A 70,183-nucleotide genomic window follows, 5' to 3' on the forward strand; every position below is an offset into this window, starting at 1 on the left:
TTGAGGACACAAAAGCAAGCACTTTTACAGCGTTCTCATAATGTCATTTAAGTTACTAGTTTCGTTCCTGCGGGCGCAATTATTTTCGGAGAATTACATCATTAACAAAGGATGTCTCATATAGATTAAATATGACTAAAGGGGTAAAACTGTATGACATCCTCCAAATCTTGAGATTCTCAACAATCAAAATACTTTTGTTACCAATCCTCCTTGCGCTTGCAACTAACAATACTTCTAGTTTGTTTTAAGTAACGCTAACTGTACCGCGCTAATCAAGTTATCATCGAATATTTTCCTGCACTCTATGCTAATAAGTAAGTTCATATCCACTACCTAAAAAACTCATACGTACTTGACTTCTTTTTAAACATAATACAGCCTTGCATGATCCTTGCGTATTGGGCAAGGTATACTACTACTGTAATTTCTTGACATGTATCATCCGCCGTACTGTTAAATAAATTAGCTAAGTAAACCAAAAGCAACAAGCAAGAAGAAGTCTATTTGTCAGTATATTTGAACTCTCAGCAGGTTAAGAACTCTAATCTTAGAATTTACCTCTGATTCAGGGTCAAGTATTATCTAAAATGTCATATCGGCAATAATGTTCCCCTTCAACTACGTTCTCCGAACACAAGTCACTTTTTTTTTTTAGAAAACAACCTTAGAAGTGTGGAAGATGAGCACGGAAGCATGACATTTTAGTCTAGTATGATATATATGCACATATACAGTTAGTGCTTGATCAAATGGACTTAAATTCAATCATCTCTAAATCAAGATTTTTAAACAAGCTTCGTCTTATGAAAGGGGCATTATCTACTTTACACTAATGCTTTAGATGTCGATAAAAAGATCGGCAAACATTTTTTATCTGTTAACAAACTATGTGATATAATTGCGAGCACAAGTATTTTGCGACACTGCTTTTTGCAGCAATAATTAGCCCCATTCTTAGGGGCATGTTTCTGATGTAGTTTTTCGCTGACTCAGCTATGAGTAGATCTTGTTACCACACATTATGATTTTTTCACGGAGGTCTGGAACATTTGTTGCTTCCTGTTCTACCGAATCAGCCACGACAGCACTTCACCATTATCGGCAGCGAGAAGCCAGAAATCTTGATGACAAGACGCCCCATCGTGCATAAAAGCGTAGACACTATTAGGGATCAACTTCCATATTTGAGCATCTTGCTCTCCATAAAGTCAGCACATTCCCGCAGTTTATTCTTCTCTGTGCAAAATGTGTCATTTTAGTGCTCTTGCTAATAATCATAGACCGCATCACAACTTTTGATAGAAGCCTGATTTTCGGCACGGCGGAGTTTTTGGAAAAGCAGTCATCAGCACGTCTAATAAATAAGCATTTTTCCGAGAATTTCAGAATGTAATTCACCTGAAGAATAGACATTTTTTTTTCAGTTTTTAACCTTACTCACAAAAAAAAGCTCCATTTAAACTTTTCACTGCGTACTGCGTTCGAACCCAACCGTAATTTTTGGTACCGCAAGTTCACAACCTTTCAATCTACTTTCGGGGGCATAATAAGAAAAAAGTTTATTTTTTTATACCTCATAAGTAATTACACGGTCCTCGCACTTTGTAATGCATATTTTTTCATTGCTGTTACTGATTTTACGCGATGACAGAAATAGGTTTCCCTCCAGCTTTCTAGCAACGTATGTGTGAAAACAAGAAACATTTCAGCAGTTCCGCGCTCTGTACATTTGTTTTAACGAAGCAATCTATTAATCAGTGTTTCCTGCTCGTCCGTGGCAGCTGTTCTTCTTGTTTCGGGACTTTAAGTACAAAAATGTGCAAAGTCACTTGAAAAACACTCAAACAAGGTAAGCTTGCTTAAACACTACCGCTTAATGGTCTCGCGTCGACAATAGTCGTGCTAGATAGTTGGGTAGAACGCGCCGGTTAATACTATTAGCATGAAATATGAAAATCCGATTACAGCAAAGTATAACGCCTATGATCGCTAAAATACGATATATCAGTTTCATGTCTCACATAGCTTATTAACAGCCAATGCTATTTTAATGAAATCTGAATTCAGTACTGCGCAATGGGCCTTAATTTTCTGCATTAAGAAATGGATGACATTTTGTTCCTCCAAAGTGATCATATAACTCGTTCTAATATAACACACATAGCCTGGATAAACAATGTGTGCCTTTTAAGGTGCGTTGCCATGATGACCATAACTAATAGGCAGGTGGACGCGCTGGTACAAATTTCAGCATTGGGATTCAGTCTGTTTTCAGAACAACTTTAGGAGAGGCAAAATTATTCTAGAAAACAACGTGGCTATTTTGCCTTCATTTCAGTTCGATTAAATGCGAAGAAATATAGTATTTAACAGTTCCATATAGGTTCACATCTTGAATAATTCTGACCCCTGTGCGTCCCATATGATCCCACCCTCCCTATACTAGGTAGAGCGCCGCTCAAATCCAACGTGATTGGAAAATTACTCCCAAAGCATCCAAAGGGAATGCTTTGGGAGTAATTTTTCCAGTTACATTGGAGTTGTTAATCTGTGTCAATCACAACAAAGGTGATCTCTCAGTGAACCGGAAAGGTGAATATCCATCGGTACAAGGTCCGGGGAATACGGGAGATGCAACAAGACCCCCTATGGTGTTTTGATATGGCTTTCTAAATATCTCTTTGCTTTTATCTTATTAATGGAGTGGTAACTAACACATATACGAACTGTGTAATATAAAATAAACCTACTGGTGTAAGCCTACCATATATTTACTTTGTTGTAAAATAAATCAAAATTTCACACTGGTTATGGTAATTTGGCACAAATTATAGCAGTAGCTCAAGTTAAAAAGGCCCACTGACTTACACGTGCTCTGTTCTAAAGTTAGTGAGATAACGATAGGTTATTAACGGCTAGATCTGGACTTGGAAACAAACAAAAAAACTGGTAATAAAGATACATACGTAGACACAGACAGCATATACATAGCAGCAAACACTAAAAGTTGTCCGTTAGATTAATATTCAGGAAAACTATATAATCAGCCAATATAGGCAGATAATGCCAAAAGCGAGAAAAGATTAGTCTTTACAAGATCGCCATAATACAAGCAAGTGTGCAGTCTACCACAAAAGCTCATGTTGGATGTCTTGATTTTATCTACAAGCGTATTCACGCTCCTAATTTTTATAATACGAATGCGTTTTATATACAGAACTCTTATCATAAAATTGGCTTGAGTGAAAACAATGGGGAAAGCGGAACAATAGAAGCAATTTATCATTTCTACATAATTTACGTTTCATTGGTTAAAGGTCTTGTGCCAAATACGTCATGACTATCGATTTGCCTTTTGGTGGCAGCCAGCACCAATGTAGCAACTCATAGCCTTTGTCCTTCAAACAATATTTGATGTAAATAGCACCTTTTTCCGAAACTTTGTTCTGCGCAGTTCGGCTGACCTCGCCTGTGGAATGAAGTAGGTTTTAACAGATTTAGTTGTCTACAAATCATATCTATTTTAGACATAATCAAGGCAGAGGAAGGCTATCGTTTGTGAAGTGATTTGGGGCACCTGAATGGTGAGCTGTTATCATAAACGGAATAATTTAATGCACATCAATCAATCTTTTATGATTACTGTGACAATATGAAATATACTTACTTATTACAAATAATCCTTACTATGTTTTCGCAATCTTTTTTAATTTATAGTGATAATTAGGTTTTCGTTAGGTCACCTTATAAAACGCAGCGAACTCTAGTAGCAATTTGTTTTTCTTCGTTCTACGAGCTTTTTTTCATTTCTCAACCAAGAACTTTCATCTCTTAAGAAATATTCACATTTGTTATTGAAAAACGAGTCTAACCAAGTTTGAAGATTCTTTCACCGACAAATGCACATTGATTAATTGTATTTGTGGTAATCCGTAAGATTATCCATAAGATGTGATAAGAAAAGAGGTAATCCATAGGCACAGTGACTTGAAAAGATAATGAGTACAAAAGAATTCTCCATTCAAATTTTTCCATTTACAACCTTTGCCATCTGCACCTGGCATTGCCGTAGAAAAAATCACTTCCCTACGTCAACTCTTCAAATGTTGGATGGCTTTGTTGAACCGATGCAACTGTTTATGTACAGATCTTTGTTCACCGCTTTTTAGCGTGTAATTTTGTCTATTCTATCATATAGTAAGTCATGCTCGTTTTGGGATGTAGATCGAACTTAACTGTAGACTTCAATGTATCTTTCGAAATTACCCAACCTGTTATATGTTGTCTGAGGCACCACTTCTCATCATCGTTGACAATTTTGTATAGAAGCATGCCCTGGTGGTTGGGTTTTGTTTGGTGTTCTTGCTTGCAATACAACATGTGTATTTGAAATAACAAAAAGTATATAATGATTCAGAAACGCTTCATTTTGTTATTGCAAGAAGGTATTTTTCCTTTCTTATATACATAAAAAATTGTATCTTCTTGAACTAGATGTTAGAAACAAGTCTTAAGAAGTGTACGCTAAGATTTTAAATACAAAACCTGTTTTTTTTTACCTGCCTCCTAGCCCGATATCACAAGTCTTTCAATTCATCTTACTCTATAAAGATCAGCCTTCAAATATTAATTTCTATACAGACAACATACCTACACTGTGTAAACCCTTCACTTTCCTTATTGCTTACTGCTGCCATAAACGAATCATAAATGTTGCTTAAATCAGATCTTGTTAAACCTACGCCGGGTTATAATAATCCTGTTTCAATTGTTTTACTGTATCCTCTTTACTCATAAATTACCTTAATACTGAAAATTACATGAATGTGGACGCGGCTTTATATATGGAAATGTAGCGGGCGATTATGGCAATCGAATTTTATAAGAGGTCTTTAAATGAATTTTCAAAATGCTATTATAATTGACGAAAACCCACAAAAAGCATGATATTACAGGCCGTGTGAGAAATACTTTATACCATCGGACTTAAACAAAAAAATCAGCCATATCAGAGCTGCGTAATACATGCGCTATTCGGTTTTTGTTATTGGTTTCGAAGTGTTAAAAATATTGGGAAGGAGTTTTAAACCTAAGCTTATTTGCTGTCACTAACTTGCCTGGGCTCTTAGTGATTTAGCCAAGGATCGGCTCATAGAATTAACAACAGATGGGAGTGATAAGACGATTTCACACCTGACTCTTGCTTAGATTATGAAAATAATCGTTCAACACTCGGGCAAGTTAATGGTGGTATGTAATGCCTTTCTCGTTTTGACTTATTCAGTATCGCAAACCAAAAACCGCCATAGAAGTTCCAGAACTGTGCCAATGACGTGACGATTTGTGCGTCCCAAGGGGCACAATTTATAAACTGAATCAAATTGCAGATATCGCACCATTTTAGTGCATCGTTGTGCTCCAGTTTGATACTATTGAGACTTATTGGACTGTTTAAAGTTCCAGATTTTTTTATGTTATTTATTTATGTTCATGCACTTTATTCTTCAGATAAATGCCCAAACAAAAAACAGTAAAAATTCACTTGATCCTTAACACACGACGCACAACACCCATATCTAAAAAATGACTGTTCTCCTAAGCACCTTGCGCACCGATAATTATTAGCTACACATAGTTAATATGACGACATCTTTATGAAGTTCTTTACCGCATAATGTTTCTTGTCTTTATACGTAAAGAGCTGATTGCAGCAATAATTGAAGCTTTATTGGCATGTTATCACAGCACTTATCTTGCACTCAAGCAAATAAATTTAGTGAATTTATACTGTAACTCCAAAAAAAATTTAAGCATCCTTAAATTGCCATCTAGTCACTAAATTTAGTATGCCAGAATCCATTTTTTTTTTAAAGTGTTTTTAAAGGCTTATAACCTTTGTAATGTTTATACTTTCATAGACTTCTAGCGTATCCAGCCCCCCATCAAATATCAGCGATTACGTAAATTGTTACTTTAACTTACGGTCTGGGGTACCAACACTTTCCATATCATTGCAGCAGATAGAATCAGAACGCAAAGATCCTCACTCGATCGTATAGTCTCGTTGTAGAGTTCACGTGTTTTCTTCAAGTCTGCCATTTCCTGCTAGCTTACCAGTAAAAATTTTTAATCTTTATAAAATACAATGAGCATAAAAATATACAAACAAGGTACCAGTATTAGTGAAAGAAAAAGAATCCTTAAATGATAGGCATGGGAATACACATCCGTATGTCAAATCAGTTAATCATTGATTGATTGATTATTTAGTTCAAATATATATCGTTTAATAATTTATGATATGACGATTATTCAATCACTTTATTTATATTATTATATTTGTAGATTTGAATATAGTCTTAAAAGGTTTAGGTGCTATTGAAACACATGGTACAAGTCAAATCAAAGTAATGATTGATTTTTTACAAAAATTAATTGACCGATTGATTGAAATGGATCCATTTTAAAACTGATAAAATTCAAACACCGATTGTTTTTTTTTCAATTTTTATTTTAATCTCATGCGAATTCTTTGTAACTAACTATATTTGATGGGAAGTGAATACACATAACGAAGTGGTGAATTATTATAATTACTTCTTTAATCAAGTATTATCACAAGATAGTTTGATATATACTGTAGTTACATGTCAACAAGTTATTCTACTTCTTATCTACATACCAATATAGGTGACATATATATATATATAGAAGGCACGGCGAGAGAGTAATCCCGACTTTGCAAGGTTAGATTGGTATGTTGTTATCTAAGATTGTTACTACATACACGTCGCCTTATAAAGACGAGAACCCGCGCGCAACATTTTTATAGTGTTACGTCTTAACATGCGTAGAGGCAGGGTTCAAACAGAAATTTATTTGTATTATGGTACGGATGTTTATGAGACATTATTAAAAATTCTACTATTTTAGTCGTAACTTTCTATTTTTGGAGGTGAGTAAAAGACCACTTAGTAAATGGTACAAAAGGCTTATTGCATCTGCTTGGACCTTATGCGCTTCGTGCGTATGTCCGTAGATGTCCATACATTTATTCCTCCCTGGAATGGATATAATGTAGGCTTCTGCTTTTGACAAGTATATTGATTGGCTTGTCTATGTAGGCAGAGTTGAATAACTTATTATGGCTCAAGCTTCGATTTTCCATTGTATATTCAAAAACAGCGTGACCGTGAAACGTTAAGTAAATACTACGTGGCCTCAGGATCGGTCGCAGTCAATTGACTGCAACCATGTCGCAATGTGTGCAGAAGATATGGGGAACGGAGACTGGAATTTATTTTGGGAATAGTAAAGTGAAATTACAATGTCATTACTTATACTGCTTTCTGGAATACAATGCCAAGCATTAGTCTGTGTGGATTTCATTGTAGTGCAAAAAATTATGCTACAGGACAATTTAAAAAAAATCAGTGTTTTAAAATACCCACAAGCCTTAAGCGCTTTTTATACCAGATGAGCCCATGAATTTCAGGAAGAAATATTATAGGACAGCTTTTACTCTTCAGTTTTTCTAATTCATAAATTTGCGAAAACCTTGAGCTTCAAAAGATTTAAAAAAAAAAAACTTGACAAAAAGAAACATTTGTTTCAGTTAACAATATAAGCTATTAAGCTATCTAAGTAATACAAGCACGGCCAAAAAGAGTCGCAGCCGCATTATTGGTAAGGGCCATCCGATTATGTTTCTGGTACCGAGAGATGTTTAAACTTTCTAAAACTGCAGGGCTAACATCCAATTTACGTAAAGTTACGCAATGGAGCATTATCTTAAGCCTAGTGATACTTTAGACAATTAATACAATTGTAACCAATATTAATATGGATGGCAGCGATTTTCAAGACCAAATAAAACAACCTGAAACCAATGCTTAATGCATAAATATCACTTATAATATCAATAGCTTCCCTTTTTACGTTTTTACGCTTCTTGATTTGTTCTGACACGAATTTAAGAGTAATTAGGTTTATATTTGTTTTAATAAATTCTGTGTTTATATTTGCTAGAAAAGTTGTGTACATGCCGACACTTGACCAGCTTCGCAAGTCGTTTTTATTTGCCTTCAACCAAATAGACTTAATGCGCTCCAAAGCAAAAGACGTGCCTATTTATGTTTAAATAACTTCGTTCTTTTTAATCTTCTCATCAATTATACCAGCCTTGGCTGTTTAGTCATTATATTGAATATCCAGTCACTTGAGGTAATTATCTTAGTCCTATGTGTATATTTAGGGAAAACAGGACAATAAAGGATGTTACATACCGAAATTCAAATAAAAAAGTCTTTTCGATCTGTGCGGGCTAAAGCCTCTCCGTTAGATCCACCTAATATTTTCTTTAACTTGAACCTTCAATTATAACCATCATTGCGTGCATCAGTAGTTTAGTAATATAGTGATATAGTGAAAATCCTACGACGATCCAAACTATGAGTACTATCTACCATAGTGCACATGTACAGGTCCAGCCTTATATTCTACAACAAGCAGGACTGATACGGATATTAGTTACTGCGTCGATTTGGTCAAGGATTAACAGACTCCTTTTGACTGATGTATGCAGAGTTACACTGTGGACTGCGCGCTAGATGTATAAATGGCTCAATGAAGATTGTTCATTGCTGTCAACTTCTCGACTATGTATTATTGCCAGTTACAAGTTATTGATACGGTAATTCGTAAAAAAGAGGTTATGAGCGTTATCGCGTAGGAAAACAACTAAATATATTAGGACGCGCCGCGATAGGTGTGTATGAATTATGAACTGTATGATTTATCATAAGCCACTTTACAAGCCAGGTTGCACCATGTGTTATCATAAAGGTGATAGAGAAAAGGTATTTTGTTGGATCGTATCATCTGTGGTACGATCAATATTTGCTGCTACTGTTACATCTGGTCCATCTAATTATCTTTGCTAAAGTACAACTGTTGCTCCTCTAGTAAAAACGCAAGTTAAATATCCTGGCAGACCTTTCCGTGTTTCATTTCGCCACTACCTATCAAGCTCAGAAAGAGCGCCACTCTTCATTATTGTTTTTTCTTCACATATGCAACGAACCAGCTGCAATGTACCGGGCTTCCCCGTGGCGTTTCCATTGTGAAGGTCGATACTTAATTAGGAGCTGCCCACTGGCTGACCTAGGGTTGTGATACGCGTAAATCAACCAGCCGACAAGCGCCAAGATGAGTACGACAAGAACAAGCAGTGCTAAAAGGCCTCCTGCGTCACTACTGCTGTTACTACCATCACTGGAGGCCGCTGCTGCCGCTCCCCCAACCGCAAGTGCGTTTACTGCTTCCATACGACACTGGTCTTTGTGTATCTGTAAGAAAATAAGTAAGATATTTTGTACAAAAATATTTTTGGTAGATTCTTAATTACGTTATTTCCGCAACAATAGAAAAGCAAGTTTCCATTGTATTGCAGTGGTAACGCACTTTTCCACTAAATTCAACGACATAAGGGGCGGTCTATCTTCAACACCGTTTTTTTGTGCGGGGCTGAATTGAAGTGAGCGCGACGTAAACACCAAACGCAAAGCTGTAAATATTCGAGTAACCCTGAGGAAAGGCCTCAATATCAACTCCTTAAGCCAAACACAACATAGGCTACGGTTAGTTTTTCGCCTTCGCTTACTGTTAGCAGTCATGTCGATGCAGTTATCGTATTTTGATATATGTATATAGCCAATGAAAATCATAACGTCAAAAAACTTTTTGAAAATTGACAAAGGGCTTGCTACATGGTAAAGCATCAACGCACCTTACCAGCAAATCGTACTTCTACTTAGACACAAGATTTAAGAATGTCCAATGTATATGGGATCGCTCTATCTAATAGTTCCTAATAATTTTTTTTGTAAGAATGGTGCGCAGAAAATTATCTTGCATTTATTAGAAGGTCTTGTTGCCAGGCTCTTTATGGCTATTTTTAATAGATGTTTGAAATCTTTCTTCTATTCTACGTTTTCGCCGTTATCAGACTTGCAATTACAACAATTATCACACTATTGTAGATCCGAATAGAAGAATGATCTATTTTTAGCAGTCCATCTAGGTACCAACTTATGTCAAAGAAAATTATGCCACTATAATGGTACAGAACTGTGCTCGTTATCGTACCCGGCATAAAGGAACCTAGGGAGAGGTTGCCCAACCTTAACATCTTTGCCTGGCACTGTAATTATCCGTACAAGTCTTCAGATCGAAACCATCTTGAGATTTATGCACCCGAATCATGCGACAGGGTGAGACTCGCCAGCAAAGCTGCGTCACAGACAACAGTCATGCTGTTTTTCAACGTCCTCGAGCACGCATCTTTACTTGAAAGCAGACCTGGCACTCATTCCCTTGACGGAGGCACATCGTCTGTCAACCGGCCCAGTCCGTACCCGGTCATGTCCCGCAACCAAAATCAACAAGACAACCTGCTTTTCAAAGGCCATAGAAAGACACTAATGGTTGGCGGATGTGTAACTGGTCCGGCGCAAACGGGTATGCGATTAGCTAATACGAAAACAAGCAAAACGATCACCGTACGCGACGTCCCAGAGCATCAACGCATCCGCTGGTTCAGCCTCGCTTGCCGCTCCTCGAATACGGTACTACTGGCTACTGAGTATAAGATCAGGAAACGAGCAACGGCACTGGCCCTGAGCCCACTTAGAATTATCGACGGAAATTTCTAGGACAATCGCGTTCCGATTGGAATCGCTGGTACCCTTTCTACCTTCTACAATAGCCTTGCCTGATCTAGAAGCCGTAAGTAGGAGTTCCTTCAGAAGACGTCGCTTCGGCAGCGTACTTGAGCTAACCACCATCAACAGTCGACTTCTATTCAACGATAGATGCTCCATATTAGGGGCCCAGCTGAGCAACGAAAAGAACGATCTTATCCTATATATTTGTGAAGGACTCCTAGCGAGCATATTTTGTAGGCGCACTTTTGGCATACCTATAAGATACCGTAGATCTAGAACAATGCAATATCATTGAAAGCAAACAATCAAGATTCCTTTCATGATACTCGTATTACACGACGCCATGACAATACACAGTTTCGAGAACTAAAGGCAATGACGGTACACCCTCTTATGGTGGTCCTACGATCGGTTAATGTATCACCCAGTGGAACTAAACAACCAAACCTTCTAACTTCCTCCTCAATATAGTCAATCTTGGTACCGCTCTCTTCAGTTAATTCAGACTATCGACATAGACGTTTGGGTTGAAAAGCACACTTTCCAGATAGTACCCCTACCAAAAGGGATCAGTCTGTTGCAATCAAATTTCGATTTTGTTTTAGTTGCACTCTTGACAGGGGCTAACGCAACCAGTACAATAAATAAAGCATAAGACAAGCACCAACTAACGTTGGCCGCCTTCGCTGCAGTTATAAACAGCAATTTACCAACTGAGGAACGATAAGGAATCAACAATATACTTAAGCAGTTTTGCGATATCGTTTTAAAGCCAAAGGAAGCCCCGCGCACATCCCTAATTACATCTTACATTTAATAAACATGAAGGACGAAAAGGCGATACAATTGGCGCTACGCCGCAGTAGAAACTAAAACAAGATTCGTAAGGTTGAACAACTGGACATCAGCAGACCTCTGTCAAACACATAAAGCAGTCCTGTAGTAGTAGTAAAAAAGATTGGAGAGTACCGCTTCTGCTTCGATTACAGAGAATTCAGCAAAATAAGAAAAGCATCCATTCGTTATCACTGACAGGCAGTTCACTTGATTGCCTGATGGATTTTATCGGCCTGTCATTCCTAAACCAAAGACACTTCCAGTACCCAGTAGAGGAAAGAGATATCGAAAAGACAGAGCTTACCACCCTCGACGGCTTTAGGTTCAACGTGGTGCACTTCGGGCTATACAATACCTCGGAATGTTTGAACGATCAATGGACGACGCACTTCGTAGTCGACAATGCATCTTTTTGCCTAGCCTACCTCGGGTAATATTTGTGTCTTTAGAAGGATCTTACGAGAACGATTTACGGTTGCAAGGTGCTTTCAACTTTCTCAACTAAATATAACAAATAAAACGTTTCTTTAAGGTTACAACGCTTTGGATCCAGGGCTATATCGAAATGCAGCATTCAACCAGACTAGGCCAACACAAAAATCACCGACGAGTTTCCGGAACCAGTACACAAAAAAGCAGTTAGGAGCATTCTGGGGTTTTATCATACTACAGTGGCTGCGTCCTTAATTTTTCGAAAACCACGTCGTCGCTTAATGACCTTCTGAAGAACGCGCTACCTTTTTTTTAAAGGGACTGGATATCCTGATTTCACAGGAACTTCGTAACGCAGAGGAACAAGTGGTTTTCTCTGGTAGCAGAATTTCGTCCAAGACACAAAAAACTATCCTACAATTGAACGGAAATGCCTAGCCACTACAATGAACAAGCTCTACTCATACATATGCAGATGGCCAATAAAAAATTAAGTGACTACCGGTTAAGCATCTGACTGATCGACTACCGTGGTGGGTCTTTTAACTGCAGAAATACCAAATTACGGTTACTTTTAAGGAATGGAAGAACTGTCGGAACGTTTACTATTTTTCAAGGTACCCACTACAACACGAAGATAAGCAAGACGCTTAAGCTAAGAAAACCAGAAAGTTACCATCGCCATGGTCCACTTTGCACGCGACCATGACTCGTTGTTACAGAGAAGTGTAGCAAAAGCATCGTTTTCAGTAACATTCACCACCGTAAACGGTATATTTTATATATAATTAAGCCGACAGAGGTGACGACCGGCTGCTCATACTGCAGGATAAATATCGCGAAGAGGCTATACGCGCCTACCATGGATTCAAAGAGCAAGGATATAAAAGCCTGGCATAGATGCACAACTAATTACCGAAAAAGTACTTTTCATACTAAGCATACCGCGATATGGATGCTTAATCCATTTGTATTTAGAATGCTATCCACGAAGAAGAAAATATCTTTGACTTAGTTTGGCCTCCCACGACAGACGCTGACGTCTGAAACCTTTTCTCATACCACTGAAATTGGTTCATCATGCTTCAGCCAGATAAATAACAGCAACCGGTTCACAACTACCACTATGAATCACTTTACGAAGTATTTAATAGCGGAAGCGTTATCGGGTGATTCAGCAGAGGAACACGTGAAATTGCTGGTCAATCGGATCATACTCATACATGGAGCACCCACCGTCCTTATAACAAACATAGAATGTTCACGAAAACGCTACTCGAGAAAATCACGGCTTTCTATAGAATCGATAACTGCCGAACTCCGGCTACCACTCCAATACGAACAGGCTAATTGAACGATCGCACAGAACACTCGCCAACATACTAACCGTGCTTGTCAGCACGTGCTTGTCATAATTTTATAACCCATCCGACAAATATGGAAGTCATATCGACAATGCAAGGTCACCTAAAACCAGAAAGAAGTCATCTACGTTTCACGACTCAAGCCGGTTATTATACCAGAAAAAATACCGACGCTCCCGAGAGCGAGCCCACGCTGCGCACACTTCACCGCATTAGGTGTTTAATCTAACGTACATTTCCACACAACTTACAGTCACGTCGGCGAGTTGTTCGTTATAACTATAATATAAGAAGTATAGGATAAAAAGCTCCAAATCTCATACGATCCATTATGCGCGGCCTAGTTTCTTGGAACGCGGTTAAAGGGAGCTGCATCGTCACCTTTGTTCCATGCCCTCGCACCATCGCTGACATCCACTCAAACAAAACGCGGCCGTTGAATTTAACCGCAATTCGTTGTTGCTCGCCCTTCCAGGTCTAGGGTTAAAGAACTTGCTATCGTTAGTTTGAATAAACGAGCGGCTTAACAAGCCATATATATAATCTATGGCAAAGTCCCAATAGACTAAAAAAGGTGATGCCATGTGCGAAAGGAATCGTGCATTCTCGGCTGCTGTCACCTGGCATCAATTGATTTCGACCCTTACTATCAATAACTAAAAAATTACAGCAAGCCACTGAAAAATCGACTGGAACCAGTGAAGGGGTGTCGTCTTCGATTATGCAATACAAGATCACATACGTCTCTGGCTACTGAAAATTGAGAGAACTTCTTGATGAGAAAAATTCTAGTGCACTCGCCGTCTTTTGCGTCATCAGATTATTATCTATTCCGATCTCTGCAGAACCTCCTTAACGGTGTTGATTCTCTTACAACGGGGGAATCACATATCAAAATTTTTCGCCCTAGAACGACCCAACTTTAGAACTATAGTCCTATTAGAAAAATGGCATAATGTTATCGATCAAAATGATGCATAATCAGTTGAACAACGTTCCTTTAAAATAAAATATTTGCCCTAGTTTTGGCTTAAAAACCATCAAAACTGTTTTGATCACCCAATATATATATATATATATATATATAAATCTTCCATTATGACCAAGAGCAACATACCATGGCATTTTCTTTGCATTTGTTGTTGATCCAGCTTTGGCGATGTCGATCGACACCTGAAGAACAGCGTCTGACAGCGTCGCACCACGTGCAGTTAAAGTTGATCTGAGCAGTAGTACATTCCTCGCATGTCTTCAAAGACACGCAGGTGGGCAGCGCACTCATTACTATAGCCGTGTGCGAACGCAGCAGATCTGATTTTTTGTTAATCGAATGGTATTCGTAAATTGTTTTCCGCTTCAGAGCTACAATCGAATAACACGAGAAAGAACAAGATTTCGTTATAGATTACAAAATGGGCGATTCAGTAATAACACAATGATAAATGGTTTTGCATTTTTTGTAGGAAAATGCACAAAAGCAACAAGACAACTAACAAGTATCTAATGCGTATTTTCGTTTATGCAAAAAGTCTTCCAGAATTACTAATCTCCTCTAGCATCTCCTATACTTAACTTTATGAAACTTGAAGAACATTTTCGTGCCGTTGAACCTTTTTAGAATTACAAGGTTTATTACCATCTAAACACAACGGGTTCCAAAATTTCGATATGTGTACTACTTGCTAAATTCTATTTGATACAATGTCAAGCCAAAAGCGGTTGCTCTTTACAAAGTTCCATAAAGATTGTGTTCGACAAAGCTCCGTAAGACTTAAAATCTGCTGAAATGAACATAATCTGATATACTTTTTTGCATTCGACTCTTCTTGTTATTCTAAAAGCAAACTTGACAGACATCGGCGTTGCTCAACACCCAATGTTCGAACAGCTAACAGCAGCCGCGTAAGGACGTTAGTCCGCTTTCATCTGTCGTCGAAGTCGGTGATCTTTCAGTAGCACTCCAGGACGGGCATGAATCTGTTAAAAATTGTTTAGTACGCGAATAACATACCAATATAGTTGGAAAGTCGCTTCCGTTTTCAACAGGCTATGACGCCTATAATTCCAGGAAGTTCGCTCCAGAGTAATGACCCAAAACTAAAGCCGCAAAGTTTAAATGAAAAAATCGTTTCTCTGTTTTAGCAAGCTAACGCCTTCGGGTGGAAAAGTTCAGTATGTCACCTACATTCTTAGACCATGAATTACGACAAATGATTTAATTTTTCTTAAACACATTCAAAAAGAAACCACGCAACGTCAATAACGACTTACGCTACAATAAACTTTAGGAGTCTGTTTTAGTACAGACTATTAAATTAAGTATTCCTAAGTATGGTTTCGAAATAGTCTGAAACTACGTTTCTTGCAAGCCTTTCAATGAATTAAATAACCTTAAAGCATTGGTTTCAAAGCACCTACTTTAGAAGCGATGCTTTTGAGTCTTTTACGCAGTTTGTACTGGTTGGCAGTGTAAAGGGCTGGTTTCCGTTGTTGGCACTGTAAAATATCGGTTATAGCGACAGAGGACTTTACGAGGGATATGGATCAGAAAGGTTGCGAGAAGATGCCTGCAGCAAAAGCCAAGGGGGGCTTCTTTTGCATTCCTTCGCATGTGCCCTTACTGCCTGAATCTATACGGCCTTTACCACCACAGGCATCTGAAAAGCCTTAAGGCATTTGCTGCATTATACTAGTATTGCACATCGCTGACTGCTCCTTTCGTGTGTTTTTCTTATCAGTGCTACCTGGTGAAGAGAATCAGCTATCGGGATCGAAGGCATAATTACTGAAAAGTAGCTTTGTCGCTTCAAATTTTGCTAGTACAGATGAATTTCTGGGAACTTTAGCCATTCAAGAAAACTGATTTCTGTAGCGATTAGATTTCTCATAAATAAAGTTATACTAAAAACGGTTCAATTTGTCGGCTAAAAAATCATGTTGTTATAAGAGGAGACTAATTTTCGGCTTCAGGTTTGAACCCAGAGAAGCCATGGCGAACATATGCGGAGAAATCCGTACTACCTTTAAGATGAAGAAGACATTAACGCTATTACGGAACTCCTTTATGCATCAAACATCGCAGTAAGAGATTGTTTAGGATATACGTAATACGATAAATGCACTCAATTGGAGTGAAATCTTACTTCATTAATCGATAAGCAAAAAAAGAACATCTGCCGACTTCATTTTCAATTCTTTCTCAGTATTCATTAGAATTCATAGTGGATTCAATACAATTAAACAAGGTCACAAAAGGACAATTAAATAAGTCGACTCTGAGACATTTTGAATAGAGGACAAACAACATCAATTATGTGTTTAGTGGCCTAACAGTATCAGTGTTCACTGGAAGTCTTTGAAATCTGAAAAACGCACTATATGCCTTTGCACATCGTGAAAGAGTGGCAGCTCTCCTGCGCGAGAAGGAACCCAACCTTTTAAAAAGGAAAGGCTTCTTCAGTAGGAACGCTCACAAACACATCACAAGTATGACCAGCTGCAGCGATGTTTTTTCATGTACAAGTCTTCAGTTGATCTCGCATTCTCTGACCATCATCTGCTTATGTACCTTCAAAATGCTTTTGACGACTAAGTTTTTAACACAAAGTGTCAATTCAACAATGCCAAGTTCTCATTTGTTGAGCGCCAGGATAAACATTATAATTAAACAAAGGATACTCTAATTGATAGTAGAAATGCATATTTGCTCAGGAAGCCTATTTTTATCAACTTGCACCTATAATTTTTAGTGGAATTTAAGGGATAATCTGAAGAGTGTACTTATGAATGCACTCAGAAATTAGTCGTAAATAATTCTTAGCTTATGAGATTCGATAATACCCTTTCGGATAAACAAACTTAATAGTGATGAAACTTTGACAACATACGATGTAATCAAACGTGTGTATATTTTGTGACAATGCTGCCTTTGTCAGATATTTACAAGGATCATACGAATATATGAATTTCCCTAAAAGAAAATTCAACTTTAAATTAATTTACGCAAAAATACTTACGAGACACAACGCTATTGAAGAGGTATGCGTCAGAAATTCCGACTTTAACGGGATGATTTTTCTCAGCTATCTCCGAAATAGCAATAGGAATCTCACGGTAAACAAAAAAGATATCACCGTTGTCATGTAGAATTGCTTGGAAGGTAAAATTCCCGGCTTCCGGTTTATCATCCAGGTGGACATTTCGCCACTCCACTACAAACATCGTTCCTATATAACAAAAATATAAATTGACGATTAGGACGTATCCCACTTCTTAAATGACTATCTGAGATTCAACTATTTTAAATAGAAACCCATATCCATGTTTTGTACGATTCTCATTGTGACCATCTAGTTGTTTAAGTCTTTTGCGACTCGGCAAGGTCGCAACTTACATGTTTTTAAAAATTATCTGTAACTAATGGTTATAAGGGACTATTTAAGACATATTCCACGGATATTTCATTTTGTGGTTCACAATACAATTTTTTACTATAATACAGATATTGCGTCATTAGCCTTCGGTTATTTAGAATTGGCCCATAATATTCAATAAAGGTCTCCATCGATTTTATGTTCCTTAGAGTACCCACCATCTATTGATCCATCGCAATTGCCAATATAACGTGCAAGCGCGACAGTATGAGCCAAAAATATTCACAATACATCTTTTGGCAAATTAATCCCTCTATTTTGTGAATTGTTTTTAAAAAATGTGGCAAAAAGCCTCCTTTGAACTAAATGAAGATTTTCAACTACGAGAAAGTTGGTTCATTCTCATTCCGAATCACTATTGAGCAACCGAGCAAATGTAATAATACTTAAGTACCACACCACTCGAATCTGTTTCGCGCAGATTTGTGCTTATAGGGAAATATTATGATTTAGATACGCCTTTGTATTTATGTTGTAAACAATCATGACAGCCATTTGTATCTGTTACAAACAATCAGGACACGCATTTGTATCTATGTTATAAACAGTAAAGCCCACTGAAAATTACCTTAGAAAACGAAAAAGTGTGATTACGCTTCTGTGGAGCTACAACTCTACGCCTTTGGCGTTCTGAAAATTTTACAACCAATTTTTTATGCTCCGTGCATCCGCTTTGCGACCATACCAACCGTTGTCGTGATATTTTAGAGCTGAAGCGGATGAGTTGACAGATGCTTTAAAGTTTGCCATTAACGGTGCAATATACTGTGTAGCTGCCAGCCAGAGGTGCAGAGCGTAGCCAACGTAAAGAAAGCCTCCTGTAGCTATTGTTACATTGTTGATGGGGTGGCCGTAGAACGGAAACAGGAATGTCAGGTTGACTGTCTGAAAGTTTTGAATTCGACCATACCAAATGATAATCGAGTATACAGTAATTACTAGCTAGATATTCAATTTTAGGTTCGCATCTTGATCGTAACAAATTTAGAGAGTGTTTTACAAATCAATAGTTCAAAATGAGGTTAGAGCAAGATAATGGGTGTCACTACTAGAGGAATTCCATCTGGCTTAGAAAGGTTTGCACTAGATTTCTAACTAGTTTGTGACTACTTTTCAAACTCGTGTTCCTGCCACTACCTTATTCAAGTACCATAGACTCTAAAAATATTTGATTGAGTTTATTCATTCTTCTAAAGAATTCATTGTTTGAATCTGACCTTTTCGTACAATTTCTCGTATTTGAGCTATTTATGCGTACATTTTATAATGAAACAAAGGTACCTATGAATAAAATACAAACAATAGCTACGAGAGCGCTGTAACCTAAGAAATGGTCGGTTCTGTGGTCATCAGAAAAGAAAAGTTCAATGATATGGTGGTCAACGAATGATCAATAACTCGCTTTAGCCACAGTAATCATGTACCCACAACTCTACTTATTGAGCAAAGTCCAAAGGCCGGCCACGAATATATTATACTTTGTTTACCAAAAGTGGTAATTGCGCTCGAAGAGAGAAGACCTTGGCAGTGCTACCCGAGGAATAATTCTTAATCATCCAGAAAACAACGGTTTGCATGGCTAATCTCAGTGTAACATCTCTTGATTTTTTTGTTATCCACACTATATTTTCGGCTTACTCCGCGACATAGCTCCATTTATTAAAAAAAGAAAATGTTTTGAATGGATAAAGGAAAGTTATTAGGACATTGAAGACTTCAAGAAATGTAACAAACGTGTTCTATTAATGATTGTTTTTTATACGCGTTTTCGCTTATAGATACTTCGGCAGTATCCAGAAAAGGTACGTATATGTTCTATTATAAAATTTGATAACACCGTGTTTGAAATTTCTCTTCATATATGACGAAATTCTTAGAAGTTCAAGACTTCTGAAACGATGTGATTGGCCTTGTCGCCCACAAAATTTCTGTGTTTCCCCCCTTGAGAAGATGATTATTTGAAGGTAGATCTTTGACTACCAGCACAAAAGTAGCTTGCCTAGACTCGCCTTCTTCCTGGTAAATGTAAAAGACTAATCGTCTGGTGAAACCTTTAACTTGGTCGGAACCAATGCGTTTTACCTCCTACGTCCCTTTTGTATTCACTTTTCTCTAACTCCATCAACTCTTTTCTGTTACTCGACAAAAACTTAAAATCAGGACAATCACAATGTTTGACGCTATTTAAACATGCCTAATTAAGATATGCCTAAAAATTAGTCGATATACAAAGCAATATATTAATAATGGATACACGCCAGTGTCGCACAATCGTAGTGTTTAGTAGATGTAAGTGCTTCTTTGTTACAACATTAATCATGGACGACTTAAAATAAAAGTGATTTCTCACTTTTATTTTGAGTCCATGGTACACAAGTCGTTAAAGATGTACACTATGATGCTGTTAAAGATGTTAAAGTTTAAATCTGTTCAAGTTTTACCTAATAACGATTATAACTCAACTAACCGCTGCCCGGCGATAGCTCTCACTCAGCATATCGTGTGTAACGGTATCTGAAAGCCTATCCAAATCTATCCAGAGCGTGTCAGCACGCACCGGGTCTGTCACTATAGATGAACTATAGTATTCGTGAGCTTCGTCCGTTTGATTTGTGTAGTCTGATGGTATGCTGTACACAGATGGCATTGTTACCTTAAAATAAAGCGTGAAAGATCACAGCATAAAAAACAACTGTTAGTAGTTTCAAAATTATGCCAAAAACACGTCGAACGACATACGGGCAGACACACATGAAAATATTTAACACGAATTGAAGATGAGCATAGTACGCGACGCAACAAAAGCGAAAAAAGTAGCCGGCATAATGGGGAATCCAATTTGATCCAGGTGCTGGTAAAGAAGAGATAGATCTCGTTGAAAAAAACAGCGAATAAAAATTGTAAGCGCTTAGACTGGAACTTGTGTGCTAGAGACAGAATTACCAAAATTATGTCAAATATACACTGTCGTTACATACGTGAGTTTGTGGTGTAATAGTATGCAGTTCTGCAAGCAGGCCGCAAATATTTGGTTATATATCAAAATATATTCATCTACCTCGCTCCATATTTAAAAAAGTAGCATTATTATTAGCAAAAAAGAGGTAGCATTATTATTACTATATAAACGAAAATAAAGAAAAAATAATCTAAAAATAAAATTTATAAAAAAAATAACTTTAAAGTTTAGCTTTAACATTTATCGTGTTATAAAATCCAGGTTGCGTAGAAATAGAATGCCCGTCAAAATAGTGTAACATTTTGTTTCATGACTTGCGTTCCTGGATAACAGCTAAATGTAACTTTTGTGCCTGCGTGACACATCGTAATAAAACGTACAGTTAAAAACCAATGATAAATATTCACCAAAATTACATTGTAGGTGACTATCAAACATAACAATAACTTAATTCCGTTAAATCGACTGTATCATCGTTCGAACATCAAATTGTAACGTAACGTTACCACAGTGTTATTTAGTTCCTAAAAGATAATCATAAATAGAAAAAGCGTTTAAAAGATACACTCAACCGAAAAAGACAACTGTACCTCTTAATATAGTTGAAAGCATCCAATCCAAACAGCTACAATAATAAAACAATAATTTTACGGTTAGTTGGCCTGATGAGGTTAATTCGTGGGTCGTACCAGTTTTTCTGAAAATAAGTAGCTTGCTAAGGACGCCATCACAGTACAACGTAAAAAGTAGGTGTAAGGTTTCGAGAAGTACGTGACAACACTATGTTACAGAAAGCTACGTACGAGCCGGAATTTGAGCAGGAATATCCTATATACCGACTATTATACTCCTTCCAGCCGGAGTTCATTCGCATACCATACGTACCCTCGTATGTCTTTTTATCACCAAACTGTTAACCATATTGCTCTTTCCACTGATTTTGCAGCAACAGTATCCAATCAATGAAAACCAAAATAATTACATAACAATGTATATATCAACAAGACATGAGATCCCAGAATTATTATATACCTCGTCAGTGCTAAAGGCAGCACCAGTTTCAGCATCTTGACCTTGTCCTGATGGTGGTCGTTTAGAAGAAGTATCTACAGAAGGCGGAGTATCGGTATTTTGGTTCGACAACCGAGTTGCTGCTGAAGATTGCTCAGATGGGTCTGAATTTTGAGAAGAATGGCTGACCAGATCGCTGGAACTTTCGGAGGACTGTGCATCCGAAGAGGGAGATATGGAGGTAGTGGACAACTCCTAACAAGAACAGTGAAAACCAGTACATTAACCGCACACGTAACCATTAATAAATTGTTGTGTGGACCCCTTATGTATATAGTCGAAATTTTTCTATAAAAAATTCACGTAGAAACAGTCCGACATTTTTCAACAACATTAGACTAGACGCAATATCTGGAGAAGAAATATAAGCGATACAGATCGTAAACGCCACAAAGAGCTGTGGTGCTAGCAGCTAGTAGGAATAATAAGCAACAAACACATGTTATCTAATTGAAGTTGTTTCGAGTCACTGTTTATAATCAAACGCGGACGTGACATAACGGACAGCATTAGGGAAATGAGAGGAATTGAGGGTGAAAACTACTGCCTTCATTGAGAAGGTGAGGACATCTTTTCATACATGAGCTTCTCTTCTTTGGTCTAACTATAACTCGGTTAACTAAAAATACATATTAGTCATACGTCAATTAGAAACATTTTGAAATCATCACGCCTAATGTTTCAACTTCAAAATAGCAGTATTCAAAAACTGATTAAAGTTTCTCTAACCTGTCTTGAAAAATCGTGTGCAAATTATTCAAGTAAAGAAGGAAGCAAAAGTAGGCTTGCAAATGAAGTTAAAGAAAAAAAATTATAAATGATATGCAAAAATGCAGATAAGGATTAATTAATGTATTTCTATTCTACACTGATAATATAGCAAGACTACTTATTCAGGGTAGCGCACATATTGATAAATAGTCTATCATGCTGGTCAGTGCGCTGACGTCCTTCCTTTGCTTCGTTGGTTCGGCAGCGACTATATGTGTTTCTTACGACATAATAGCAAATGAGTATTGAATTCTTATGTAAAATTTTTTGCTTCAATTTGTATACTTAAATTCACTTGATAATAGCTGCGATCACGTAGGTACTCACCTTAGCTGTACTATCATATCTAAAACCAACGGAACAAGTTCGTTATTTAATCATGACAAAAACTAATTTAAATTTCTAATTTTCACATAATATATTTCAACGCTGAGGTCGTATATACTCTGAGATTGCAAAATTTCTGCATTAAAAGGACGTAATAGCTAAAGAATAGTAATCGGATTGCTATAAACACCGCGGCGAATCGCGGCAGTGAAAAAAAAATGATAGCATAGATGTAATTACTTAACATCAACATCCTTATTCCACCAAATTGCCTAACACAAATGTAAAACGACACCTTTAAATTGTATACAGGTGAAACAATTGGCTTTTTTGCATCTTGTGAATTTTAAAATTGAAGTCGTATCTACGTGGAAACAGAAAAACGTCTACGGAAAATGAAATCACTGAAATTAAAGAATGAGGGCGCGTACAATCAGATAGTACTATTACAAAAACAGTAATTAACCAAAAAAAATGATTAATGGAAACAGGGTCACGGGGTACATCTAGAATAGCCCGAACTAGAGGGTAAAGTATCAGGTGTGGCATGAACAAATCAGAGACTGATAAACAAAAACAAGGTACTTTTGTATCATACCTTATTAGAAAGATTAGTTTTTGGAGATACATTCTTCTTCGGAGCTACTGGTTTTTTGGTAGCCTCCATCTTCTGCGACGGCTTCGTCAAACTTGCTAGAGCTGAAATAAAAACGTATAATTTAATTATTAATTTTCACATCTAAGTTAAATATGCAAAACTAAGAGTCTAACTAATTGCCAGTATGTCACTACAATTGTTTACATGTTTTCCATCTCACGCTCTAGACGAACTACATATGTAAGAAGGTTCACATGGATAATAAAAGTTGTCTTCATTTATTTAATTCATATAAAAATGAGGTTTGTGAATGCCTTGGAAATCTGCTCTGGCACTAATAAAATGGAGAGATGTCAAGTTCACAAGTGTAGACCCAGAATTTGATCCCAAAAATTAAGCGATAATTATTTCAATATAGAATTACGTATGCTTAGCGTAAATATAGTACCCGGTATCTCTTACTGTACTACAGACAAACTTTGGCCATTGTGGAGCCTCTGGGCATCATGTGCACAAAGTGTCAGCACAACGACTAAAGCCCGAAAGCTCAACTTCCGCAGTAACCGAGTTGATATGGCTGGGGTTTGCTATATTTAAATAACCGCTCCATTCATAATTGCTCTCAGTAGTTTTCTTTACATCAACTTATAAGGAAAAATATTTCACGCAACAAAGTGGGGCCCCTTTTAGGAAGTCAATCTGCTACTTCTTTTCCTTGTAATATAAGCGCATTGAGAGTTCGGAATCTGAGGGAGCGTTCCATATTACTATGTCAAAAGAAAATGTATAAGAGTTCTCTTTCATTAACACGGCAACCTGATGGATAATCTAATATCTATTGCGATTCGCTCACGCAATGCATGAATGAGGCATATCATATTTTACATATACCTCACATTTTGAACAGTTAAAGACGTCTAGAATTCTCAGACATCTACAAACAACTTTTATCGATGACTACCTGTAGAGTCCGCAGCGGAAGAAGCACTGGCTATATCCACTGCACTCTTTCCATTCTTCTTTCTCTCATGCCAGTCGATTTACAAACAAAAAACATAATTTCGCGATCGCGGCGGTAATAATCGCTTCTCGCCTAATACTGTGCCAGTACTGGATTTCAAAATAAAGCTTTAAAAAACTTGATTCTGTTTTAGTTAACTATGCGCTCTATGGAACTTACTGTGGGTCAAGCAAGATGCCTTCCCATCTTTTTCTCGAATGTTTTTCGAGTAATTTAAAGTCTTATAACATTATTGGTTAATGCTGGATCATAATAATCTCGAAGTCTACTCGGTATAGAATTCATTCCGGCTACATTCAATAGCTTTTCGCGTGCTCAAGAAAAACTGCAATCTAAATGTTCACTTGTCTTATTTTTACATTATTTTTTTCCTAAAAAAATAATTGTTTAATAATTCTAATTTTTTCATTAGCATATTCAACAGTCGTGTCATACTGATGTTTAAGACTAAAAACTTTTTTTTTTCAATTTTTCTAAGAAATTGTACGTTATACCATGGTTATTTGTTACCTGAATGGTGATTAAGAAGTGAATCATTACACACTGCTTTTTACTGAAAAATAAATTTTCAATTCAAGTAAAACAGGTGCATATTTTGATACGCACTGTAAGTACTAATTGCTTTAAGCATAAAACGAGCTGTAAAATACAACTAAAGTGGAAATTCTACGGTGGCAACAACTCGCAGAAAATGAGGTCACATATAGGTGAGAAATTAAAAAATTAAAAATAGTTAAACTATTAGGTGTAAAAAATAGTGTGAGCGTATTGTTGATTAACCGTGTTTCACATATCTTTCCTTAAATTTCACAGTGAGCAAGATGAATGCGAAAAATCGACTTTACGTAACAACTATTTGTATTTATACATTAGTAATTATGTGGCTCACTTGAAGATGTCGATTATTAGATTGAAGAGCTTTGAGATCAGCTCCTTTTTTTTCATGTTAACCCAACAAAGATTTCTTCAGTGTATCCATGTAGCAACTAGCCATCTCCCTAATTTAGTTAAAAGCGCTGCGTCTAGTCTAGATTTTTGCTTAGCTTTTATTATTACTTGTTAATACATGACTCCATGTAAAAAACCATTGCACGCCATATAAAATGTTCAAATTTAGGATTATAGCTATATAAAGTATATATATTCTGTGAATTTTCAAAATAACCACGTCATTGTTTACGTGTTTTGGCTTCTGTTCTAGCAGATATTAGTGCAGAGTTTCTTGTTATATTAACGTGTCAATATAATTATTGTATTTTATGTATTTACATTTTTTTAGGTGTCTTGACATTGTACACCAATGTGTCTATTTACCGAAGCACAAAATATTCGCTACCGCTGTTTTTCACAGTAATAAAAGAATAAGGAGTCAGGATTGGAAGGAGTCGGCGTAAATCCAGAAAATAATGATTTTCCTATTTTAATTGTTGTCGTAGTTAATTGAATCAGAAAGAACCTCTGTAAGTATATATTACGTAGGTGGATATCAGTATGGCATAATAAAGGGGGGGGGGGGTCACGCTGCCATTTTTTGGACGCTGTTTAAAGTATCTATGAGACAGATTGGATAAGATCTTAGTGAAGCGATGTGTCAAGCAATTAGATGATTATAAGCAAGTCCATGCCTAGTGAATAAGGTAATACATGTTGACAGCCAAAATACAGTCCAGCGTTATTTGCCAGAAATTTTAGGGCTAATTTCTTGGCCGTATTGCAGCTCGCAATACGAACGCAAGAACAGTTCTTGTAGGCGTTAGAGGTGAGATGAGTTGTGGATGTAAATACAGCAGCCGTTAAAGTTGTGTGTTATAAATATAAATATTATAAATATAAAAAAATACGTTACACAAAGGTATGCCCACTTCTTCGTAGTTTTAACTATGATGCTTTAATTAAGTACGGTTAAAGCCATTATATAGAACTTTAGTAAAGAGATTACTCAAGTGACAAAAAACAACTATTTTTCCCATTCTTTCCTTGAAATTGGTTAGGTCAATGGCCCGAATGAGCTTCCTTACGGCATTTTTTTTACATTTAACAGTATAGGAAGAATGAAAGAACTCAATTTTCCGGATATTATTCCCTTGTTATTTTCATTTGTAATAAATCATATTATAAATATAAATCATATTATAGGTGTATATACTTATACTTATATGATTTATATATATACTGAGATTACTTGAGATGAGAGAGTTTTAAAAGGTTGTTTTAAAAAGTGAAAGATGAGTCTGGTATATAGGCAACAATAAAATTACATGAGCTAGCTGAGATGCACCTTACAATAGAATTTGTGTTTTTATATATTCTACTGAGAATTTCTTAGCATGTCAGTCTATAAAATGTCAGAATATTTAAATCATCATGTAATTTTTGAATGTGCTCTGTATACTGAGGAAATCGATATTTTGTCAGCGTGAATCCATATTAAATGGCAGGTAAGCACCACTAACCGAATTACATAGGGTGGATTAATGACAGAGTGTCCTATAAGTTTATATCTCTGCTATATATATATATATATATATATATATATTATACTCAGGTTCTCGCTGTTTGCGTTTACTGAATCCTCTTTTTAATTTGTCTCTAATATTCAAATATTGGATAGCTTCTTCTTTCTCATCCTTTTCTCAGCACAAAATATTACTTTTATTACTATTATTTTTAAAGTACTTCAACCGGCCTCCCAAAGCATTAAACGTTTCATCAGTCGGATTAGCTTCATAATATTGAGCACCAGCCAAGCAAAGCCACCGTCAAGGAACCTTTAATAGTAAATGCGGCACTGCGTCGAAAGAAAGTACGCTTATACGTCCTATCCAACTTTCGATCGAGTATCGCAAGATAGGTCTTGACGGTATTGATGACTGAAGCGCCAGTTGCAGCGTGCGACACTTACAACCACCGAAGCCGCTCGCCTGGGTTATAATAGTGCGCAGCACGGCCGGGCCTCAAGGAGACACTTAGATTTGCACATTGCGACCGTACGATTACCGCAACTTTGATGCTCATCGCTCCAGAAGCTTTTAATAAAACAGACATGCTTCTTTTACCGGAAGCTTAAGCAACTAGGCTATTGAACGTCACATTCCTACTTTGTGCATCCTCCCGGACTACAGTTCAATGAAGCATGCCGCACCAGTGAACGTACTTCCTAAGATAGGTACCTTTACGCTATGCCTAGTAAGCCCTAATATCATCGACTCTACTTCGTAGAAACGTAGATTCGGCTGGCTAATTCAAAAGCATAAAAAAAAATTTAAAAATAATAAAAAAACCCTGTCAGCGATCAAGAAGCGACGTTCTCTAGTTCTACCCCTTTTTTATTCATCGCCGACGACCTCAATGCCCGCCTCGCCGGCCGCACTAAGATCTCTCAGAACACATTTACAGATTTCAGTTGTTGGGTAGTCAATCATATTTTAATATAAACCTCACTGGTTTATGCAGGAAGTTCGGTTATCGATATATTTCCAATAAACGTAATACGCGAATCGTACGAACTGACTAACGTTTCAGAATGAGAGCGACTTATTTGCAAACGGTACAAATGCGAAAGCTCACATATCGATAGCAAGAGATTTCATGGTAAAGTTGCATTTGCGCGTACTATTATATACCAGCTGTTCTGCAACGTTCAGAGGTGGACAAGCTTTTGGTACGCGCCCACGAAATCTTTTCAGATCCTTACATGGTAGTGACTCCCAAAACTTGAGCCCAGCTTCTAGTCAGAATTCTTCAGTCTACTGTACAACTCCTTCGTTTTCCCCCAAGAGGCGTATACCATGGTTCTACTAGACTTGTCGAGTTGCGCGGAGGACCAGAATGGGTTCAAAGCTTTTGACTGGGGTACAATCCGAGTTCTACTTTTTAGCCTCTGTTCTACCAAAAAACGTATGCGTCATAGCGACAAAAATACATGGAACCGGAGACCTATTTGGTAGTTTATGCAGGCTGATGCATAACAGCAGCTTGGCGACTTGCCCGATTAGCTTCTCGGCCTTTGTAAAATCGTTTGTGTCATGCAGTAAAATAACTTGCGCGCTACCATTCTTTGCTGAAGCGTGAAAAGAGGCATCTTAATACAACTCTATGTATTTCTATAGGGCTTTACAGTATGGGACTTACGCAAGGTCACAGAAGCCAGCAAAATAAGAAAACTGCCGTTCCAAACAGGGTCTTCGACCCGCACCTCAAGACTCCTATGTTTTGCCACTGTGCTGGATATTTAATAAATGTTTACGTACTGGTAAACTCCATCAATTCATTATAAGCTGCTCTCCGGTTTGCTGGAGTCTACAAAAAAAGCGTACATGCTGTTCCAAAGAAACCCTATGGGTTTCTTGAATGGCCGGTGTCGAGAAAACAGTAGCTGCGCCGTGGAATTCGTTATACGCGATGATTATGTATTTCAAAGTAGCCTTCGACTCGGCACCCAGAAATAAGGTGGCGCTCACTCTGGCGGGACAAGTGTTTCTATACACATGCTTAACCTTTTCACTGCGAAATACAAGTAAGTAGAATAATCATCGATAACAGAACGGGCAAACTTGTTTTTTTGTACAGACAACGAACTTGACTTAATGAAAGTCAATTTTGGTTTTTCATTTCGCTGAGGGATATCCGTGATCAAGTAAAAAAAATGCTAGTAGGCTTAGTGGTGAACAGTTTAACCAGGTTTGAGATACGGCAAGCTCTACTTCAGGTTTGTGCAGCAATTACAAAGTTAAGGACTGCTGGTAAATTTGATTAAAACGGAAGTGAAGTTTCGAACAAAAAAGGAAAGCGGCCTCTCGCTGAGTAACCTCTCGTTTTTGGTAGCTGGTTATCATATCTAGGGTTGCTCATCTCCGTCAAGAATAGAAGTTTCACCGTCCAAGTCTTTGAAACGCATTATTAACCGCTTGGGCGATCAAATCGCTTCATCGTTTGCCCCTCGTAACTGCTCTTAGCCTCAAGATAGCTCAGGTCGTAACAGACGAGATACGCGTTATTTGGGAGCAGCTTAAAATGGGTAAAACCTCTTTTTTCAAAAGGACATTGAAGTTATGCAGAACGATTTGTAATCGTTTTTCGTATTTCCTCACCGACTCGCTATAGCTGTCCGATGACCTACGTCGCCGCTTTGAGCTCCCAGGAAAACCTTTATGGTCAAGCTTAGTGACTAGAAGGAAAAATTTGCGAGAATCTGTAGGGACTAATTCAATTTGGGTGCGGGCAACTGATAGAGAGGAACGACCCGACTTAAGACATGTCGTAACTCGCCTTGCTGTGCATGAGGTTTACCGTAGACCTTGTAGGGAACAGGGCTTCCATAAGCCTGATAACAGCTCTAGGTGTTCCAAATGCGAGGATAATACTAATTAAATATAGGCAAACAAAAAACAAGTTAATACTATTTAAAAATTCAAAACGATTAAAAATCGATTTTTTATTAGAACAAAGTTCAATGTAAAAACTAATATCAGGCAATACACGGAATAAAGTATTAAAGGTTTGTTGCCTAAAAATAAAAATTAGGTTCCAACCATTGCTCATTATCCTTCAGGCATTTCTCAAATGTTTTTTTTTAATAGATTTTATTTATTTTCCTAGAATGTGTTTTCGGGATTGGTTTGGAGTTATTATCTTATTTTCATTTCTGTTTTTTTAAGGATTAAGTAGAACTGGACAACAGACTGGGACAATAAAATAGCTTTCTAACGGTAGATAATAGTTCACCATTAACAGGCACACAGGTCAGTTGCAGTAGTTGAGATAGATTTAATAGTCAAGGTATAACGATTCCCTTTACACATATAGAACTGAAAGAAGGCTCTCTTTAATAACATAATATTTAATTTAGTAACGACATCTTAACTCTTTTACGTTGGTAAAAGTCACCAGGTAGAACTAAAAATATAAAGTTCAACATTAAAAGTAGTATATCACATCCCGTTTCAATCTGATCAAATTTAAACTAGATGATTTTGTGCTGGCCAAATTAGTCACCTTCAGCAAAAGAAATAACTCAGCAATTAGGAACGTTGAAATCCTACCTATCTCCTAGCTATACAATACTTATAGTTAACAAAATACCCAAGAAAGTGTGCCGGTATAGCTATTGACTTGAAAATGTGACATTGATAACCAGTAGCATGAACTAACCAAAACATGGCACAGAGACTCCGAATCAGTAAAGCACATTTGAGGTTTTTTAATGTGGTGTTTGACAGTCATTTAGTCGAATTTAACAGAACCAAACTGGCCTTCACTTGATTTGAGCATATTGAATACTTTAGAAGCTTAGAGAATTATGTTTAGAACTTAATATGATATCTAACATCATTATATAACGGATTAAGATCTCCTTAGCTTTTGTAGTAGAAAAAAAATCCACCTAAGGACTGTGCGGTTGAAATTTACAAAATCTTCATATTAAGTAAAATTATGGGGTGTGGCTTAAATTGTGAATACGTGTACGATCATAACTTTACACTTACCATGTTGTTCAGCGGATACGCAGGCCAAAAAGCTTCCGACCAGCAGCACGATGGCCAGGACGTTTCTCCGTGGGGCCAAGAACATGGCGGAACCAACAGAATGCGATTTACTTACCCTGCACACAGCGTACTTCGCTTGTAGCTAAAGGATTGGTTTATGTGAGTACTATGATAAGCACAAAACTAATTCCTACTAGAACACTCGCGATACACTTTGCACTTCAGACCAAACCTGTCGTTTCCTCTATGTGTATCATCGGCTGATTGTATTTGCTTGTGTTATTACCGTTGACCGTGTTTGCGAACAGCTAACTAGTTAACCAACCTATCGACCGACAACAGCAGCCGGAGCAGCAGGCTAAAATGATGACAAGTTACAAGGTGATGAAAAGAATGATTTTGCTTGTCCTGCTATGACAGACCCGGGCGGTTGTTCGTTAATTTAAAACGCGTTTGTATTCTATATACGTATAATTACTTAAAAAACCAAGTCTTGCTTTGCAGCTTCACATACCTCCACTAACTTAACATGTAGTGTAGTTTTAAATGGTTAGTTGTACAATTAATCAAAAGAGCATTCCGTTACGATTAAATAAATGATACCTTCAGATCGGAATCTTTAGATATTAAACGCCCGACAGCACAGAGATGCTTCCCTCTTGCAAAAACCTAGACAGAGCCACTTTTCTTGCTTATAAGCTGTTCACAGGAATTTCTTTTTTGATATGACCATCTTGGAATTTAAAAATACTCAAACTGAGAAGCTTGTTGAAAGCCTTAAGGCCATTTTTAAAACTTCAAAAATTACTGATATTTATTATCTATTATGCTATAGTGATTTCTAGTTATGGTTGTTTTTTGTTGCAATAATGATCAAAAGTGAAACATTATCATTTTAATATACCGTAATAATGTGTTTATAATAATAACAATACGTACTTTTTGCTACCAACTAGAAATTAATGAGGCAGATGAACTTTCGATATAAAGTGGTGTTGTTTGTCATATTAGAAAAAAACCTGTGATAGAGTTCTAAAGTGTTCAGTGTCTATACATTATATGCAGTTTAAATCGTCATTTAATAGGTAACACGCATAAGTTAGTACGATCAATGAATATTAAAGCTCGTGTAACAGAACCGATGAAATTCTCAAAGCAAGGAAATAGTTATTATTTTTTTTTTGAAAAAAGAAAGTTAATAAGGCACGCGGTAGTGTCTACAATTTCAGGAAACCAAAATCTGTGAAAACTAAACCGAAACGGTACTCGTGATTATTATATGGACGTGAATAGATAGTGGACGTAAAAGAGAAAATTTCAATGGTAAGGAAAGATAAGTAACTTATATGAAAAGCGAGTTCATTGTGGCCGCTTGTTGTCCATGAACAACTAACTGTTATAAGCTCTGCAATAGATCGTCAAGCGATCGTATCAGACTAATATTGTAGACGAGATCACCAAACCGATCGAAATTTACTAACTTCGATATATATATAGTTCCAAAATAATCACTACTTGCAGTCACAAAATTCATTCATTTGTATAGGCAGCATTCTATACACATACGATGGGCGGCGTATCAAAAAGCAGTGGCTCGTATACATAATGACAACCCAATAAGGTGTAAGTAAAAGGTTGCAGTTTTATCGATTCGCTCCTTCTTCAGGCGCGTTTGTTATATGTCATCATTAAGAGTAATGAGCCGGTAAAAAATACTTCCGCAAGTCGATACAAAAGATCAGCAGAAAAAAAAGACAAAAACATAAATGTAAAGAGTACAAAACTTCAAATATATAATATTCAAATATTGCATATGTTACAGACTTTACAAAAAGAATTCTTGAAATAAGAAGCAAACATCATGTTGGACACAAGACATGCCGGCGAGCGTGATAACTAGTACGTAGCTAGCCGACTAGTACTACATAACAACAGTAAGCGCAGATAGGTAGGTTGGATCGCTGGTTTTTCTTAATCCAAGATGATTAAATCCGATTACCTAGCAGTTAGCAATTCTTATATTTTTATAGGTGCGCACATACCAATGTATGCCAATATACCATGAAGCAACAACGCCGCTCAATCACTCCATTCGTTCTGATGTATCGCTTGTATGTACGATAGGTCATATTTAATTGATATCGTCGAAGAAAGCGTTATCAGCATTAATAATTTAAATCACAATCAACCTCTGCTCATAATAAGCTTACGCTCGGTTAGCAGCGAGAGTGAAAGCACCTCTATTGCGCAAACATATATGGCACAGCGAAGAGGCGGCTATATTCATATTTGGTCATGCAGTTTGGTGTCTAGTTGACCGGCAGAGAGATAAAATCCATACAACCGCTTGCTTTACAGGAAAATATTGTTTTATCAGATCATCCAACTAGTACCCTGCTAGAAACAAGATATTATTCAGTAAGGATTATTAAACTGCGGCGTTTCTTTACACGAATCGCGCAGGCTAGATGAGAGAGAACAAGATAGTAGAGAAGAGTAGTAATAAATTGCTGTGCAAAAGGGTAAGATGGACTGCAAAATTATAGCAAGTAATGAACTGAAGTAATGTAGCTCCGTTGTTAAACGCGAATAGATGTATAGTTTGGAGGGCAAAAACCATAAAGAGTGATGAGGACTGGAGGTTTTGTGTTGTGTTGTTACAAAGATTTCGGGTTACAATTAGTGGCAGTGGTATGGGTTATAATTACATTAAATTAATAAAAGAGGTACACATAGAATATCTAAAAATATGCGATAAACTTCAAATTGATTAAGGAAACCATTGTAATGTCGAATCGCATATGGTGAGTGCTTAAGTAAAATTTGCAAACTAAAATCAACAAGAAAAACATGATTAGATTGAATAAATATGAAAGAAGCTTTACATAATGAAAGAGGAGTCTTCGAAACGTCTAAATCTTAAAGAGTACGAAAAATCTAGTGGTAAGAAGAGTTATCCTGTTTTGCGCACTTTAATGTTGGCGCCTTTAAATGAAAAACTTGCGTAATTATTTGTGCAACCATTGTAAGCGCATGCTGCTTAGCTTAAAAGATTGAATCAATGTTATTAGCTAATAATCAAGTAAAATGTAGAAAACCGGTATTATTATATAAATCCGGAAAAGGCTAGAAGTTGTGAAGAATGGTCGACAACGGTCTCTTCGGAAAGCAACACGTGTAGCAAACAAACGCTGCAAGTAAATGGTTACATATGATATACAAATAGCTGAAGAGTTCTGTAAAAAAAAAGTATTATCAAATATACAAAATTTATCCATCTTTCGTTAAGCAGAAGTCTTTCATTACATTAATGACCGCATGTTAACCAAAATATTCGCGCTTTTTGGCCTTCTCTCTACGCCCATGTGCAAATTGTTACTGACCAGGACATTAGGTTCATTGCCGAACTCAAAGCACGTCGGCGCAGGTAGTTAGCAGAATATACCTAGTTAGTTCGTGGGACAAAAACAGAAGTATGGTAGAATAGGTGTGTATCTATATAGGTAATGAAATGTGAAAGTTTAAAACAACATGAAATACTAACTAAGTTTACGCTCGTAGGTGGTTCAATGTTAACGCGGTCGCTCATCACTTTGGAAGACTAGCTGAATTCCGTGAATTGCAAGATATTAAAAAATATAGATTGTTTATATCCAGGTACCTAATTACACAACGAACCGTTATCTAACTTAAACTCATGGAAATGAGGATTGAATATGTTAAGAATCCTTGTACAAGAAAAGTCCCGAGTAGACTAAATACATTTACTTTTTTTTTTTTATAGAACGTGATTCTTTCTGAACTGAAGAAAGAGTTCCAATCATACTATTTGGAAATTATGGAATTAAAGAAAACTCAAAAACTCAAACATCTTCAAGAAGCTATCAGATTGAAGTCAGCTACCTTCGACCGTTGCGTCGCAGCTCAGTCGTTCGATTAAAGTTGAATCCCGCAAATCAGATAGCTTTACCAAGGTAAATCAAGGTATGTTGTAAGGTATGGTTGGAAAAAGCTCTCTCATTGTCTTCTACTACATAGAGGACATCATATTTTTATTCCTGTGACAAAAGTAATTACGTTATGTACCCCCTGTCATGGTTCGCGACTCTCTGCTATTTGTCAAAGAATAGGAGGACATCTTCTAGGTTCCGGATACCGTTTTCAAAATATGGTACAGCTATTAAATGGTCCTTTTAGTGATAGCATCGTTATTATATAGAGGACAAATGTCCCAAGCTGTTTCGGTAGCATTTCAGTCTCGGCGAGATTCATGCACTCGAAAATGCACTTTTTCTATCTGGAATGTCTAGTTCAAACTTATTTCGAGTTAAAATTGCATTCATACATAATACTATAGCACACTGATACAGTAGGAAGGGTGCTCTGAAATCGTACATCAGGGGTAAACAACAGACGAGGAGAAGTGAAAAAATCAAGTTTTAAAGGCGGAACCTCTTTTCCAGCTTAGTATTTTAATCAGGCAACACTTTTGGAGGCCTAAAACTAATGAAGTAAGGTTTCAGTATGATTAGCAACCAAGGGAATCGTTTCGGTAAAATTGTTTACCTTTCAGTGTCAAGTATTAGGCAGAGGTATTTGAAACGATGGACCTAACGCTGGCGGGGATCGTGGGATGAAAGGAGTTTGCTGATATCATTGTCTACGATAGAAAAATTCCAGAGCATACTGGCTACTTGAGTAAAGTATTTAGCCAGATCGCTTAGTATGGTTTCAAAATTAAGCTTTTTTAAATTCTTGTAATTGGCCGGATAAACTTAATGTTTTATCATTGATGATAGGCGAATACCAAGTTACTAAAAAAACAGCAGGTATCGTTTGTATGCAGCGCTCATATCCAGGTTATTTCAATAAAGGTTTCATGTTGTAATGCGTGTGAGATTCTAAGTACGATTAGGTAAAAGGAAAACACTCGATTCGAGGCTAATTTAAAAGGATCAAGAAGATTTTGACATCGAAATTAGTGTTTACACACTATGACCTTACGTTGCCGGTGCAGGAGTTTTAGCACAGAGTATCGGCGGAAGCAACAAATACAGAATTCGAAGAGATTCTTGTTAAAGGCGTTTTTGAGTCTTGGATTGTACATAAAATACATCTGTCGGACTAGCCAAAGAGGCAAGACAATATAGCAACTTTTCCGATTCATAAAGAACGGAAACTAGTTAGGGAGAGTACCTACCATAGAAATAACACTGTTACAATACTGAAGTAGACATATAATAATATATATATATATATGGTTTATTGAGAATATTGTAGTAAAAAGGCTTTTTTATATTTATCAGGTCGAACTCAGACGTGATGCGTATATGTCATACGAACTAATCGAGAAGCTGAAACGCGACACCATTACCAATTTTGTTTAACTTATTTCGAAAATTAATGTAAATAGTAACACGGCACGCCGGCCTCAACGTGAAGAAGATCAAACCAAACGCGAAAAAAGAGACATCCGTGAATACTCTAGGCGAGGTAGCTCTTTGATATAAATCCGTTGTGACACGCATTTTTCAAAATCCTGAAAAGGCTAGTTGCTACCCTGCTGTTGCTTCACCTCAAGCAAAAGGGGAGCTTCTTGTATTCAGCCCGCTAGACCTCCTCACATTGTATTCGTAAAATAATGAGAAGGAGACACATTTCTGGGTAAATTACACCTAATCGGCTAGTACCCATCTGGATCTGGAAAGCACTCCTGCATACATCATTGAATATACTGTTGCGAAGAGGTTCAATTTCGCCAGCTGCGTATCTTAGAGTATTTCGGAAAGTAGCCCTGTACTTGTTGACGTCTGGTTCGTCTAGAATATAAGAAGTTTTCTGAGATATCCTTAAAGTCTTTAAGTGTTCAGAGATCTTCCCGAAGTTGTTTGTTTCGAAAATGCTGTATGGACCCATCTTAAGGTAGATCCGTATAACCATGAGTAGGTGTTATTAGTAGGAGAAAAAACTGGTCACTATCTTCTTGAACTGATTCGACAAAATGTCCCATCATTGATAGTGAACCTATTATCTATTTTTCCACCGATGATTAACTAGTTGATGCCCTTTGAAATAAAATTAAATAGTTTGGTCTTTTCATCGGAGGTATAAGGGCAGAGTACGGTCTTCGAAACTCACCATGCCGGCACAACTAAATCCTGTCGCTTTAATTTGACGTACCTTAATAACTGCAGTATGCGGGCTCTGCTTATCGATAAGCCCTCTTTCGGAACCCGAAAGCGGATGTCGGACTTTTTCGACGTATGGTCTCGAACTAACTCTCGGCGTAGAAATTTATCTTTGCTGCTGCCACAAGGTTAGCAAAACTGTCCAGTGTTACGGTTCTTGGGACTTTACCCAGAAGTAAATTAGATTCGAGCTTTATCTCCACCTCATCTAGCAGTTTTCCTTTAACATACGCAAATCTTTGGAACGTCTTTCTATTTTTACTATAGCTATCAAAAAGTAACTTAGGCGCTTTCCTCTGGCGGAAAACGGTCGTTTAAAATGGTTTATTCTTGAAACCATTTTGTGTAGTCGCTTTTCCTGTACGCGAGTCAAACCACAACTGGCATGTCTCTTGCAGGTATTACTACACTTCTAATTTTAGTTAACCGCTCGAAGATTTGCGATTCTCACCTGGGACCCCTTCGATCTTCGATCCACCTTATCGGCAAGGTTTCACCAAATATCAACGACGTCGTCCAATAACCGATGCAGAAAACAGATCGGATCACCAACATGTCCGCATCGCCATCACTGCTATCAAAATAAAGCGGACTGGTTTATCTTTGTTGCTGGCGCGCTTCACAACCACTCGCTTGGAGCTTATATATATGTAAACGTGTGTTTATATATTTATATGCTAATAATTGACTCATTACAAAAGGAGCGCCTAATATCTTGTACACACATTAGAAGTATGAAGTAAAAAAAAACAATACTTGCTTATAAATTAATAATTAAATTAGGATTAGTCACAAAGCGTGTTTTATTTACTTAGAGCCCACATTATGATATAAATGCCGCAGACCAATAGCCCGAAACTTTTTAACTATTAAGTATATCTAATACGGTAAAAGATATGTCAGTAGATTTTCACCTTATAAATGTAAAGTCATTCCAGTATCATTTTGCACATACTCGAAATAATTGACTCATGGTGTAAAGAACACAAACCTAAAGGCTTTTAAGTGGGCTGGGAATCAGTATAAAACAGGATGTGTTCCATGTTCGTCTCGACCTACGGAACTGGCGTAGAACTAGCGATAGGCGATGGCATAAAATCATGCAAACGATGAACCGGCGTCACTGACGGCGCAGAAGAAACTTCGTGTTCTGCAATTGTATTCACGCCCCAAGATGCGTCTTTCGCAGCTCGCTTCCGTTCCTCTTCCTAGATGATCGAATTTTTATAGTTCCAGAGATTAGAAAAGAATATAATATGTTTTCACAAAGATGAGCTAATACTAAGAAGCATAGAAAGAGATCAGCAAAAAATACTAAATAGCGAATATTTTTTATACTGGTTCCTATTTTTGATAGCTTTTATAAAATCAGGGTACGTATGAAACAAAAGCGGGTGTCATAACTTAACCCCAGAAAATAGAAAGCAAAGGGTACATGCGTTTTTAAAAATATTAAAGTAATATTAAGAAGTAAGGAAACAGATCAGCCAATTACTAGGTAGCGAATAATTGAGTTTTTGCGAGATAAACTTTTGTCACATGTGTTTTACACGTGTCCCTGTTTTAAGGAGAAACCGACGTAGGGATGTTCAAATTCCCGCTCCAGTTTGTGGCGAAGTTAACAAAAAAAAAGAGGTAAAACAATTCGCCGTTAAACCTAAGAAAATGTGGCCAGTTAACTCTGCTTTATTTACGTATGAACTAACTTCTTACTTATGCCCATGAGACCACGAAATTATATTTTTGACTATTATAGATTATATTTTAGAGTAAGTATAACCATAATAAAGTTTAAGAACGTTGATTCCGTTTAAGTGCTACTAAGTCCATATTATATAGTACCTCTTCAGCCTCCATTCTTGCGGCCTCTTCAATCTCTGATTGATATTTTGGAGTAGTAATTCCTAATTTATAGGACAACACCTCACCTGCAATGAGAATTTGATACATACCGCATAACATTACATAGAGAACACCATGCGTTTGTTGAGATACCAACGAATTCTCTTGTCTTAGGAAAATATGAGGGCGGAAATCATAAATTTACTTTGAATTTAAATACTTATATATCTCAGTATGCCTTTCAAATGAACGATGCGAATCCAATTTATCTAAACAAAATGTCTCTCGTTAGAATGCACATACGGTGTACCAGCTATATATGAAAAAACATGATGCCATTTTTTGTTATGTATGGATTAAAAATTATACTATAAAAGAGCATAATAAACAGTGCTTCAACAAGCGATACTCCTAAGGAAGCATTTCGTGTAGTGTCGCTGCCACCGTTTTTCCTTTTCATTTAAAACATAGCGCAAGTTATTTTCAAAAATATATTTATAATTTATGTTAAAAATATATTTGAAAATTATTTATTTAATGCCTTTCAGTAGCAGAAATTCGTGATGCGATACGTGTGTATTGAGTCTGCTTCAAGCCTTATTAAAGCAAATTTCATTAACCATAATAAAAGCTTCCTCAAAGATGTCATGATCCAGCAGCCTTTTTTCCGATTTTATTACTCATCGGAAATGTGGATGATATAACGCAATAGTTTTCTGTCTTCTATAGAACTAAATTTGCCTTAAAGGATTTTCTTCCGATGGTTGTGCTATTCCTAGAGACTTATTGCAACGTGTAGCTCAGTTTCTTGGTTAGTTCGCAATGTGGGTTTCCTAATATTAACCGGCTGTATTTTCCGGCTTACCACTCAGGTAATTTTCTATCACTTTTGTTATTATTATTACGTTTATAATATTTTATTACAACACTTTTTAGACAAGTTAGAGCTTTTTAAATGCTGTTTGGAAACAAATTAGCTTTTAACTTCTAGAATATTTTCTAGCAATGATTTTGAATCCTATTTATGAAATTTGAAACCCTAGCGGCTGATGATGATGAAATCCCTATAGATGTATGTCTACTACAGCCGTAGAAGCCGGGTATCGCTCAAAATTTTTTTTTCGAACACAGTTGAAATAAATGTAAGCGCGTTCTACTTATAATGATGGCAAATCAACACTTGGCAATCTTTGATTAACAGAAATATCTACTGTCTTTACTGTTTTGAATAATTAACTGACTCAATTTCTATATAGATGCAAAGCTACTCATGAAAACCAATACGGAATCAGGGCTAGTAAAAATACAGGAAGTGCAATGGCAATGGCCAAAAGTTTCCTTAGGAAAGCCACGAAGAATAATAAATAAGCAAATATAATTTTTATTTAAAGAAAAGGATCTCATAGTGTTAATAGTTAACATCTAATTAAAAAGCTGCAATATTTCAGCCTAGGAAATATAGCTAAAACACTGGTCACTCACATTCAACCATAACATAAAAAAACAAATAAAAGATCAGAATAAAGCGAGTCCTAATCTAAAAAATTACTAAAAAAATGTCCCGTGCGATTAGGTTATGGGACCCATTGTTTTGACAATACGTATGTATAATGTCCATGAAATCTGTATTCTAGTTAAAATATGCAGTCCACTGATGATACTCGCATCCTAACTAGGAATTGCGCAAGAGATAAACTGTAACAGAAATAAATGGCAAAACTGACAATTGGCTACGTGTGATCGATATGTGTCTCAGCACAAGCAAAACAAAAACACATGTGGCTCAATTTAAACAAAGCACCGATGAGGAATTAGGTATCAAATCCCACATATGCGCGTCCCCATAAATACTAAACAATGGATCAAGCAAAATCAGCAAAAAAATCATTCTTGGCAATAGGAAGGTTCATATTCGGCTATATGGCTCGGCTGCATCATAAACCAACTTAACGAAATGATGAATGGAAGCATCCGTTCAAAAAATAGAAAATATGGGTATTGGGTTTGACATGCTAAAATAAGCTCAAGTGAGGCATACATATCAATAAAAGACAGAAGAAACTCACGATGAGTTTTACATCAATATATAAGCAACCCCTACATAGTCCATTAAATCTCGAAAAAAAAATCTAAGGCAGAAAGAGAGCCGTTATCTATCAAAAAAACACTCCAAAGATCGTATCTTGCATCCGATTTAAAAAAAAAGTCCGCTTGGACAGCGTGGTACTAAAAATATATAGAACTTAGATGGTATTCATATGTATATGGCAATTACGAATAAAGAATAAAAATAAATAGAAATTAAACTAATGCCTATAGACATTGATTTAATATAACAGCAGAAACTAGCCATCACCTAATTAAATTAGCAACAAAATAGAAGTTCACTAACTCGTCATACACCAAAACGTGCCTCAAAAACTCATACTCAAAAAGCATCTATTTTACATTACTCCCGATGATTTCTTTAACTGCTGAACTGCTAAAAAAATAAATACAACTAAAAAAAGATAGCAACAAATATTAAATCCAACAATAAAAAACTTTAGTTGCGATAGTATGATAGCTATATAAAACATAGCAAGCGAGATTTCACTTTTTAGGATATCGCTCAATATATTATGTGCTGACGAACTGCTGCTAAGGCTGACACAAGTATTTGCTTCCGTAGATTATAATGTGTGCCTGTTATTTAGCCATTGGCATGATAATTTATTATTGTTTACCATGAACATAATAGAATTAAAGGATTTATATCTTAAATGTATCAACTAAGTATATCAACTCAACTCCCGTCTGCCCATGAGCGAGAGCTTGGAAAATCAACTATGATTTATCTTTTCACACAGGACATATCTGCACCGAATTTCTTTAGCGGAAAACGATATTAACGTCGTTGCTGTACTCCAAACGTCTTCCGATTTTCGATGAAGTTTTGTCTTAAAGGGCTTGAAACCAATTAAAATGGTTTAAACACCCATTTCTGATAATCCTAGACTTCCTACATTATAGCTTACTGGCTTTTCAAAAGAAAGTTGCTCTTTACCAATTGGATCATCTAAATAAGCTCCAACGGTCAGCTTTTCACGTCACGAATTTTGCACCCTTACCTTTCTGAGACATTTGGCGTACTATCGGCCTAAAAGTTAATTCCGTTGGGGTTTTTGTGTGAAATGTATTTATAACATTTTACCTAGTCTACACTTATCAGTTTTGCTTGAATTGAATTAATGTAGAGTTTATACACAGCATTTCCTTCACTTAGGACTAGCAAGAAACCCTGGTTTGCCCAAAGTTATAGCCCAAATCTTTAACAGCGTATTTTCTTCGAATTTCAGTTTTTCTAAAATTCTTGCGTCATCGTAAACTCACAAGGCATAAAGATTCCATGGCATTTAGAAATTCAATCATTTTAGAAGTCTGGCGTCACCTACGATTGATCTGTTGTTTATTGGACTAGCCACCGTGATCTAATGGTGTTCTACGAAATTATGAAAAGGTAAACAATCCGCAAGATCTGACATTTTTTTGAGAGGATAATCCGCCTATCGGAGGATGGTAATGTGAGCTAAGATCCGTTTCTCATCCAATATTTTTCTTTTAGTTCTACCTATATAACTACACCCATCCTCCGCGTACAAGCTTAATTTTTCTTATTCCAACTGTAAAAAATCAATGTCAGTTAGCCCATGCCTACAAGCTAGCTCTACTTCATCATACAAATGCGTTGTTGCAAATACAACCGCCGTAATGACTATTAATTGATAAGCAATAGAAATCACGTAGGCACTAAAAAGTTTCGCAACTGATAATTACAAAAACGAGCGTCCTTCTATTCTTCTTTAGGAATTCGGGATAATTACGACCGTATAGCGAGCGAAATAAATATACTAAAAATATCAGCTCAACTAAACTCACCTGCGTACTCTAATGTCTTAAAAGCTTTAAGAAAGCCGAAAACACCAATATTCAAGAGGTACGAGCTCCATGGAAGCGACTTCCAATCCATTAAGGCCATCCGTTGTATTGTAATATCCAGCTGAAAGTTTTTGGAACATCGATAAAGCAAAGAACAATATGTGCATTTCAGTCTAAAAAAACTAACAGATAATTTGATTTTCCTGAAATAAGACTATATTCTAAGTAAGGTAGTCTAGCCATGTGTATATTCGGTCGTTTGGTGTGAAAAATGATGAACATTAATCTCACACTTCAAGCTGACGCTATAATGCGATATTTCGCCATCTTTTTGTACCCGAGATTTTTTTTACCGAGTATTTTTTAAATTTGAATTGCTAAGTCGTATAGTGTTTTTCAAGTAGGGGAGTTTCCGTATGCCTTCGAAAATCAGAAAATGAATAGTTTATGGATGTAAATTTTAACTTGAAATTACAGCGACGGAACCGGTTAGCCAAAGAAGTTCGCTTTAAACACTAAACCATTGGTTCGAAGAATTTCGACCCGCAAGTCTTTAAGTCGAAATTTTTATGGAAGGCCCCACTTGGAGGTGACGCAGTAGCAGCCAAATTACCTCAAAATGCTGGGCCATTAATACTCACGTTTGCTGCATAGAAACCTTTTACTTGTTCACCTCAGTCAAACTAATTAAGTAAAAAGTATGGGTGCTGCATGATATAATGTGGATCAAAAACAAGCCTAGAGACGTATACCTGTTTTTGCTCTCACATTACAACAGTGACCATTGTTGCACCAAATGGTGATTTATCATGAAAAACAAATAGTGATAATCGCGGACAGTCATATCGGTGAGTAGATGGAACTGAACCGAAGGGACGTTACCCTAAGGCAAATGCGCAGCCGTCAAAGCTTATGGTGTCCGTTTAATAAACTAATGCAGATATTACCTCCTATAACTTCGTAGATTTTGGTTCGTTAATTATGGTTGAAAAACCATCAACAGTTGAATTAGAGACACAGTAGTTCAGAAAAGTGCGTATTAAATAGCCATAATTGGTTGATAAACTTAGACCACGACAACCTCATATATATATATATATATATATCTAAAGTTAGAATATACCTTCCTGTTGTCTTTACGTTTTGCTTCTATATACCGTTTAGAAGCACTTCCCTTAGGTCTTCTTTTTAGGTCCACTGTATTTATGGCAGAGCCATGCTTCAAGATAAAAATATTTTGGACACCTACTCAATTTTATCCTTTGCCGAAGTAACAAGCTGTTGGAGCAGCTTAGGATACTTGTGCACTGTATAACTAAGAAAACTGCTTGGAGAGATTTGTTAAGCTCGAAGAATTTTGAACCTAGAGGTATGCCGTACCCGGATCGATTATTCGAAACGGATAAATACTGCGGGTGGGAAACCGCTTATTTAGTGAGTAAGAAGACAAGTTGAAGACATCCGATTACGTTAAGGCATCTTGAATGTGTGAACATTTTGGCAAAAATTAGGAGTCTGGGGCCATTGCCAGCATAAAGTGCACAAGAAAACACGGCTCCCATTGACCCTTAAGGCCCCGCCTAGCATCGGACAATGTGCAGTTAATATGATAGAATTCTACACAGAATTGTTACGGGTGACGAGACACGGTGTCTACATTGATACGAAACAGAGAAAAAAAATAAATAGCTTTAGGAGATATGCCTACGCCTCAAGTTAAATGAAATCTACATTCCTATAGAACCAGGACTTTATAGACTAAGGAACGTCTGAAGAGCAAGATGATCAACAAGGATCTGTATAGCTGCCCTGCAAGCACTTTAGTGGGAGACACTATATTTAATATTTTACACTCACTGTAATGTACAGACCCCGCGCGTACGGCTCCCTTGTTCCAAATGATGGGAAGTGATATTTGTAACCATACATTTGACTTCGTAGAGAGTCTTAAAGCTTGGGTAGCCCAGCTTTTCAACATCGGTACTGAAAACCTCTAGCAAGATGGGATGACAAGTTAGTTTGGAGATAGAATAAGGTAGCGAAAATAGATGGCTAATACATAGGAAACTAATTTACGCACAGAGCTAGGAAGAAATGCAAATCGACAGAAGTAATTTTCAATAACAAGTTAGAATTGCAGTGTTGCTGCTTTTTGGCTCATGAGGTACCGCGCTTCACATGGTTTGTAAGCTTGAACTTCTCGAGTAACTGAATCTTAGAGGCATGAAACACATGTCTTGGGTTCCTGCGATGGGCTCTTCGTAAGCGTCTACGGCGCAGCACAACCAGTACAGATCTGGTCGATTCTAACTTTCACAAGATGCACGTGATAGCTCGTAAACACTGGACCTCGGAGCAACCGTTTTTGAAAGCTGATAAAGGTCAATCCTATCACTTAAGTTAATGGTATTTTATGAATCTCTGTTGTCTTCGTCTCGTTTACAATGACGACAGGCTTGTACCACAAGCATTTGAATACATTTGGTGCACGGAAGTAAATATACTTATATATTAAGCCATAAATTATGAAACTTTGTAAATTTCACGTTTTTGTAAAAATCAAAAACTAATTGTTTTTAGCCGAAGCACTCACTGTCAATAGATCTTACAGTTTCGGTGGCGGTTTAATTATTTCGCTGCTATAGAATGCCGAAGCATGGGGCCTGATTAGTTGAAAAAGGTTGTATTCTTACATCTTTTTTAAGACTTGTAGCTAACGGTGCCTAGGAAAGACAATCCTATGACGACTTTCTCAGCTTGTCACACAATCTAGCACGTATGACGCGAGTCCCTGCTTGATAAGATCATGCTTAACCGCGAGCTTGCATATCCTTGATTATGTTCTCCAGCATTATAAACATACGAAGACTATTTTTGACAGTTTGATACTGCCTAAACCGATCTCTGGTGAAAACGAGACCCCTAATTTTTGCCGTGGTAATTATGAAGCTACCTGTGCAAATTGAACGAATAAATTGGCACCAAATATGGTTGCAAATAGTTCCAATAAAAAAAAAACGTATTTGTCTGCTTGTCTTGCTGTCTGTCCTAAGTATTCACACAAACAGGAACAATGTGAGACCAAAGATTCACAACCAAAATTCAGTCTATTTTCAAATTATAAATTCAATAAAAACCTAAGTATAATAAAAAGTACGCAGGTTTTTAATGGACCTGCGATTTCGAGATAAACCTAGTCTTGCAGTTTATGATACTCAATCTTTGTCCTCTACGCTAACAATAATTTTGAGAATAAAAGCAGATATAACAGTTTTGATTGTTGGTAATAATATTATTGCTGAGCACGCAAAAAAATAATGGGCATTCTCAAACTTTTCTTCGGCAACCCGATTACAGAAGATGGTATAGGTTCAAGCAGTTTTGTCAGAAGGCAACTTCACTCCATATATAGTATTACCCTACTTTTGCGTCGAAAGTGTCAGTGGTCTTTTTATGTTAAAAAAAAAAGAGACTCTTCAAAACTAATCGCCTGCGGAATAGGAGAGAACCACGTGTTTGGCAAATAGCGTCAACTGAACAATGTGGTGGAAAAATGGGTAGTTGTAATATCCGTCACTATGCCAGCATACGTACTAAATGACACTAGCATCCCATCGATAGGATTATCGTGATATGGGGTATAATTGTTATATCAAGGCTAACTGTTTCGATTTCTATAATAAGAAATTGTAAAATGTCCTACACCACTTTGGGACATGGTAATATAGTACGGTGTTTAACTGAAAAAGAAAATTTTTTATATTTAATATGTAAAAACTTTGTTATAGAAAAGCTTCTTATTACTGCCAGGTAGAGTTCTACCGTTAGGTTAAAAACACTCGAGCAATCCAAGGGATGCAATCAAAGGAATGCATTTTACGTTGCGACAAGGTTTGTCTCAAGTCCATTTTTCAACTCTATAGACAAGCGGGCATCATACGCAGTGTGTAAATTGTATTACATTTTTCAATATTTGTGCAAATAATTAGAAAAGCTGTGTGATTGTTACAACATATGAGATAGCTTAGACACAGAACGAAAATCACCTTCTTTAACGAATTAAGAATATATTTAAACATTCAGGACACAAAAAACAGAGTCCCAATTTATCCTCGTGACGTATACTTATTTTTACAACTGCTATTAAGATAGCTATAGCAGAACATTGATTGTATATTATGTTTTATATGAGTTTACCTTTTAATATAATAGCATTTATAAATTATAGTGAAGAAAGTGCCGACAACACAATGCGGTTTAAATGTCTTATTTCCAACTACGATTCATAATTTTATTTTCCACGCACAATACTTCAGTTACTTTTATTTGTTTTTAGTTAGTTTCGATCAAACAATACCATCCAATATACATAATTATATTTAGAAGCATTGTAAGGAAGAGGAATCACGTTTGTCACATTAGTTAATAGTCTCAAAATGAAACTCCTTCCTAATTATTTAGAATTTTCCTACAAAATGTGTGTACTAGGTTTTTGAGGTAGTTTACCCAGGAATTTGACCAGGATGCAGCTTTAATAAAATTATATTAATTCTGCGCTTAATTGGCACCAACAGGTTTTATCAGTAATAAGTGCTACTCAGAATTCGTTTTAAAACTTTTTTTGATCTCTACAGCGACTAGCAGTCGTGTTACGGAAAGTTAGGGTCATAAGCTGACCTTGCTGGAAGGTCTAACAATAAACAACGCGCTTCTTTTTTACAGACGATATGATGGACCAGCAATTTTTAAGGTGTATGGCTATAAAAAAAAAGCTTAATATATAGCTAATAAGCATTCTAGCAAGACAATATGGCAATATTGGATGCGGTGACAAGACCTTTCTAAGACATAAGTAGTATTAACTTTGAAAGTTGATCGAAACCATGCATTACGTCAATAAATTTCGCTTTTTCGTTGTAACAATCTTGTTTTTGAAGCTTTTCCTTTCATGATGGTCTAAATGAAAGGTCATCCCTTATCATTTCGCTGTCATTCACGGAGTCTTCAACAAGTAATACAATCGTTTAATCAACGAATAGAGAGGGTTATGAAAATTACATTACTTCGGATATGTGAAAAGACTAAGCGACCTATAGTTCCTAAGCAACTCCATCTAAGAAATGCTCCGTTAATGAAGAAATTTTACCTACCTGCACTTGCTGCACGTCCGACGTAAAACCCCACCTGTAATCTATAGGTATACAGCTTTTTCAGCGACATACTAAGGTCAATTATACAGAATGTTCTTCGTAAGTTGACAAATACACCTGCAGCTGCCTTTTTCTTGTCTAAGCGAATTTTGATTAACCCAATAAAACCGCTCATGGAGATTACGGTCGACACACCCAAACTGAAATACCGTTTTCTCATTGTGAGGGCCTGTCAAAATCGCCTACTTGAAAACGAATTCACTTTTTTCACAACATCGTAGAACCAGCATTCATATATTTCAACATATTATCCAAGTTTTGTGTGTATGTGCGCTTTGGTTTCGTGAATCCTTTTCGATTTCTAACGATTGCATCAACTATGATTAATAGGATAATCTACATATTGCTGATAGAATAACACATCAAGTACATGCTATCTGTAAAGAAACAATTCAATTATAAATCCGTGATAGAAATTACGAAGCAATGCAGCATGTCTATAGTGTGGCTCCATGAGAGTTTATAGTAATCGGAATATTGTATATTTGCATAAGTAAACTAAACGCGCATACATAAAACTGCCACAGCAGAAATACCTCAGTAAGTCAGCCATACTATATATATGAAGAGTGGAACATAGTACAAAAAATAGCTAGAAAATTGCCGAAAAGAATCATAACTCGCATAACACTCTGCCGTCGGATATAGATGTTATCATAAAAATGAATCTATATATGTTTGAACTTGTTATTTTAACGTCCAAATTTCGTACGACGATATGCTCTGTATATTTAAATATTTTCTCTGTTTATTTAAATTCATTCTACTTGTTTGTTAAATTACTCTTTTATTCAGATAGCTAGCCCTTAGGTACTAAAGTACGATGTACAAAACCCATCTACTACGTCCTCGAATCACTAGAAATATGTTTGTCAATACACATCTATTAAGTTCCTACTTTTCTGGACATGACTGAAACATGTTCTTAATGAAAACAACTGTACTCTACTAGTTGATTAGTCGCCTTCATTGTTTACGACCTCTTTGCACCTATTCACCAAACATTCGTCCGTTCACTAAAATTTGGCGGATTCTGTTTTGAAACGTGTTTTTACGATTTTTGCGTAGTACGGCCCAACACTGTCAAGAAGAAGAATACCCAAGCCTTGCTGGTTAAGTTTTTCTTGATGAATAAGCTCGTTTACCCGATGTGACTTGTCTGCGTAGAGATGTTAATCGATCGCATTACCTTCTTTAAGTATTACATTTTCTGGCATATTATATTTCATATAGTTCCACCACGCACACGACATTATTTTTTTTCAGAAAGGGGCCCGTTGAGGCCTAACTGAGAATCGCCACTGGGAACTAATAACGCCTTTTTTTGAATTGCGATAATTTTGTACAAAAATTTCCCGTTGTGGGCGCGCATTCCTCGGTTCTGGGCAAGTTGTAAAGGCAATGAAAAGCCGATTTGTTTTTGATAGAAGCGTAGGGAACGCAGACACCGATTTTTTTTAAGGTTTGAATAAATGACTGAAGACCATAAAAAGCGGCGTAGTAGTAACAGTCCCTTTTTGAGCCCAATCGTTGACTCGGTTCATAGCTATAATCCTCTAAAAACATCTTTAAACAACTTTCGTCGAAGTTTTCTATTGCAGGAAACATAAATCCTTTGAGACTCACCACGACACACAATTTGAGACAGAAGAAACGATAACAGATTTGTCATATTATGCCTTTGAATTGTGGGTTGCACGAGCTGCGCGGCGAAAATGGGGAAAAAAGGAAGGGAGTTCAAAGAGCCAAAAGGAGCTTTTTTTTCTATTTGACACTTAATTAATCAAAAGAAGTAATTATTTTTCTTTCATCACACATGTTTTGTGATAGCGTTTCCTGTTATATACATTTGTTATATGGTCTATATAACCTCACTTAATGCGTTGTCTTTTCCTTAAATACTAAAAAAAAGGGCTGCTGCATAATTTGACCTTACTGTGCTGTAGCTTACTCGTTATTCTTGTAACTAGTTTATGCATAGAACCACGCGCCAAACTGTGTGCGATGGCTTAGCTGTTATGGTTTGCTTTGATCAGTAAAACTTTACGTAGTAATAGAGAGAACATTAAGTAAAAGAACGTTGAAAAAATAAGAAATAGATATTTGAGTATGAATTGTATGAAAGGAAAGCGTGGTTAGTCACCAGAGTATATACTAAGAAATAGTAAATGCGCCTGTACCACCAATATGCTGAACTAGTAAAATATGTTGGTTCATAGTCCGAGACCGACAAATATATGGAAATAATATTTGACATATATTTTATTCCAATTGTAACCAGTACATTTATTATTGATGCTAACAAAAGTGCGACGCTAAGAAATATAGTGGAAAACACAAACAACGGTTTTTAAACAGATTACCTCTCTCTTATCCAGGTGTAGACTTTGATCTTACCTAACTAAAATTTGCAGTCCACGTACAAAAAGTAGGTATGGTTTTTAAGATACATTAAAACAGAACGTGGTTTGATTAAGAATCAGCGAAGGAACACGATCGCGATAAATAACATAATAGAGTAAATTGTAAAATAAAACAATTTCTTTAACACCTGATAATGAGTGCTTCAATACTGAACCGATTTGAGAAACGAGTAGTAGGTGAAGCATGAAAGTCTGGCAATACAAACAATCCATAAACTTTTAAAACTGACGAAGAGGTAATATTTTAGAAAAAAAAACTGAGCAGGAAGGACATGTATTAGTGAGTCACTCGATAACCGCATTATCGAGTAACGTGGGTAACTCTGATCGTAAAATCGTTATCTTGATGGAGTAGACTATTTTTAATGACAGGTAATTCACATTTTTCTCTACAAAAGACGGAATACCAAGAAATGTTATCAGGCAGCAAAAGAAGACGTGATCAGTAAAGACAACTAAAAAGTAACTCGTGAACGATAACACGCTAGTCAAAAGTGTCCTTGAAAATAAAATGATTAGGATCGCTGAACAAAGAAGCGGCGGAACTGTGATCAAGCATCAGATCTATACGATGACGAGGCTGGAAGTGATGGCTGAATTGATTCGGTAATGAATGACATAAAAGAGTACAAATGGCGAACAATTACACAAGAAAAGTCTGAAAGCGAGGTAAAGATATCAGTAGTCATTTCTGTCATGGATGATTCCAACTGTAACATCTAGTATTTAAAAAACTGATTATTTTGATTGAAATCTAGTGGGTAGTCTCAACGGGAACATAATTTACCTGCAAGATATATATTGTCGTACAAATACGTGACGTAAGCTAACGTTAAACCACGACGACGGAAACTAGACCTAACTGAAGCTTTCTCTGAAACATCTCGCATGAAGCTGACTCTACCGGTAATCGTTCCGTAAAAAGCGTTTTGAAATGGGTTTCATTTGAGTGAAACAGGCAGAAGTTATACCATTCCGCAGCATTAGACATGTCTTTGTCGCAACACACCTCTCACATTTTTCTGAGAGGGTAAAAAAAACCAGATAAAATTGCCCTATCTTGGGTGGAAAATCCTTGGAAAAATACTTCCCAGGGCAATTCTTCGGTAGACGCCAAAGGAAACAGAAGGAAAAAATGCCAGTTAAAAAAAAGCAGTAAAAAATTATTATCAGTGAGACACTGTTTTTGATTGTCAAGGTGATTAAGATACCGCAACACAACGCGCTAGAGACGAGCGAGTTACTATTCTTGCGGGCCTTATGGCTTAGATTGATTTAACGTAACGAATACGTCGAGTACTCGATTAAAGTAATGGAAGGTTAGGGAGTTAGGACATTGACAATCTGGCGCTGGCTGTAGTAGCAATGCAGAAGCTTTTATGGAGAATTAAAACACAATACATGCTTGAGCACTGGACCCAGGACGTTCAGCATTGGTGTCCCAAGTGCTGTTTGGCCTGCTGGGCTCTCCACAAGACTGCAAGCTCCACTGTCTGCGGAACCCGGAATATTTGAAACGGCCGCCTGCAGCACATTATATTCAATTTTTCGGTTAGTTAATAGAACCGCAATAGAGCATAAGCATCTGGTTGGTATGTACCTCACCCAGGTTTAATATGTGCAGACTTGGCTGTAAAAATTAGCAACACCAACACCTAGGTACTCCATACTTCTATCCGTAATATAACTCATGTGAAGCTGAAATTCCTCAACCCAATATCTCGTGTAGATGAGCAACTATTCATGGCTTATACGCCATTCAAAGCAACTGTTTATCTAGCTGTCCTGCACTGTGCAAACATTTATAATCTGGCGCTGGCTATAGTAGCAATGCAGTAGCTTTTATGGAGAATTAAAATACAATACATACTTGAGCTTTATTAACAAGATATGTTGTCATTTTGAGAGCTCTAATAAGTCGATGTTATTTTTAAGGTTGCTTGATGACCCAATTTTTTAAGATGCGTTTGTTGCATGTTCTACTTGGTCTTTGTCCATTATGATGCTGCAATGGTTCAGTTTTTGTGTATTTAATCATGCCCACCCTCACGTAATAAATATTATTGCTGGCTAAGTAAAATTAAGTAATTTGACTTACCTGGTCCACTTCCCCTTCTTCTTCCGTAGAATATTCTTCAAGTTCGTCACCGTCTTGGAAGTGAATTACTCTGCGCGGGGTTTTTGTTGATATGCCTAAAGCGAACAAGCGCGACGAGACCACAGTATATATTAGAAGAAAAAACAATATTCAATTCTGATGGGACTTAACTAAAATCTAGTAGGATCTATCGCTGCGTACTATAATAACTACAAGAAAGAGAAATAATTAAAACTATCCTTTCGAATGTTACTAAATATACTATTTCGTTTGCGCTTTTAGGTAAAGCTTCTTCTGATAACTTTTTGAGAAAATGACTTTAGATTTCGTTAACAGTTAATAGTATTTCTTGAGATTGTGTAGATCTTGTTGCGAAAGTCATTATTACCAAATAAGAGCAACCTTATTCTAGAAATTCTAGCCACATAATTAGCTATTTTTGCATTTTGCATTCAAAGGTGAACCCATTCTTAGCTACCTGTGATACATCACACCGGATATGAAGTACCACAAATAATATTATTGACTAAACTCTTTTTAGTCAATAATTTTATTTGTATAATATTAGCAATGACCATGGTATACCAGGCTTTGTCATTTACAAAAATATTATGTGATCAATATCTACAATCATAAACGTATAATACTCAAATGTGTACATCATGCGTATATATATACTTCAAACAACATTGTCAGTGTCTTCAAATATCGCTGTGTCCGGTATTAAGCGTCGAGGAGGCAAAGAAGAAACCAGCGTTGATCGTTGTCAGAATTAAATGTTGAGCGAATGCCATTTGAAAACCGGTAACGATACGGCAAAACTCACGCACTAGATACGCATATTCAAATACAAACTAGAATTACAGCAATACTACTATCTCCTTTAATAAGTACGATCATTTTGTGGGATTAAAAGCTGATGTCGCTCACCTTTGTCTCAGATACTGATAGATGAACCCGAAAATTTTGTGCGCCTTCGAAATTATGACATTGCATGAGATCTTTCGTAAGGAGAGGGGTATCAGCATCCTGATACGTCAGTATGTTATTTCCAATTTTGTGCACTCTTATGACTCATCAGAAACGGTGCTTTGAGCCTATTTCGCTCGTTGAAAATCTCACAGGAAACGTAGTTCTTAAGATATCAATATCGAGCGAATACCGTGCTTCGCATCGTGTTAAAGACGTTATAGTCTGTTAAAGGCGATAGTGGTTTTCCAACTATGTTATAATATTATGGGCAAACTGGAATGCCTCGACAGGTGCCTTTCCTGGAGTGCTACTGGAAAGTGACCGACTAAAACAAGAAATGTATGCTGACTAAGATTATTTTTTTGCGCGATTCCTGTTGTGCGTTCGAACATTGGGTGTTCAACCACGGCGTCTATATTCCAGATGCCGTGGTTGAAATTCGCTCGTATATTTGCCAGCAAAAGCAAAATGTAAAAAGGCGCTTCAAAGTCCGTTAATTTTCGCAAATTTGATTTTTAGGAGCTGTGTGAAACATAGCCTTTAAGGAAACGAAGATTGCAAATAATGATTGTTTTTGGCTTTATACTATCTGCCAAGTAAGCCCTGAGCTTTAAATCTTATTATATTCAAGTAGTATTAGTAGGCCTTGTAGTTTTAAAAAGGTCAAGCGGCCCAAAGAATCAAATGTACTAATTTGAGTTCCACTGAATTGAGTAGAGCAGACAATGATTCGTAATTTCGTGGGGCTTTTTTTCACAATTACGAATAAAACAAAACATGCACTAGACTTCTTATATTGTCTTATTTGTTTTGTACGTTTTCCTAAAAGTGTCAAATAAAAGTCAATATTGATAAATCTTACACTTTCACGACTTCAAGAACAGAGCCTCATTATATTATTTCTTAAGTAGATTTATTCTAGTAGTTATCTATTTGTATAATGCAAATCTTCTCTATCTTTAATACTTCGTTGGGTCTTATCCATAAAGCACGCCCGCAACGGTAATCAAGAAGAAGATAGATGCTCTTTGAAGCAAAATCGTTTGGCCGTCGCATGGTTTTCCAATGAGAAAACTGTTAGCGTTATTACAAACGTCAATAGTCACCATTGCTAATTCATCTATTGTAATGTCTCCATCGCCTCCAAAAACAAATTTCTGCCGGCCTCACTTCTCTTGAAAAAGTGAAATTGCTAGAAATAAAGCTTAATGTGATATTCCATGAGCTATGGTAAAATCTACGTGACTAACAGATTATGTGGTCCATAGAATACCTACATCAAATGCTAGTGGCTAGCATTCTACTCAGGTATCTGGTCGAAAAAAATGATCGGTCCGTTCAACAGTGTATTCTTTGTAAGCGTATTGCTCTGAGTCATGGGATATATATTGCGTAGACAATTAGAAACTAGCTATTTCTGGCTATTGTCGGTAATATTGAATACTCCTTTATTAATTGCAGTGAATATGAAACACATGTACGATTTTCGTAGAAATGTTAAAACTAGCACTACCATTTCCCACGACGTTGGATCCAACAAGAAAATGAAAACCAGGTAAAAAAAACAATAGTCAGTATTTCGTACTGAAGCCTTTTACGATAACAATGGTAAAAAATTCTTACTGGTATTAACGCCATCCGAAAACTGAGATGACCTGCTAAGCTTTTTTAAGGCAAGCTCTTCGATTTTGACTAGAATAGCGCCCCAGAGAACCGATGAGATTCTAGCTTAATAACCATTATAAATCTAGCCATACAAAATATCTAATAAATTTTTCTCTATTATGGCTTCTATCGTAGGTTAGCATTCTTATTAAATGTTCTTCAACACGAAGAACTGTATCCTCAATAGTTCGTGCTTATTATATTTTTGTGGGTACACTCACTTGATTTGCCTATCATAAACCTGCCACGGTTTTTTATTTATTTAAAAGTAGAACTCGGGACTCACAATCGAAATCTCTGTTTGATTTTTAACTAAAACCTATAGATCTTTCTCTAACTTTCAAATTCATCATATCGCTCGCCGCGCAATTATGTCTGACCAGTGTAAATATCATTATACTCCCTACCACTAATATATTCGAGATACCACACCACAAATAAAAGCTCTTAGTATTTAACTATAAACTGTTTTATCTTTATGCTTCTGTTTAACATATGACTAAATGAGGGGTCCTTGAACGGTAGATTTGCCCAAAAGAAGTCTTCAATATGAACTTGCAGACTAAAGACCCTATTCTACGAAATAGCGCTTTATTATCAGTTCAACGCTTCATATGTACTTATAGCTAAAAGAAATGCAAATGATGTAAAACGTCCAAACCAATCCATAATTAAAAAACGGAGATATATTTCTAGCATTTTACTTTTCAGATGTAAGACCTTCCCAAAAAAAAGTCTATACTTGGCTTCGAAAAGCTACATACAGATTACATCGCTAAAATTCGCTACAAGAGAGTACGCCCTCTAAGCTGAGCAAGCATATTTCTGTCCATCGACTCATTCTAACATTTGAGACGATCTTACGTGGTGCGATGTCTCTACCAAACAATAAATAACTGTAAAAATTTTAAAACACACGCTAATATTCAACAATAAATCGATGACGTTCGCTGAGCAACTAATAAAATACTCAGTTATAATAACTACAAATGAGTCCGTTTCATGAATAGATTTCGTCAGCGCAGCACCCTTCAGTTGTAACTGATTGTAGAGAAATTCACGAAAGCCTTAACAATCAATGTTCTTTTTGATTATCGTGTTACGACTGAACCATGGTAAGCCATCCTGCCATCACTGGCCTCCGCCCAACTAACAATAACAACGGACGCCAGTATCATTTTCACCACTAAAGCACCATGAAAAATACATAATCATCACGGTAAACCCATTCATATATCAAGTGGAAATTTTACATACAAGCAAGTAGATTAACTACAGTGAGCACAACTGAGATGTTATTATGGAGCGAGGAAACCGTCATTTTGCCACTCCTCACAGCACACATTTTTTGACTCACAACGATATTTATATATATAATCTTTATTAGTTAAGTTTTAGAATCAGTCGACGATAAACAGCTTTAGAGTTTGTCATTTTCTAATCCAAATTGGTGGAAATACGTTCCATATGAAAATATCTACTTTTTGAATAGATTAGAAAATTTTATCTTTGATTAAGTACATCTCATAGCATTTGCACTTTAGCTCAAATACACAGTAAATTAAAAATAACATGCCATTATTAGCCTACCGGAAAACACACGTAATGGCTTTCTTGATTTCACAGAAATGTTCGTTCGATACTTATATCTTCTAAGTCCTATATTAGAACTTCAGCGTTAAAAATTTAACTTAAATACTTCGAGTATTACGTTTAGAATCGCCCACTTCTTTGAACTGAATCCTTAGCATTGGATTGAAAAAGTTGGTGTGATTCGTGTGACTACAACGCAAAACGGTAGTATTATATTAAGTCATACTCATTAGTTTGAAGACGGAGAGCCCTGGTGGCATTATCGCAAACTGTGATTATTCACGTGACTATAATTCAAAACATTAATATCACATTATGTCATGTTAGCTGTGTATAGTAATGACTTTTGTTTTGTTATAGTACCCACAAAGACGCTGCAGAAATTTCGCAGATTGTGAAATTAGAGTAGCTGATGCGGATCACACATTAGATTTGTTGCTAAATACAATCATTTTAAATTACATCTGCAAACTTTTTCAAGGATTTGCAGTTGTACTACAAACCTTTTTCAGCGTCTGCGGTATCCCCGCCATTGAATCCTAGTTGCACTTCTGGCGTATCAACAGCTTGACTAGACATTATTTATGTGCGTGGACCTAAATGGGCAAAGGTTTAGCAAATCGAATATAGCACCCGCTGCAAAAATTATTGTAGCTGCACGAATAGTTATTGAATTCGATAGAACTGGACCTGACTTCCCAGATCTCCCACGTTACTTCGTGTACACTTGAAGGATTTAGCGGCTGCTAAAACCAAAACAACCACAAAGCGAGAGACGCGCCTATATTCGGGAAAGGGAAAAGTGGAGAGAACCCACGTACCTGCACAAAGTTCTTTAACAGACCCTCTATATGAAGACGTTAAACACATCATGTAAGTCCCTGTGATGGTACAGTGGTACTGTGTTGCCTAATAAATTTAGGCACATATGAAATAGTCTACGTCCGAACCACACCGCATGTATATTTTTATTTCGTCAGGAAGCAATGTGCTATACGTTACTAGGCGCAGATTTCAAAACATTCAAGATCAACAGGTAACGAAAGACAAATATTTTTATTTGCGCTGAAAAGAGCGGCCGTTGGAAACAACGCTAAACAGCTATATGAGATTTTTTATGCGTAGCAGTACCAGTTAGTTATCTTAAATTTTTGAAATCACCTATTTTAGGGTTTTGTATCAAGAGGGCTCTTGTTAGTAGTCTAACCGTCTTGTCGAACTTAATTTCTCTAATGGCTGTATATATAATGGCATGGTAACCACACAAGTAGCTACTAACTTTGATAATAAAACCTTATCTTCCGTAATTCTTTACTTTTCCTTATCATTAAGATATATTGAATGTTTTTTTAAGAGCTGAAATATCAACCAGCGTAAGAGAATCTTTCTTATTTTAAATTATCATAACAGTGCACTCAAATATATGGGCACTAGTTATTCAGACCACTCTACTCTACACGGCACGAAAAACTCCAAGCATTAAGGCATACATTAATTTCAATTCGTGCTATGCTCAGCAGTATGAACCAATTTTTAAAAGGTAGTGCCGGACACAAGACATATTAAAGACTTTACATAAAAGCAAGAATCAGTTAAATGGTGTATGAACCAACCTGCCGTATAACTTATTCTTTATAGTAACACTGTTTCATATATATATGCTTGTATAATTACGAACGGAGAAAATACATAACGCAAATGCCGTCAAACGTTAGTCAAAACCTTAATGGGTTGGTAGCTATATCTGCAAGGATGTGTTACCTCTATTTCTTAAAAGGTTAAGTGCAAGTGCATTGACTTCATTGCCAAAATATTTGTGTTATACTGTGAAACTCTCACGCACCAAACTCTAGAGTTCATATCCTTAAGCTTTGGTTCAAAATTGATCCTAATGCTTCTTCGAATTTAAATATTTTCTAAAAAAGCTTTTTTGTATTCCATTGATTTGCTTTGTTTTTGAGTATGTATTTAGATAGCAAAAATTGAAGTGAATTGTAGAAAACCCTATGCTTGAAACTGGTTGTTTCCCACAAGGTTGCTTAAGTTTCCGAACGCCTTGCATAGTGTTTAGAAACCATAGGCTGATAAAATAATCTCTTCACTATATCGACACGATACTCTGTTGCTGTTACTGCAAAATGGCCTGTTAAACAACCGTGACATACTGAGGATCACTAGTGAATGCTGTTAGAAACGTTAGTTAACGATAAATAACGAAAAATAAAAAAAATCAATCATTTTATAAAAATAATAATATTTTATATACATTTTTTTGATTTATTATTTATTTTACCTTTAGTGCTACTAGAAAACTACCACGAATAGAATTGCAAAAGTCATAAATACGCCGGACGTCGGATCGTTTAAAAAAGTTATTTGATAAATATTAAGCAAGTGTCTCGCTACTTATCCTAAGGTGACTCAACCACATGTTGCCACATGTTAGTCAAAGTATGTTCGATAAGAGAGAATTTAATGACAGCGGACATGATCACTAAATCATATCAACAGATCTATACAAGTAAGCATTTGTTCACAAATGACTGGTTCTCACGATATATTATCTGCATACAAGTAACTTCCAGCATACCAACTCTACTTCTACTATTTTCAAGCCTAGTTTTTACTTATTTTCTGTTTTTGCCTTGCTGTATAGCGCAAATATTTAGCTAAAATGTACGCTTAGGGGAAATGGTAAAGCGAAAATAATTTTTAGATATAATTCGGTAATGTACCTGAATTAATTTTTACTACTAACACATTCTATAGTGCCAAAAATATTGTGGTTTATTAAGCAACATTATAAATTACTTAATCTGAACGAGTTCGTCTCTAGCGCGTAATTTTCAGATAATTTTAGCTTTTACTTTATAGATGTATAACATCAACTTTACCCAATAAGACACCGAGGAGTTACCCTTTAGAAATATATTTTTTAATTTCTTCAATTGGTAGAGAAATTTATTGCTTTGATGAGCTTAAATGTATCCAGTGTTTTCTTGCTTATACCCAACACCTGGTTGGAATTCTCCCGGCTAGAGCACAGACTTTTACACTCGCAGAAGCACAGGTTGTAGTTCAACTACATTATAGTTTGCTACGATTATGCCTTGGAATCCGAATTTATATCCCTTTGCTTTAGTTAATCGCATTCTAGTTTAGGTGACAATAAATTATACAAACACATAACTTCAGACAATATTCTTCGATCAGACTATCGTTTCAGCTTATAGAACAACACACGTTCTTTTCACACGTAATTTCCACGAGCTATCCTAAATCAATCATAATCATGTTTCGTGCGCAGCATTCACGGATTAGCGGTTTACTAATAGTATTGGCTATTCTATTAATGTTTTTTAATTAAATTCTGTTAATGTTTTAACCTTTAAAATAAAGATTTTAATTAGCATTGTAAAAACTTTTGAAAGCTCAACTAAGGGATCGTCGAATTCCTTTCTTCAAGGGAAAATAATGGATGATTTGTTCAATACAATATAAGTGGAACATAACTAAGAAAGAACTAAAAATTAATCTTTGCCCCTCAGAAAAATAAATTTCGACCTTTATAAACCCGAAAATCTGTGACAACCAATACAACAATAATAATAATGGCACATTGATCCAGTGTTTTGGAGCCCTAGGAAGCCGGCACCCCACTCCTGCAGTAGTTTAGGATCGTTTTCGATAATTCCTTAATCTATGGAGAAATTTCTTGTGTCCTTATACAAACATATTCGTTCAATCTTCTCGTTCGGTCCGTAAGGAGAATATGTTTTTAACCAATTGAATTTGTAATTGTATTTTGTGTTAGATAGATAGATAGATAAAAAAAATTAAGAAACTAAAAATAATTTAGAATGTTGCTGTTTGGATATTTTTTAACGACTGTCAGAATAATCGTGTTCTACTTAAAGGTCGAGATTAGGAACATACGGAACTAGATGACAAAAGTAAAAGTTTTTTTTCTAAACCTAAAGCCTTAAATGTAGACTGATCTGTAAAAAAGTAAAATATACTACGAAAATCAATTAATGCTTAAGTAAACTCAAAAATGTCTCTATGTCGTTCTAGAGGTGTTTAATGTTACCTGCTGAAATAAATTTGGCTATATTTATTTTTACTTGTATTATTGACAAGCTTATAAACAGAAGACCTACTCAACAGGTGATAATACCGGCGGAAAGCACGGTGCAGAGTTTTTAGCAAAATATATCTTATACGGCTTGTTTTGAAAATAAAAGAATAATATCATACTTTTTAGCCAAGCAAATCGGTGTGATTCGTGACCGAGCAATAAAGATCACCCTAGCCCAATCAGTTAGAACAGGCGATCACCGAATAATAGGTTATTGTCAGAAATGAAACAGAAATATTACGGTAACAGAAATGAAAACTAGAGATCGAGATGCCGAGACTGAGATTATTATTACAAGGTCCATCATCGCGGTTAGCTTACAAGCAATCAAAGGAACACGCCTTCGTTGCCTCTGATCCTGCGTGTGGGTGGTTAAGTTGGATCGTACAGACTATCAGGAATCTCAAAGTACCGAACTCTTCCGAGTTTTTGCGTCTGGAACTGCCGTTAAGCACTGCTTCAGACGGTGGACTTTAAGTATGAAACAAAGTGTACCTACGTTTAGTTTTAAATTTGGACCACAACCCGATCCTTAAAATTAGTAGACAACACGTGACCATTGTACTATCATCAAAACACCTCAAATGTATATGTAGTCCAAACATGACCAACTGGTACTAGCTTTGTTTGAACTGATCGCTGAGTATGAATTCCGTATGTTTATAAAAAAGTGCACGGTTGCAAAGCCGTAACTCCCTCACCGTGGTCGGAAAGTGCACACATATACAGAGCGTGGCTGGGAGTGTTCAACCGACTTTTGTTCCTACCCATCCTGTCCAATAGTTCACCTACAAGGAACCACAACGAATAACCTTAATAATATATGCATACAATGATTTTATTACCATACAATGATTTATTGTTACTCCTTTCAACATTCCTACGTCAGACACAACTCCCAAATTGGGGATATTATTACTCACTTGTCATATATGCTACAAACATGCAATATGCACACTACGCAGACGATCTCTAGACGGGCACAGCGACGGACCTAGAAAGCCGCATAAATTTGACACGGCCTATACCTAAGCGAGAGGCTGCGGCTAGCACTAAGGCGTGCGAAAGCAGTGCTTCTAGTAACAAAAAGAAACATTTTGACAAAGTAATTGAAGTCGAAGGGAAAAGAATAGAAATTTCTTATAGTGCTAAGTATTTGAGGATTAAGCCAGGGGCACATAAAAGGACCATAGGGAATACAAAGTGTATAAAAAGCGTGGTAGTCGAAGTCATGAAACTATCAGAAAACATAGCAAAAATTATTTCAATTCCAATGAAAAAATAAGAATAAGGTTGTTGATGCGTTGAAAGCAATGTCAATCGTGTTGTTTAAAGGTTCATTCAATACCAAGCCGGATCTAACCTAAAATTTCAACGACTCAATGACGAAGTATCTAACAGGCGTTTTCTCAACAGCTGCCACAAGGAAAAACTTCTTTAGCGATAGCGCTCCTCCCATTTAACCTGAAATTAGCCCCGATACCGGCTTACGGGGTAAATATGATTTGGATGGAGCTTGCCGTCAAAGATCCCAAATTGCCTCTGTCTGAAAATATACTTTACTCTTTTGCTTATCGAAGATAGAAGATTTCGCTTTTGACTCCCAACAACCAAAGCCTTCTCTGAATGTCTCAGCAGGTGGGCGCAAAAGTTGAGTAGAAGTTCACCGAAATAGATCGCTTATTTCGCAATAAGACATAATGGCTAGAAGTAGTCAGACTGGACAAACTGTCACGTCGTCACCCGTCTGGCGGCCCATGACTTCCGTTGCAAATTATGTACGAAAGTGCACTTTCATGAGCCCAATGGAATGTATTTGCAGTAGGTATAGAAGGAATTCTGATAAGTACCATGCATGTGGTTGCTTTCCTAATGCCCTCGCTTACAAGCTGAATGCACTGATTCTCACGCTCAACACTTTTAAACATTTAAGCCTATGAATTCTACTACTCAGGTGATACTGAAAAAAAACAACGATAATTTTATCATTTATTTTGCTGTTGTATATTTTAGTGTCAAGTTGTACCATCAGCAAATCAACGCTGCGTATAATATGCAGTTGTATCTGCGCTTTTTAGTGAAATATCATGTATTACTCTCTACATAAAAAGATAGACTAAAACTCCCAATTGCCTAATAAGCGGTTTGGTACGTTCTCACATACATTCTAAATAGAGCTTCGTTCACTTTAATTAATATATAAACGAGGCACTAAAAAAAGAAAAAAAAGAGAATACCGTCATAAAGTGCTGTCGCTAGTTAGAGTGTAGAGATATTTTGGAAATATATCTTAAACCAAATCGTTTATACTAGTAATTAGCAAGTGTAAAGTATCCAATGCGCGCGTCTCATGGAAAAAAAACATTGAGGGTGGAATTCGATAATAAGGGGATGATTTTAGGGCGGCCTGCAACTGACTGCGCTTTAAAAAATAAAAGGAACAGTACTTTATTTGGAAAGGGTTCATAGAAGAGATCGTAAGATACTTGAGAGGCCGCCCATTTGAGGATGTTATAAACCGTCTTAGAATCGAGTACCCGGACCGCTGTTCAACAGGCTCAAGAAAATAGCCTCTTTTCAAAATAGGCCACATTTACCAGGCACCTATATCTAAAGAAAGATTCTGAAACTGAAGAAGATAAAAGATACCAGAGTCAGAGTACGTTTGACCATAGGGACAGCACTAGGCCCAAGGGAAGTCCTGTCGGAAGCTATGAAGGAATCTATTAATTAAGTTGCTAAGAGAAAGCTGTTTTCCAAAATTATGGAAGGAAACTTACTTGGCACTCGCACTTAAATATTTTGAGTTTTATGTTCGGCATCGCTGTTAGACAATCTAACAAACGACTGGGCTCATTACAAAACAATTCGAACTTAGGCTACCATGTGTTCCTAAAGTTAGCATCATATCAGTAATTTATTACGGGGACACGGACCCTTATACCTATGCCGGGCAAACAAAGGAGTATATCAATAACCCAGCCTATGTGCTTGATAAATGGATCAGTTAAGGTCATGCAACTTATCACTAAGCGACCTGCACAGGGATCTGAGAAAAAGAAAGCGATAGTGAAGAGGATTGAAAAAGTTTTTCAGAAAGCTCACGATGAAAAGAAGGGTCCTCGAAAACTATGAACTCTATACTGCTAATTTAGGTGAACCTGAGAAACGCATTCAACACTAGAAATTATGGCTTTTCTGAAAAAAAGCTGTACTAGAAAAAAATTATTTTATTTTTGAAGAATGTAAGCATCATATTTTGATGATAGAACTTTTGACGTAGGAATAAAAAGGCTATCACCCAAGATTGATGTTCGCCCTTTCAGATATTGACTATGACGAATTCGTGGAGATTTCGAATTTCTTTGAGAGGGGCTGATGTGTAGCGTATATAGAAGGGTTCGCGTTTTGGGTCACAAAGGGAACAACATACATTTTTGAGGAAAAAGTAGACGAAGCTTTGACGCAAGTGAAAAAGTTTGTGAATAAGCACCGCCTAAAACTTATCCCTAAAAAGCAAGACTTTATGCCAACAGGAAGCGTTGCCGAGTTGTGGGGATAAACTTTCAAGAAGAATTTCAAGAACCTAGAGGTTATGATATACAGAGGTTCAACAAAAATTGCACATATGGAGCATGAGGCTAGCGAGGTGATGAAAGTAGCAACCAATATGGCACGTGCTAAGAAGAGAAGTACCAAACGGCTACCGACCTCAGTGGCCGATTCAGATGCTCCGTACGCCTCCTACTATGAGCAGACATGGTCCTGGGCTGCGCTAAGAGGACAGTTGCCATCAGAGTGATTTGAAGCTATAGAACGTTACCACTGCTGCCGTCCTATATCCGGGTAGAGCGCTTCCGTAGATCACACTGACCAAAGAAAGGGCGTGCGCTACATAGGTAGTAAACTGGATTTGTCTACTGCCATATTCCATGGGATGACCACAGTCCAAAAAAAAGGCAACATGAATGGGCACACGTTCCACCAACGTAAACATCGAGCAGCTAGACCGAATTATTGATTTCGGGAATACAAATTTGGTAGGCGAAAAGTTCACGTACCATACCATCAAGTTAGTTAACAGACAAGGGAAGTTCACATAGTCACAATAAATAAAACTTGAGTGGATGTCTGTGTCCTAAGCATATAGTTACTATACGGATATATCCTCGCCCTGACTAGGAGAGAAAGGGAATACACCCAGTCAACCGGAGTCATGGGTTAGTTAGGGGTTTTGTGTGAGGCATACTTATATCACAGGTGAACTAGCGACAGGAATCAAGAAACCTAGAGAAAATAATTTAAAAAAATTGAAAATTATACAACAACAACAAGGCAGAATGGGGCTGCTGGTCCTAATTTCATCAGGTGTGCAAGGAAACACGCGATATACCCCCGAAGTTTTGAAGTAATATCACACATATATTAATGCTCGGATAAAGAGTGAAGAGGGTTATTAGATTCTTAGCCCATACTTCTATACTAGCTTAGGGTTTAGAAGTCAAGTGGGTAGCAACACGGACCAACGCTTCAAGCCTGACGTACCTGAAAAAGCCTGGAACCGAAACGTGAAATAATCTTCCTATTTCTCTGACGGTGTGTAAAAACACTTCTATTTGTTGTTACATTAAAAGATGAATAAACAAAATAAAAAGTATGAGTTCCCGTGAGGTACGAGTTTGTCTGCGTAAAACTTCTGTTCACAATAATACAAAGTCAATCGATTGCTCGCATTTTATAAACTTGCGTATCTAAGGTTATCATTAACGTTCAATAAAGATGTATCTTGGCTGTGTAGAGCTGTGGGAACTTAAAACAAAACTCAAACGAGTACAATAAGGTAATAGAATACACCGCAGCATTTACAGAGATCGGGCGGACCTGTAGATCTCACCGAGTCTAGTTTTCCTGCGAGACTGGATCTCAGTTACGCCGGCTAACCGCAACAGTGTTTAATGGAAAACATATGCCGAAGAGTCTTGCCATTCAGTAGATAGTACAATCGAGTATTGTCGGATGCTAGATTCATCACATAATGGTTGACCTATCAAGTGCAACTGATACCGGGGTCCCTTTAATTAGCAGTTAAGCTATCTTCCATCTATGGTTAACGGTTCGTAAAAATGATGTGATTAGAAAGCCGATTATCTGACAAAAAGGAGGTTTAGCATTTTGATCGACACAAAAATGCCTTCTTAAGAAAGCGTATACATGTTTGAACAGATTTTGGCAGAAGCATCTCTGTTTTATTGGTCCCAGCTAGTGAGGAAGTCAATGCACTTACGACTCCATTCGTATTTTCAAGAAATTGCTTTCCGTAAATTCCTTAATGCTCTAAGAACTTTCAACTATATAATCACAACAGCCTCATAGTTGGAGATAAACTTATTCAAACGGATGATACGTGGGAACTAGACAGTTGCCCGAAACACGTTACACTTAATTCGAAGTTTAAAATGGCAGCTGACCGCTGCAAGACGAACTTAAAAATTAGGCTGTTCGCGCAGGTTGAAGAAAAAGAGAAAAAAATAAATTAGAATACTTCAATTGATCAATGATTGGCGAATGAAACAAGACAGGTAAGCTAGCACGCATTGTAACAGCACTCACAGCTATCCAAACTCATCCTCCCTGAAAAGTTAACTAGCCTTCTGGCGCGTGCCACTGACTACATTTGCGTTCATATAACTTACATATTTAGCAGTTGACATCACCAAAAATCACCAAGGCCATAGCGAGCGCCCGATGCATCACAAAGCCAGCGTCGCCAACTGCAACTTAAACTTAGACTAACTCAGTGAAAAACTACTATGCGTCATAAATGTCCGTTAGCCTTATTTACCTCTTTTTCGGGTTCGGCCCATGTTAGAGTCCATTTTGCTCTATTTTGTATGCTATATTATTACTTGCGCAGCTCGAACCAATTTTTCACAGTGTTTTCGAGGATAATCAATCTATGATAGTAATACCTGACTGGTCGCAAAGTTGGCAGAGTTCAAATCTGCAGCACTTCCATCTATATGGTTGCTAAGTGCTACCGCAGCGAAAAGTTGGAAGATTTTTTCATTGAGGTTAAGGGCTGGTGTATCATGTAGACTAAACTTTATTGCTAAGGTACTGTACGATAGAATCACACTCTCATTCGAATGGCCCGCCTGTGGTGAAACGAGTCAAACCTGTCTCTTTAAGGTGTTTTTTATGTTTACTGGTTTACCCATAAAAGGGTGTATCACTTAAAATTTACCTAGAAGTATTTCAGCTTCTCCACCCAGCGACAATAAAAAACAATGTGGTATTGCAGAATTTGAGCCATTTATTCAAATCACTAAAGCAGCCTAGAGTGATAATCTCAGGCCCTTGATTGTTTAGTAGCTTGCCCCCCGCCATCAAAAAGCGACTCGTTTGGGTACCAGATGGCCCTGTTTTCTTGTTACAATAGCCAAATGATCAGTCTTTCGTTGAGGCTTTTGAATATTAAATAGCTCTCTTTCCTGCCACAATGGCCAGGCGGAAAAGCTAGTTGGGTCCATTAAGTGACAAATAGTTCTCTATTTAGCCACAATGGCCAGACGACCAAACTCATTGGGGCTTTTAAGTGACAAATGGTTCTCTATTTAGCCACAACGGCCAGACGGCCAAGCAGGTTGGGGCTTTCAGGTACCAGGTGGCTTCATTCCCTGCTACAACGGCCAGACAGCCAAACTTGTTGGGGCTTTGAAGTACAATATAGCTCTATTCCCTGCTACAACGGCCAGACAGCCAAACTTGTTGGGGCTTTGAAGTACCATATAGCTCTTTTCCCTGCCACAACGGCTAGATGGCCACACTCGTTTTGGTTTTCAAGTATTAATTGGCTCTCTCCCCTGCCACAACGGCCAAACTCATTTGGGCTTTTTTTAAGTGACAAATGGTTTTCTTCTTTGCCACAACGTCCAGACAACCAAACTTGTTGGAACTTTGAAACACCAGATGACACTGTTTCCTGTCACAATAACCAGATAATCAAACTCGTTAAAGTTTTCAAATACCAGATGGCACTGTTTTCTGTCACAATAATCAAACAACCAAACTCGTTGGAGCTTTCAAATACCAGATGACAATATCTCCTGTCGAAACAGTCAGGCGACTAAACTCCTTGGAGCTTTCACGTATCAGATGATTTTCTTTTTTACCACAACGTCCAGATGGCCAAATTCGTTAAAATTTTGAAGTATCAAATGGCACTATTTCCTGTGACAATAACCAGACAACCGAACTCGTTGGAGCTTTCAAATACCAGATGACACTATCTACTGTCAAAACAATCAGACGACCAGACCCGTTGCAGCTTTCAAGTATCAGATGGCTTTATTTTTTACCAAAACGTCCAGATGGGCAAATTCGCTAAAGCTTTGAAATACCAGATGGCACTGCTTTGTCACAATAACCAGAAAACCAAACTCGTTGAAGTTTTCAAGTATCAGATGGCTTTCTTTACTACAACGTCCAGACAACCAAACTCGTTAAAGTTTTCAAATACCAGGTGGCGCTATTTCCTGTCACAATAACCAGACAACCAAACTCGTTGAAGCTTTCAAATACCAGATGACACTATCTCCTGTCAAAGCAGTCAGACGACTAAACTCCTTGGAACTTTCAAGTATCAAATGGCACTATTTCCTGTCACAACAATCAAACGGCCGGACTCGTTGGAGCTTTCAAATATCAGATGACTTTCTCCTTTACCACAACGTCCAGATGACCAGCCTCGTTGAAGCTTTCAAGTATCAGATAACCTTCTCCTTTACCACAACGTCCAGACGGCCAGACTCGTTGGAGCTTTCAAATACCAGATGACTTTCTCCTTTACCACAACGTCCAGATGACCAGCCTCGTTGAAGCTTTCAAATACCAGATGGCACTGTTTCCTGTCAAAACAGTCAGACGACTAAACTCCTTGGAGCTTTCAAGTATCAGATGACTTTCTTCTTTACCACAACGTCCAGACGACCAAACTTGTACCAGATAACACTGTTTCCTGTCACAACAATCAGACGGCCGGACTCGTTGGAGTTTTCAAATATCAGATGACTTTCTCCTTTACCACAACGTCCAGATGACCAGCCTCGTTGAAGCTTTCAAATACCAGATGGCACTGTTTCCTGTCACAATAACCAGACAACCAAACCCGTTGGAGCTTTCAAATACCAGATGACACTATCTCCTGTCAAAAGAATCAGACGACCAAACCCGTTGTAGCTCTCAAGTATCAGATGGCTTTTTTCTTTACTACAACGTCCAAATGGCCAAATTCATTAAAGCTTTGAAGTACTAGGTGGCACTGTCTCCTGTCACAATGACCAGACAACCAAACTCGTTCGAGCTTTCAAATAGCAGATGACACTACTTCCTGTCAAAACAATCAGACGACCAAACTCGCTGGAGCTTTCAAGTACCAGATGGCACTATTTCCTGTCACCACAATCAGACGCCCAAACTCGTTGGAGCCTTCAAGTATCAGATGGCTTGCTTTTTTACCACAACGTCGAGAAGGCTAAACTCGTTGGAGCTTTCAAATACCAGATGGCACTGTTTCCTATCGCAACTATCAGATGACCAAACTCGTTGGAGCTTTCAAATACCAGATGGCACTATTTCCTATCGCAACTATCAGATGACCATACTCGTTGGAGCTTTCAAGTATCAGATCGTCTTCTTTACCACAACGTCCAGACGACCAAACTCGTTGGAGCTTTCAAGTTTCAGATGACTTTTTTCTTTACCACAACGTCCAGAAGACCAAACTCATTGGAGCTTTCCAATGTCAGATGGCACTGTTTCCTGTCACAACGTCCAGACAACCAAACTCGTTGCAGCTTTCAAATACCAGATGGCACTATTTCCTGTCACAATAACCAGACAATCAAACTCGTCGGAGCTTTCAAATACCAGATGGCACTATTTCCTATCGCAACTATCAGATGACCAAACTCGTTTGAGCTTTCAAGTATCAGATGGTTCTCTTCTTTACCACAACGTCCAGACGACCAAACTCATTGGAACTTTCAAATACGAGATGGCACTATTTCCAATCGCAACTATCAGATGACTAAACTCGTTGGAGCCTTTAAG

At 37.0% G+C, this 70,183-nt stretch overlaps 2 protein-coding genes and 1 long non-coding RNA gene across 9 annotated transcripts; 1 reads left to right on the forward strand and 2 right to left on the reverse strand.

Annotated features, from left to right (window-relative positions):
* Nucleotides 1–6,577: 6,577 nt before the first annotated feature.
* On the reverse strand, nt 6,578–31,326 carry l(1)G0289 (plexin domain containing lethal (1) G0289). 2 transcript variants are annotated; one of them, XM_022830273.2, is made up of 8 exons: nt 31,026–31,326; nt 23,520–23,620; nt 21,785–22,018; nt 20,261–20,446; nt 18,483–18,678; nt 17,377–17,586; nt 14,478–14,722; nt 6,578–9,350 (listed from the first exon to the last, which is right to left on the reverse strand). In XM_022830273.2, exons 1-8 carry the CDS (start codon nt 31,108–31,110, stop codon nt 9,069–9,071), a joined length of 1,539 nt encoding a protein of 512 aa, XP_022686008.1. In that variant the 5' UTR covers nt 31,111–31,326; the 3' UTR covers nt 6,578–9,068. The 2 variants fall into 2 exon arrangements, with proteins under 2 accessions (XP_022686008.1, XP_022686016.1); XM_022830281.2 differs by lacking the exons at nt 23,520–23,620; nt 31,026–31,326 and adding exons at nt 20,772–20,800; nt 21,343–21,377 and having other exon boundaries at nt 21,785–21,943.
* Nucleotides 31,327–31,485: 159 nt separating this feature from the next.
* LOC111258779 (uncharacterized) lies at nt 31,486–37,821 on the forward strand. 5 transcript variants are annotated; one of them, XR_015310359.1, is made up of 4 exons: nt 31,486–32,973; nt 34,587–34,682; nt 34,810–35,009; nt 37,612–37,821. It is a non-coding gene; the product is annotated as an uncharacterized LOC111258779 (long non-coding RNA). The 5 variants fall into 5 exon arrangements; XR_015310361.1 differs by lacking the exon at nt 34,587–34,682 and having other exon boundaries at nt 31,486–32,648; nt 32,848–32,973; XR_015310364.1 differs by lacking the exon at nt 34,587–34,682 and having other exon boundaries at nt 31,486–32,110; nt 32,255–32,973.
* Nucleotides 37,822–37,973: 152 nt separating this feature from the next.
* LOC111258771 (protein FAM177B) lies at nt 37,974–57,683 on the reverse strand. Of its 2 annotated transcripts, XM_022830296.2 has the most exons (6): nt 57,438–57,683; nt 52,705–52,799; nt 52,008–52,130; nt 42,974–43,094; nt 39,056–39,141; nt 37,974–38,421 (listed from the first exon to the last, which is right to left on the reverse strand). In XM_022830296.2, the coding sequence occupies exons 1-6, from the start codon at nt 57,511–57,513 to the stop codon at nt 38,269–38,271; spliced, it is 654 nt and encodes a 217-aa protein (XP_022686031.1). In that variant the 5' UTR covers nt 57,514–57,683; the 3' UTR covers nt 37,974–38,268. The 2 variants fall into 2 exon arrangements, with proteins under 2 accessions (XP_022686031.1, XP_022686039.1); XM_022830304.2 differs by lacking the exon at nt 52,008–52,130 and having other exon boundaries at nt 57,438–57,681.
* Between the last annotated feature and the right edge of the window lie 12,500 nt (nt 57,684–70,183).

Source organism: Varroa jacobsoni, unplaced genomic scaffold (genome assembly GCF_002532875.2).
Source record: "Varroa jacobsoni isolate VJ856 unplaced genomic scaffold, vjacob_1.0 scaffold_25, whole genome shotgun sequence".
NCBI lineage: Eukaryota > Metazoa > Arthropoda > Arachnida > Mesostigmata > Varroidae > Varroa > Varroa jacobsoni.

Coding starts and splice junctions, on each gene's coding strand:
- LOC111258771 (XM_022830296.2), bottom strand. CDS start 57,513: ATGTCTAGTCAAGCTGTTGATACGCCAGAAGTGCAACTAGGATTCAAT. Junction 52,131..52,704: donor AAGAAGGGGAAGTGGACCAG/GTAAGTCAAATT, acceptor AATGTGCTGCAG/GCGGCCGTTTCAAATATTCC. Junction 39,142..42,973: donor TAAGACATTAGAGTACGCAG/GTGAGTTTAGTT, acceptor TTCTCATTGCAG/GTGAGGTGTTGTCCTATAAA.